Genomic DNA, 72,089 nt, shown 5'->3' with positions numbered 1-72,089 from the left:
GGTACAAGGTCATACGACAGTGCAATTGTCAGTTAAAGCGATGTAGTGCTGAATCGAAAAAAAGTGCTCTGGTCAGGAAGGGGGTAAAATCTTCCGGGGCTGAAGTGGTTAAACATTCACAATGCTGGAGGAAAAAGTATGTGAACCCTTGTAGTTGCTAGCCGTTCAAACCTCCTTTTACAGCTATGCCTTCAAGCAAGCGCTTTTGGGAGCTCAGCTTTAGACCTAAACAACATTCAAGAGGAATCTTTGACTATACACCTTTAAAAAAAAAAAAGCTGCTTCCACTCACATTTGTAGGATGTCTGGTGTGAACGGCTCCCTTGAGGTCATTCCACACCTTGGTGCTCAGTATTTCTCTACTCTATATTATGGTGTGTAACAATTATTTACCACCATTCTAATACACCTACTTACTACTCACTTGTGCACCTAGCCTCATTATCTTTGTTATCTTTCTGGGCTCTCAGGCTTATTCAAATTTTACTTCAATTCACACCACTTTTTCACCTTTTCTGAATTTTTTGGATCTAATATCCTACCCCTTTGTTCACATTTTAGATACTGGCATCATAAAAGTTTTTTTCTTTGCACCTGCTTGCCCGCTGTTGTGCGTGTCGGTCTGGTCTGCCGGACCACTACCTCAGCTGCCGGGGGAAACGTCTCCACCGTGTCCTTGGCTCCATGCCCATGGGATTGTGTTATAGGGCCATCTGCAAGGTACAGTGGGGGTCTATACATTGTTCTGCTGCCTTCTCTTTATTGTTATCCTAACTGTACTCCATCTCTCCCTTCCACCTATGGCTTAGTATTAGCCTTCTGGTCATACATTTTCCAGATATAATCAGACGTACCCCGCATTGCTGCTGATGAGTGGAGTATTCCACGAAATGCATAGAGCTTTCCTAGATGCAACGTCACCAATATTCATACTATCTGGATACTCATTGGGGCTTTTCAGAAACATGATTGATTTTATACAATTTTTATACATTGTCTATGTGGAATCAGGGAGGACAAACTGCTTTAAATTGGAACTACCATGTTGAAAAATATGTATATAGTTGTGTATATTTATGGTTTGTTATACAGTCATGATTTTTTTGTTATGAATTATATGTACTTGTCAATAAACATCATCATAATTTATTTTACTTACTAGTTGTAGCCAATGCCTCATTTAGAGTCCCGACCCTTCTTCTTCTAAACAATATATATAGGGATGGAGGTATCTGACGATATGAAGTCATGGCCTCATGTAAAGTCCCGCCCCCCTTTCTTTAATCAATTTCTTCCACCATACTTCGCTGGGATGATGTTTTGAAGTTGGTACGCTGTGTCTTTTTTGTGCCATACATAGTGTTCAGTATTCTCCCTGAACAATTCAACTTTTGTTTCTTTAGTCCATAAAACATTGTCCCGGTAGCGTTGAGGTTTGTGAAGATGCTCTTTGGCAAACTTCAGGCATGCTGCAATTTTTTTAGAAGAGCAGCAGCTTCCTCTGTGGTGTTCTGCCATGGACAGTCTGCCTGTTCAAAGATTTACATATGGTAGACTCATAAACAGGGATGTTTGCCAGTTCCAGTGATGTCTTTAAGCCATAAGCAGTTACTGATGTGTTCTTCTTTATCTCACTGATGATTCTGTGTTGTGCCTTGGGAGTCATCTCGACTGGGCATCCACTTCTAGGAAGAGTAGTCTCAGTACTAAATTGTCTCCATTTATAAACAAATTGTCTAACTGTCGACTGATGGATGCCTAAACACTTTGAGATTGCTTTTTATCCCCTTCCATCCTTATGCAGATCAACTACCCTTGGCCATATGTCTTTAGAGAGCTCCTATTTGCGAGGCAAGGTTCATATCAGCTGATGCTCCAATCAGCTTTCGTTGAAGTAATTTGTCTATTAGGTTCACCTACTTTTTCCTCCAACACTGTGAATATTTAATGGGTGTGTTCAATAAAGACATGAGAAATTAGAATTGTTTGTGTGTTATTAGCTTAAGCACATTGTGTTGGTCTATTGTTGTGACTTTGATGAGGATCATATCACATTTTTTTGGCAAATTACTGCAGAAAACTAGTATTTCCAAAGGGTTCACATAATTTTTCTTGCCACTGTATATGCTGTAAACATTTTATCATATATGTACGATACAATTTCATCATGCAACTCATCAAAGAGAACTTTGGTTTAATTAAATTAATTTTATACCTAATATTTATTAATACTAATCATGTCTGTTTTTAGTACTGTAATAATATTTCAAACATTTTTTTATTATTTGTTTCTCTGTTATACAATACTAATTTTTTTAAGCTTTTTTTAAATAAGTTTTTAGTTTACATATAGCCTGTGACTTTGTGATTTTAGTCTCCTAATACACCTTCCTGATGAAATGGACTGCATAAGCCACAAAACTTGTTGACAGTGTTATATGTGAATCCTATGATCAAAGACCCTCTTTTTCCATACAAGACACGTTTATGCATCTTCACCATCCATTTTTGGAGCCCAGCTCCTCAATTACTGTGGTCACTAGATTTCACTGTCTTTCAATGTGGAACCCCCTGGAAGAACCCAGACAAATATTAAGTGCAACCACTCTTGCCCCTGTGCAAGCATTTTGCAACTTGACAGATTTGAGTATCTATATATAAATATTGTTTTTACTAACAAGCCTACAACTGACCTCATCATACATATTCCACACTCATAAAATTCTCTCCCAGGGTTTCCTCCCCCTTTTTTTCTGTTCCTCTATTATTATTATTCTACATGATTTATAGAGAAATAAAGGTATACTCTAGGTATTATTTCTAGGTATACTAGAAAAAAAATCTTGCTGTGCAAAAAATTAGCCATTGTAAAAACACACGTAAAGGAAAAACAAGTCTCTCCAGACAGCCTCTAGACCTTACCACTTGTCAATTGTGATTCAATGCCTTGGTTACCAGCCCCAGAAAGCTAATATTAGAGACACTTCTAAGAGAAAAGAAAACAGATGCTTCATTTTCATTAAAGTGCACCAAATAACAGGAGTATGGAAACTTGTTAAAATTTTTTTCTTGTTACCAGTTTATTAAAGCTAAGCTAAGTATACCCGTCACATTTTTGTAAATATTTTATTATATCTTTTTATGTGAAAACACTGAAGAAATTACACTTTGCTACAATGTAAAGTAGTAAGCGTACAGATTGTATAACAGTGTAAATTTGCTGTCCCCTCAAAATAACTCAACATACAGCCATTAATGTCTAAACCGCTGGCAACAAAAGTGAGTACACCCCAAGTGAAAATGTCCAAATTGGGGCCAATTAGCCATTTCCCCTAAACAGTGTCATGTGACTCGTTAGTGCTACAAGGTCTCAGGTGTGCATGGGGAGCAGGTATGTTAAATTTGGTGTTATCGCTCTCAGTCTCTCATACTGGTCACTGGAAGTTCAACATGGCACCTCATGGCAAAGAACTCTAAGAATCTGAAAAAAATAATTGTTGCTCTACATAAAGATGGCCTAGGCTATAAAAAGATTGCCAAGACCCTGAAACTGAGCTGCAGCATGGTGGCCAAGACCATACAGCGGTTTAACAGGACAGGTTCCACTTAGAACAGGCCTCACCGTGGTCGACCAAAGAAGTTGGGTGCACATGCTCAGCGTCATATCCAGAGGTTGTCTTCGTGAAATAGACGTAAGAGTGCTGCCAGCATTGCTGCATAGGTTGAAGGGGTGGGGGTCAACCTGTCAGTGCTCAGACCATACACAGCACACTGCATCAAATTGGTCTGCATGGCTGTCATCCCAGAAGGAAGTCTCTTCTAAAGATGATGCACAAGAAAGCCCACAAACAGTTAGCTGAAGACAAGCAGACTACATGGATTACTGAAACCATGTCCTGTGGTCTGATGAGACCAAGATAAACTTGTCTGGTTCAGATGGTGTGAAGCATGGCGGCAACCAAATGAGGAGTACAAAAAGACAAGTGTGTCTTGCCTACAGTCAAGCATGGTGGTGGGAGTGGCATGGTCTGGGGCTGCATGAGTGCTGCTGGCACTGGGGAGCTTCAGTTCATTGAGGGAACCATTAATGCCACCCTGTACTGTGGCATACTGAAGCAGAGCATGATGCCCCCCTTCAGGGACTGGGCCGCAGGGCAGTATTCCAACATGATAGCAACCCCAAACACACCTCCAAGACGACCACTGCCTTGCTAAAGAAGCTGAGGGAAAAAGGTGATGGACTGGCCAGGCATGTCTCCAGACCTAAACCCTATTGAGCATCTGTGGGGCATCCTCAAATGGAAGTTAGGTCTCTAAAAACTACCAGCTCCATGATGTCGTCATGGAAGGTGGTAGAGGACTCCAGTGGCAACCTGTAAAGCACTGGTGAACTCAATGCCCAAGAGGGTTAAGGCAGTGCTGGAAAATAATGGTGGCCACACAAAGTATTGAAACTTTGGGCCCAATTTGGACATTTTCACTTAGGGGTGTACTAGGGTTGTCCCGATACCGATACTAGTATCGGTATTGGCACCGATACCGAGCATTTGCCCAAGTACTTGTACTCAGGCAAATGCTTCCGATGCTTCCCCCCGATACCTAGAAGACAGCTGTGATCGGTGCATGGGGGAATTACAAGATTCTCCCCCAGCGGCTTTCAGAGGCTTTAGTGACATACAGCGGTGATCGGTCAACGCTGACTGTCACTGCATCCTCCTCCATGCCCCCTCCTTTCCTCTGTCCCCCTCCACTGTCCCCCTCCATTCCTCTCTCCTTCTCTGTCCCCCTCTGCTGTCCCCTCCATTCTGCTGTGCCTCTCCGCTGTCCCCCTCCGTTCCGCCGTTCCCCTCTCCTTCTCTGTCCCCCTCTGCTGTCCCCCTCCGTTACGCCGTTCCTCTTTCCTTCTCTGTCCCCCTCCGCTGTCCCCTCCGTTCTTCTGTGCCTCTCCGCTGTCCCCCTCCATTCTGCCGTTCCTCTCTCCTTCTCTGTCCCCCTCCGCTGATCCCCGCCGTTCTTCTGTGCCTCTCCGCTGTTCCCCTCCGTTGTGCTGTCCTCCTCCTCCTTCCTTTGTGAACGGACAGAGTCAGCTGACTCTGTCCATTCACATAACTGAAACATTGTAATCTCCTGTGATTACGATGTGTCAGTTTATGAATGGAGAGGAGCCGCTGTCTTCTCTCCATTCATTCTCAGTGCAGCTGAGGCTGCAGAGAAAGGGACTGGGGAATCTCTATCCTCTGTCTCTTTCTGTTAAAAAAAAAAAAAAAAACACTGTCACGTGACATTAAAAAAAAAGTATCGGTAATCGGTATCGGCGAGTACTTGAAAAAAAGTATCGGTACTTGTACTCGGTCCTAAAAAAGTGGTATCGGGACAACCCTAGGGTGTACGCACTTTTGTTGCCAGCGGTTTAGACATTAATGGCTGTATGTTGAGTTATTTTGAGGGGGCAGCAAATTTACACTGTTATACAGCCTGTACACTCACTACTTTATACTGTAGCAAAGTGTCATTTCTTCAGTGTTATCACATGAAAAGATATAATAAAATATTTACAAAAATGTGAGGGGTGTACTCACATTTGTGAGATACTGTATGTTGTCAGTTTATATAAGCGACTTTACATTGCATGTTGTTGTTCTTTCAACATGCGAGAGCTCCCCACCCATGCATGCATGGACCACGACAGGACTTTCCAAAGGTTAGTTTGAGAGAGCTCTCAAGCTCTTGCATGTGCAGACATGCAATGGGTCTCTTTGACATTAATGGCTGTGTGTTGAGTTATTTTGAGGGGACAGCAACTTTACATTGTTATACAAGCTGTACACTCACTACTTTAAAGTGTCATTTCTTTAGTGTTGTCACAAGAAAAGATATAATATAATATTTACAAAAATGAGAGGGTTGTACTCACTTTTGTGAGATACTGTAACAACACAATTTAACTTTTTCACCAACTTACATACATTTTAGCCACAGTAGTACACTAGTAGGGGTAGAAGCCATTGTATTAAACAAACTTAAAAAGGGTGGGCTGTGAAATTTAGAATGTAGAATGGCCTAATATATAAGGGACTCTGACAGAAAGATAAAACATTTACCAGCTTTCAACGAAGTAATATTTTAAATGATAAAGTGTAACAAAAGATGAAAAAAAATGAAAAAAAAACAAAAAAAACCCAAAAACAATAACATACAAATATGCTTCCAGTTTCAAATCTCAATTGTTTCACCCTGTTTTTTTTTTTATTTTTTTATTCTGACCCCATAAATATCTTAGAATCATTCCAGAATTCCTCTCTGCATTATTTCCTTTAGGCCTGTTTCTACAATTCCTTCTGTGCTCTCAATATCTACCTTTGTAGGCATTGGTACCCATTCAGATGCACTGAGAGCAGAGAGTATAAATGATGATGAGTGAGTCTCTTTCTGGAACATGCATATCTAAAGGATGTGTTCTTTCACTTTTTTTTTTTTTTTTTTTTTTTTTTACAAATAATGTGGTTATTTTATTGAGAAGAGTAAACAATTGCAAATTATTGACATTGGTATCACAGTCATAAGAGTAGTATAAAGATCGTATTAAGTAAAATATTTAAACAGCATGTACATTACTTCATGCGTCACACAGAAACGGTATTTAAAACCATATACATGAATAGCCAAACTATTTAGTGTATTACAGATGGAGAATACCCGTTAAATTTAGTATTCAGTGTTCAGGTAAGCATTCAGTTGTTTCATTGCACGTGGCTACGTTTTCCAACCAGGGCCCCCAAATTTTCCCATATTTGGCCGGACAGCCCTATGGGCATAGATTTACTTTTTGTAGGGTAAAACGCTATTGTTAGTGGAGATCCATTCCTGTATTGTCGGAGGAATTGCCCTCAGCCATTTTCTCACTATAAGTAACCTAGCTGTGAACAGAGACTCTTGTAAAAATAGAATATGAAATTTATTTGAGTCTGGATCTGGGAACACTCCCAGTAAACATTGTTTAGGGCACAACGTCAAAGGGGCACCCCATCTCATCATGTATAAACTTTACTATATGTGATCAATAGCCTTGTATTGCTGGGCATGACCAGATAAGATGGAAGAAGGTGCTAGAAGGACTGTCACATCTGGGGCAGAGTGGGTTGTGGTCATGTCTGTATTTGGCCAGGCGGAGGGGAGTCAGATAAGATCTGTGTAAGAAATATAGTTGTGTAAGCCAATCTGAGAGCCTAGTGGAGACCTTTCTACAAGTGTCCAATGCATCCTCCCATTCATCATCCTCCAGCTCCCCCACATCGCCAGCCCAACAGTCTTTCAATCTATAAGCGAGTGTTGTTGCTGTGGGGTGAAGAGTATTGTAGAATACTGAAATAAGTTTTAAGGAGTCTTGTCCTGTTATTATACATAGGATATCCAATTGATCTAGGTTAGGAGAATCATCGTGAAATTGGGTCTGGAGAGCGCGGCGGTGCTGGAGGTAACGGAAGTGCATGGAGTTAGGGAGATTTAATTCTTCCTTTAGCTGTTGAAATTATTTCATGCGCGGCGCCAGCCCTGTGAAGGCAAAGAGAGACGATAACGGCCGAGGCTGCCCCCGCCGGCACCCATGGGAGGGTGTGTGGGCACTCACCACGACTCCTCGGGCAGCCTGAACGAGAACTCGGACGGGACCGGAGTGGCCTTAGGACGTAATCAACCCTTGAAGAAAGACAAGCCTAAATGGAAAAGTGACTACCCTATGACTGATGGACAGTTGCGCAGTAAACGGGATGAATTCTGGGATACTGCACCGGCATTTGAAGGGCGTAAAGAGATTTGGGATGCTTTGAAGGCTGCCTGATACTATCAGACTCCTACTTACCAGACCAGTGAGTAGGAGTCTGATAGTATCAGGCAGCCATGACCGAGTCCGGGCAGGGGGCCTCCCCTATGGACGAACTTTGCAGACATTTGGCAGGATTAACCCAAGCGGTCAAAAGTTTACAAGAAGGTTATACCAGACTGGAGGAACGTGTTCAGGCTCTGTCTGCACCTACCAGTCCCCAGGGGACTTCGTCTGCAACCGGGGCACCCTCCGTAGTCATGCTCCCTCCAGAACCCAAAGTACCTATACCGGAGAGATTTTCTGGAGACCGCAGTAAATACCGTGCATTCCGGAACGCATGTAGTCTCTATTTTGCTCTGCAGCCTCGGACCTTCTCCCTAGAAGCCACTAAAGTGGGCTTTGTGATTTCCTTGCTGTCTGGTGAACCTCAAACCTGGGCCCATCACCTTCTGGAACAAAAGTCGGATGCCCTGGAAAATCTAGACGCCTTCTTCTTGGCGATGTCCCAACTTTATGAGGATCCTCAAATAACCGCTACTGCTGAAGCTTCCCTACACTCCCTTCGGCAAGGCCGCAGGGCAGCGGAGGACTATGCTGTTGAATTTAGGCGCTGGAGTTCTGATACAGCATGGAATGATGCGGCTCTGCGCTATCAGTTTAGGATGGGTTTGTCCGACCCACTCAAGGACGAGTTAGCACGGGTTGGGATACCTCAAACCCTGGAAGAATTAGTTAACCTGTCAATCCAAATTGACCGTCGTCTGAGAGAACAACGCACCGAAAGATCTACCAGTACCTTTCGACCCACCTGGATGCTTCCACAGGTTCCCAGTCCTCCTAGTAGGTCCTCGGCTCCACCAACTTTTCCAGCTTTCGACACTTCGGAGCCCATGCAGCTTGGTTTGCTCCGTCCTTCCTTGACCCCCAAAGAGAAGTTGCGAAGACATAACCATAACCTATGCCTCTACTGTGGGGAACCAGGGCACTACGCCAGCGTCTGCCCCAACAAGACGCGTAAGTGTCGTTCTTCTGCTCGTATATGTGCCACTATCATGCCAAAACCTAGTACTCACCTTACCATCTCTGTCACTTTGCAGCTTCCCGGAAAGGCTATCCAAGTTCCAGTCATCGTTGATTCCGGAGCATGCAGCTGCTTCATTGACCAGGCCTTCGCAGCTCAGCATGATATTCCACTCCGACTTAAGACCCAGAGCCTGGCTGTCCACCTTGCAGACGGTTCCGCCCTGTCATTCAGGAGACTATCCCCATAATGGCTACTATAAACTCTCAACATCAGGAGTTCCTCTGTTTAGATGTCATTTCCTCGCCCCTGTTTCCTGTCATCCTGGGAATGCCGTGGTTGCTGGGCCACAATCCCCATATTAACTGGGTTTCTGGGAAAGTGGAGTTTCTCTCTGACTATTGTCAACAACATTGCCTGCTAAGAGTTACCCAGGAGATACCTCAACTCCTCTGCTTACACCCTGAAGCCAACTCACACCAAGCCTTTCCAGAACCTTACCGAGATTTCTCTGACGTATTCAGCAAGAAAGGTGCAGAGATCCTACCTCCACACAGGCCCTATGATTGCCCTATAGAGCTGCTACCTGGAACCGAGGTACCCTTCGGTAGGATCTTTCCATTGACTGAGCAGGAATTGGATACACTAAAATAATATCTTGATGAGAATTTAAAGAAAAAGTTTATCCGTCCGTCCACATCTCCGGCAGGCGCAGGCATATTCTTTGCGGAAAAAAAGGATCATTCCCTTCGACCATGTATCGATTACCGGGAATTGAATCGGATAACAATCAAAAATCGATACCCTTTACCCCTGGTGCCTGAATTATTCCAGAGGCTAGGAACGGCAACTGTCTTCACAAAACTGGATCTTCGCGGAGCCTATAATTTAATCCGTATCCGGGAGGGGGACGAGTGGAAAACCGCTTTTCGCACTCGTTTTGGGCATTTCGAGTATCTCGTTATGCCCTTCAGTTTATGCAATGCCCCAGCCACATTCCAACATTTTGTGAACGACATCTTCCGGGAATTTTTGAACCTCTACGTCATCGTTTACCTTGATGACATTCTCATTTTTTCCTCATCATTGACTGATCATCGCAGGCATGTTCGGAATGTCCTCGCCCGGCTCAGGCAACACGGGCTGTATGCTAAACTCGATAAATGTGAGTTTGAACTCCAATGCATCCAATTCCTGGGGCTCATCATTTCAGTAGAAGGTATTAAAATGGACCCTCAAAAGGTGTCCGCCATCCTGGACTGGCCCGCACCTACTGACAGAAAGGGGGTCCAACGCTTCATTGGATTTTCCAATTTCTATAGGAAATTCATCAGAGACTTTTCCAAGATCATTGCCCCCATTACAGAACTAACAAAACAGGGAACCCGATTCTGCTGGACCCCCAGGGCTCAATCGGCCTTTGAAAAATTAAAAGGATTATTCACATCGACCTCCATCCTCAAACACCCTAACTCTGCCTTGCCATTCGTGTTGGAGGTTGATGCCTCAGAAGTCGCAGTAGGAGCAGTACTCTCCCAACGTCAGGGCCCCAAGGCCCTTCTGTTCCCAATAGCTTTTTTTCTCGCAAATTATCGGTGTCTGAAAGAAACTACGATGTAGGAGACCGGGAGCTTCTGGCCATCAAAACGGCTCTGGAGGAGTGGCGCTATCTTTTGGAGGGTGCTGTACATCCTATTCTAATCTACACAGACCACAAGAACTTGGAGTATTTGAGATCTGCCAAGAGACTAAAACCACGACAAGCCAGATGGGCACTCTTCTTCTCTCGCTTTCAATTTCATATAACCTACAGACCCGGCTCCAAAAACATCAAACCAGACGCTCTCTCGCGAATGTTCCATGACTCCAAAGAAACCGTCCCTCTGAACACTATCCTGCCTGCGGGAAATTTTTTACTACTTCAGGGGGATTTAATCTCCAGAATAAGGCAAGCTTCCACAACTATACCCCAACCCATTGAGACCAGCTTAAGAGATGGCTTACTCTGGCATAAGGAGAAGATCTTGGATCCTGAGAGCCTTAGGGTGCCGGTACTAGAGCTTTGCCATGACCACAAGTTGGCAGGGCACTTCGGGGCCCAGAAGACAACCGAATTGGTGCAGCGCACCTTTTGGTGGCCACAGTTGGCCGAGGATTGTAGGAATTACGTCAGTTCCTGCCACACATGTACCCGAAGCAAGAATATTCGGACGAAGGCCTGGGGCTTGCTGAAACCCTTGCCCATTCCTGACAGACCCTGGAAAATGATCGCGATGGATTTCATTGTGGAACTGCCCCCATCCGAAGGCTTCTCTACCATCTTTGTCGTAATTGATAGATTGTCAAAAATGGCTCACTTCTTGCCCATGAAAGGCACACCCTCAGCCGTGGAAACGGCGAAGATCTTCGTTAAGGAAATCGTGAGATTACATGGGGTTCCCTCTAATATCGTCTCGGACCGTGGTGTTCAATTCACCTCCAGGTTCTGGAAGGCATTGTGTGGTTCCCTCGAAATTGAACTAGCATTCTCTTCAGCCTATCACCCTCAGACAAACGGCCAGACGGAGAGAACCAACCAGACCTTGGAGCAATACCTCCGTTGTTTCTCGGTCTTTTCCCAGGATGACTGGGTTTCTCTGCTACCAGTTGCGGAGTTTTCATACAATAACTCCCTGCACTCAGCCATCAACCAGATGCCATTTTTTGCCAACTATGGATTTCATCCCTCCTTTCTACCCAGCTCAATACCCGAATGCTCCCTCCCTGCAGTGACCGAGACATTGGAATTCTTCTCTACCAATAACAAACTTCTGCAGGAAACAATGGCCCAATCCCAGGCTTCTTATAAAAAGATGTTCGACAAGAAGAGGCGCGGGGAGCTCATCCTGGAGCCTGGCAATCAAGTTTGGCTATCTACAACTAACTTAAAAATGGCTTGCCCCTTTAGGAAACTAGGGCCTAAATTCATGGGACCCTTCCCGGTGAGAAGAAAAATAAACGACGTAGCATATGAGCTCAGTCTGCCGGACTCCTTTAAAATACATCTGGTTTTCCATGTATCCTTACTGAAACCGGTCGCTCCTGATCCTTTCCCCAACCATAGTACCAGTCCTCCTGAGCCTGTTATGATCAATAACGAGGAGGAGTTCGAAATCGAGGCAATCTTGGACTGTAGGAAAAGGCGCAATCAAATACAGTATCTCATCAAGTGGAAGGGGTATGGACCCGAGGATAATTCCTGGGAGCCTGAGAGCAATCTTCACGCTGAAGAACTGCTGCAAGCCTTTAAAGACTCTCATGCAACCAGGTTGGCCCAACTAGGCATCCGGAGGCTGCCCTTGAGGGGGGGCACTGTCAGAGAGTCTACCTCGGCAGGCAGGGTGCTCGCGGTGGTGGGCGTCGGGGCGCATTGGCGCGCGTTGGCGCACGTGTTCCTGCGGGTCCTGTTGCGCGCGTTCCTTGCAGCTCCGGTATGCGTGTCCCAGTCAGACCTGTTGTGTATGCCGGTGTGCGGGGGCGCGCGTGCGGGCGTGTGCGGGGGCGCGTGCCTGTGCGTGCCGGTGCACGTGCTCCGTTTGGCGCCAAACTGCCCATTTAAGCCGGCTTGTCTCTGTGATCAGTGCTGCCTGATCAACAGCTTTGCCGTCCATAGTACCTGTACCAGAACCTGTTCCTATACTCTCCAGATCTCCTGACGACCCGGCTTGCTTCCTGAACCTCCCTCTGAACTCCGCCTGCACCCGACCTTTGGCCTGTCTGACTATTCCTTTGCCTGCTCCACTGTACCTCGTTGCCTGCCTGTTGCCAAACCCAGCCTGTCTCCTGACCATCCTGCTCAGTCTCATCGCCTGTGTTCCAGCCTGCACCTGCTGTCATAGCCTGCTCTTCCATCAGTATCTGGACTTCAGTTCACAGGCTCTCATACCACTCCGCACTCCTGTGCTTCCTGTTTACCTTACCAGGGGCCGCGAGTCGGACGCGTAAGGGAGCCTACCCACTGCCCAAGCGGACTTACCGGTCTGGTAAGTAGGAGTCTGATACCTTGTCTTTAGGGTGGCAATATCTCCAGGTGTCTACCAAGGAAAGTTCAGTAAAAAGTTTGCTGAATCTGGTATGTGAGTGGGAGGGGTTGTCAGGAGACGTCAGCGTCAGTCTGTCCAATTCTCTGCCACATTATTGAAATCCCCCAACCAAATTGCCGGGAACAGTGGGAAATTGGGACATAAAGGAGAGACCTTCTGTTAATACAGCAAACTGGAAACTGGTAAAGAATAACCCATTCAAAACATCCAGACAAGTGAAGGACACTCTCCAGGAGGTGTGCGTATCATTGTCAAAGTCTATAACGAAGAGAAGACTTCACAAGAGCAAATACAGAGGGTTCATCACAAGGTGCAAACCATTCATAAGCCTGAAGAATAAAAAAGCCAAATTAGACTTTGCCAAAAAACATTAAAAAAAAAGCCAGACCAGTTCTGGAAAAGCATTCTTTGGATGGATGAAGCTAAGATCAAACTGTACAGGAATGATGGGAAGAAAAAAGTGTTGAGAAGGCTTGGAACAGCTCATAATCCAATGCACACAATGTCATCTGTAAAACATGGTGGAGGCAGTATGATGGCATGGGCATGCATGGCTTCCAGTGGCACTGGATCATTGGTGTTTATTGATGATGTGACAGAAGACATAAACAGCCAGACAAATTCTGCAGTGTTTAGAGATATAATGTCAGCCCAGATTCAGCCAAATGCAGCAAAGTTGATTGGACGGTACTTCCCAGTACAGATGGGCAATGATCCAAAACACACTGCAAAAGCAAACCAGGAGCTTTTGAAGGAAAAGAAGTGGAATGTTCTGCAATGGCCGAGTCAATCACCTGATCTCAACCCAATTGAGCATGCATTTCACTTGCTGAAGGCAAAACTAAAGGCAGAAAGACCCACAAACAAAGAACAACCGAAGACCCGAAGACAGCTGCAGTTAGAGCCTGGCAAAGCATCAGAAAGGAGGAAACCCAGTCTTTGGTAATGTCCATTGGTTCCAAACATCAGGCAGTTTTTGCCAGTAAAGGATTCTCAACAAAATATTAAAAATGAACATCTTATTTATCATTATATTCATTTGTCCAATTACATTTGAGCCCCTGAAAATGGGGGGGGGGGATGTATAAAAATGGTTGCAGTTCCTAAAATTTGTAATTGTTATGTTCAACCCCTTGAATTAAAGCCGAAAGTCTGCACTTCAAATTCATTTGGATTGTTTCATTTTCATTTTATTCTGCTGGCATACAGAGCCAAAAGTATGAAAATTGTGCCCGTGTCCAAATATATATATAGACCTAACTGTAATAGACATGTGCACACTGAAATATTTTGTTTCGGAATTTCAGTTTCATCCGAAAAATAAATTTATTTAGTTACTCCCGAAATTCGTTTTTATTTATTTTGTTTCATTAAAAAATGCATTCGTACGAAAATCTAAATTGGTTAAGGTCGAATCTGTCAATTGAAGGCTTATGGTGTCTGTTGGATGTTCTAACAAGATTTGACGAAGCAGCTAAACTTTACGACGACGCTATTGTACATTTCCAGTCAAATGCTCCACCCACAAGTTATGGTAGAATTCTAATGTTGTTTGACTAGTAATAATTATAATTATAAATGAATATTACTAGTCAAACAACATAAGAATTCTTCTATAGCCTATGGGCAGAGCATTTAACCGTAAATGTCTGCTCGCGGCGATCGTATGTTTTTAGCTGCTTCGTCGAATATTCATGTCGAATGGTATTATACATATTTTTTTTGATACGATACTTGTTTGTTTCTGTTCATATTGAATAGGGATGAGCTTTGAGTTGGAGTCGAACTCATGTTCGACTTGAACATCGGCTGTTCGCCAGTTCGCCGAACAGCAAACAATTTGGAGTGTTCGCGGCAAATTCGAAAGCCGCGGAACACCCTTTAAAAGTCTATGGGAGAAATCAAAATGGCTAATTTTAAAGGCTTATATGCATGGTATTGTCATAAAAAGTGTTTGGGCACCTGGGTCCTGCCCCAGGGGACATGGATCAATGCAAAAAAAAGTTTTAAAAACAGACGTTTTTTCGAGAGCAGTGATTTTAATAATGCTTAAAGTGAAACAATAAAAGTTAAACGTTCCTTTAAATTTCGTACCTGGCGGGTGTCTATAGTATGCCTGTAAAGGGGCGCATGTTTCCCGTGTTTAGAAAAGTCTGACAGCAAAATGACATTTCAAAGGAAAAAAAGTCATTTAAAACTACTCGCGGCTATTAATGAATTGCCGGTCCAACTAAACACATAAAAGTTCATTGATAAAAACAGCATGGGAATTCCCCACAGGGGAACCCTGAACCAAAATGTAAAAAAAAAATGGCGTGGGGGGTCCCCCTAAATTCCATACCAGGCCCTTCAGGTCTGGTATGGATATTAAGGGGAACCCCGGGCCAAAATTTTTTTTTTAAATGGCGTGGGGGCCCCCCCTCAAAATCTATACCAGACCCTTCAGGTCTGGTATGGATTTTAAGGGGAACCCCACGCCAAAATTTTTAAAAAAATGGTGTGGGGTCCCCCTAAAAATCCATACCAGACCCTTATCCAAGCACGCAACCTGGCAGGCCACAGGAAAAGAGGGGGGGATGAGAGAGTGCCCCCCCTCCTGAACCATACCAGGCCACATGCCCTCAACATTGTGAGGGTGCTTTGGGGTAGCCCCCCAAAGCACCTTGTCCCCATGTTGATGGGGACAAGGGCCTCATCCCCACAACCCTTGCCCGGTGGTTGTGGGGGTCTGCGGGTGGGGGGCGAATCTTCTATCTATCTATATCGAACTACTGTCACAATGATACGAAAATATAATGGATATGAAAATAAAGCATTTTTTTATTTCAGAGCTTTTGGATTTTGGATCCTGATTTTGTTAAAACGAACATGAAAATCCCTGAAATTCGGACGAAAATGCATTCGGAGAATAACGAATGCACATGTCTAAACTGTAATGCCCCGTACACACGGTCAGACTTTGTTCGGACATTCCGACAACAAAATCCTAGGATTTTTTCCGACGAATGTTGGCTCAAACTTGTCTTGCATACACACGGTCACACAAAGTTGACGGAAAATCCGATCGTTCTAAACGCGGTGACGTAAAACACGTAGGTCGGGACTATAAACGGGGCAGTGGCCAATAGCTTTCATCTCTTTATTTATTCTGAGCATGCGTGGCACTTTGTCCGTTGGATTTGTGTACACACAAACATATTTTGTTGTCGGAAAATTTTATATCCTGCTCTCAAACTTTGTGTGTCGGAAAATCCGATGGAAAATGTGTGATGGAGCCTACACACGGTCGGAATTTCCGACAACAAGGTCCTATCACACATTTTCCGTCGGAAAATCAGACCGTGTGTACGGGGCATAACTGTTCTTGGTGATACTACTGTTTACCCTACAACGTACGTACACATTTTATATTCATAGGGATTGATTTACTAAAGAGAAATGAAACGCTTAACTTTGTAAGGAAATTTTCACTTTACAAGGGAATTCTCCTTTAGCTTAGTGAATGAGGTAAAGCTCTGCTGATGTCATCCAATCATGTGTAACCAAAAATACATTTTGTTTTCATTTTCCTTGTATATAATTGGGTATTCATTTCAAAGTGAATTTTCACTACATTCACCAAGCTAATAGAAAATTCCTTTGCAAAGTGAACTGGCCATTTCCCTTAAGAAAATCAACCCCATAGTGTCATTGGTAGAAGCTGATTTTATTAACTCTTATCCACTTTGCTTCCTGGTTGTAGCCATACATTTTCTAAAGCACTAAAGCTGTAATTGGTCAAACTCTTAGGAGTTATGTAGGGGGGAAAAAAATAATGTTTTTTTAAATGGCTGATTAGGTTACACACTTACATGACACTATATTTTATTTAAAGGCAGCTAGAATATGCCCATAATTAAATAATGAATTCCCTAGATACAAGTCTAGATGTGAAGCCAAGACTCTTGGGGGGAATGACTCAATTGGAAGGGCAGCTGTCGGACTTGTAGTGTTTCAGTATGCATTATCTCATAAGGAGGCACCTGTCTGTCTGACCTCATCTGAATTTGAACCTCAGTCCTGCAAATTAGTACCATTATCTTATTAATTAAAACACAGAATAGCAAGTGAATTTGAAGTTCTCTGTACGTTGGGACATTGTGATCCTAACCATTGTCCTCTCTTAGCCCTTTTATTCTCACAGAGTGTACAGCTGTTTCCCCGGTCTAAGAGGAACATAGCAGCAATATGACTCTTTGTTCCTGGATGAGACTGTGAGGTTGCCCTTTCGGCTTTCTTTTAACAAGGATTCTTCACGCTATTAGATAAGGCAGTAATGTAAAATGAAATCTAATAGGCAAATGAGACTTTTTAGCTGTAAGTCACTGACCTAAAACTGAAAGCTCTGATCACCTATCAGATCATTTTCTAATGAGGGATGTATAGTTCATTGATTTAACCAGTTTTAATTGGTTATGGTGGCTTTAGCGTTCAGCACAAAACAGAACTTAATTAATATCACTTTCAGTACCTAACATAGTATAGTAATATTTCAAGTTTATGATACAAATACCTATAGAAGTTTTTCTCTTGCAAATGGACTTTTGGGTCAGGGAAACTCCTAAAGAGGAACTGATGTCCAAGTGCTTTGCCCAAAAAAGGCAGAAAAGGGGCAAACAACTAGTCACCAGTAGGGATGAGCTGAACACCTCCCGGTTCGGTTCGCGCCAGAACCTCCGAACGGACCGAAAGTTTGCGCAAACTTTAGAACCCCATTAAAGTCTATGGGACTCGAACGTTCAAAATCAAAAGTACTAATTTTAAAGGCTAATATGCAAGTTATTGTCCTAAAAAGGGTTTGGGGACCCGGGTCCTGCCCCAGGGGACATGTATCAATGCAAAAAAAGTTTTAAAAACGTCTGTTTTTCGGGAGCAGTGATTAATGATGCTTAACCCCCCTAGCGGTATTCCCGAGTCTGGCTCGGGTTGGATTTTCAGTACCAAAAGCGGTAACCCCGGGCCAGACTCGGGATCGCATCGCAGGATCCATGTAGAGGTTACTTACCTTGTCCCCTGGATCCTGCGATGTCTCCACGCTGTGATCTGCAAGCCACCGTGTCTCGCTCAATTCACAGTGCCAAACTCCATTCCCTGCGAGCGCTGCGATGCACGGGGACGGAGTTCGGCGCCAATTCAAAAAGTAAAACACACAGTATAGATACAGTATACTGTAATTTTACAGATTACAGTACTATATCAAATAATTACACATCCCATTTGTCCCCAGTGGTTTGTCCAGTGCCCTACATGCAGTTTTATATTATAAAAACTGTTCTTTCTGCCTGGAAACTGGAGATTGTCCATAGCAACCAAAACCGTCCCTTTTCATCAAAAGTGGTTTTAGACCAGCTGTAAAACAGCGATAATTAATTAGAATCACTCGCAGAATTGAGCGATAGTGATTTGTGGGGAGATCCGTCATCAAACACTGAAAAGTAATGACAGTGACAATTCTGCAACTGAGCAAATTTCAGTGTTTTTGATTTGATTACATTATTGAAAATTTTTTATTATGATTATATTATTATTTGTTATAATTATTTATAGTTATTATATTATAATTTATGATTTCGTTTTTCAAACTTTATCATACCCGGGATGCCTACTAGACGCTGGTTTGGACAGATTTAAGTGAATTATTCCTAAGAATTACAGGCCTACAATATAAAACGCCAAATTTCCATGCAAAATAATTGTACTGCTTTCAGCACCTAAAATCTGAAATAATCATACCGCCAGGGAGGTTAAAGTGGAAAAAAAAAAAAAAGTGAAATATTCCTTTAAATATCGTACCTGGGGGGTGTCTATAGTATGCCTGTAAAGTGGCGCGTGTTTCCCGTGCTTAGAACAGTCCCTGCACAAAATGACATTTGTAAACACTCACTCAGGTTGAACTAAGGTTGTACACTCACTCAGGTTGAACTGGATGGACTGGTGTCTTTATTCAACCTTACTAATGATGTAACTATGTAAAGTCATTTAAAACTGCTTGCGGCTTTAATGTCGGGTCCCGGCAATATGAATGAAAATCAGTGAGACAAACGGCATGGGTACCCCCCCTCCAATACCAGGCCCTGTGGGTCTTGTATGGATATTAAGGGGAACCCTGCACCCAAATTAAAAAAAGGAAAGGCGTGGGGCCCCCAGGCCCTATATACTCTGAACAGCAGTATACAGGCGGTGCAAAAAAGACAGGGACTGTAGGTTTGTTGTTAAGTAGAATCTGTTTGTAATTTTGAACTGGTAGCTCCAGACAAAAAATCTATTTTTAAGCTTTTTGGAAAACATAGGGAAGGGTTATCACCCCTGTAACATTTGTTTTGCTGTCTGTGCACCTCTTCAGAAGATTTCACCTCACTTTCTGTCCCAATGACAAATGTTTTTAGAAAATTTGGGTTTTTTAGTGAAACGAGGATTGGTGATAAAGCATCAGTGAAGAGGAGACACGTTTTTCCCATATTAACTCTTACAGGAGAGAATTTCCCATCCTAGGGGTAGATTTCATCTCACTTCCTGTTGTCTCCTTCCGTTTGCAAGTAGGAGTCCTTTGTAAGTTGGATGTTTGAAAGTAGGGGCCTGCCCTATACACTCTGCAGAAATTGGGGCCTTAGGTGTTGGTGAGGGCCTCAACCCTCACATTTACTCTTGGTGGGTTCAGGAATGGGCCCTGCTGTGAAATATTAGATCAAGAATTGTAATTACATGTCCCTGTTGAACAGGGGTAAAAAATTGGGCCTTAGGCACTGGTGCCACAACACTGCAACCCCTCACAGATGCTATAGTTGGAGCATAGGAATGAGACCTGCTGCAAAGTATTGCATCAAAAATTGTAAATATACGCCCCTGTTAAACAGGGGCTGAAAATTTTGTCATTGGGCACTGGTGCTGGTGCCACAACACTGCAACCCCTCAAAGATACTCTAGTTGGAGCGCAGGAATGAGCCCTGCTGCAAAGTATTGCATCAAAAATTGTAATTACACGCCCCTGTTAAACAGGGGCAGAAAAATTGGGCCTTAGGCACTGGTGCCACAACACTGCAACCCCTCACAGATACTCTAGTTGGAGCACAGGAATGACCCCTGCTGCAAAGTATTGCATCACAAATTGTAATTACACGCCAGGGCAGAAAAATTGGGCCTTGGCCACTGGTGGCGGTGCCCAGAACCAAAAATGTTCTTACAAGATATCAGCATGAAAATTGAGGAGGAAGAGGATTGTCACTTAGCATAACAGGACAGTCACTCAGCATCAGCATAGGCAGTCTTGAAGGGATCTCACATAAAAAAAAATCAATCGGTTACATCAGCATCAGGTGCTTGGTAGCTGGTGATCCAAGACTGATTCATTTTTATGAAGGTCAGTCAATCGACCGATTCGGTGGACAGACACACCCTGTGATCGGTTACAAAGCCTCCAGCAGCACTGAATGTGCGTTCCGAAAGAACGCTGGATGCAGGACAGACCAGTAGCTCAATTGCATACTGTGCAAGCTCTGGCCAGTGATCCATCCTCAAAACCCAGTAACCCAGAGGATTTTCGGTGGGAAAGGTGTTCAAGTCTGATCTTGCCCCTAGGTAATCCTGCACCATGTGAATCAGACGCTGGCGTGGGTTGCTGGAACCAATCAGACCTTGGGGCTGCAGACTAAAAAAATTGTCTGAACGCATTGGTCAGATGGCCACCTCCTCCACTGCTCCTTCTGTGACTGACTGAAGCCTCAGCAAGACGTTGTCCAGGATGACCAGGAAATTGTAACCTCCCATGCTCTGGAAACGCGTTGCACAAACCTTTCTGCAAGGCCTCCCGAAGATGTTTCATCCTCTGCTCCCTTGTAACGTGGATCAAGGAGGGTTGCCAGCCAGTAATGATCCCTCCCCTTGATACCACGAATAAGAGGATCCTTCCGCAGGCTTTGCAGGATCAGGGAGGCCATGCAGCATAGGTTCACTGAGGTATTTGGTCCAGAGTCCTCTGGGTCACTAAGGATGACATTATCCGCAGCCACCTCCTCCCAGCCACGTACAAGTACATGGGTTTCTTCGGACTGTAAATGATCCCTTGAAGACTGCTGCTGATGCTGAGTACCAGGCTCCACCTCCATGCTAACAATCCTCTTCCCGTGTGATCGGTGGGCACACAGGAACACTGTCTGGATAAAGGGGGCCTTGAGAGGTAAGGAAGTCCTCCTCTTCCTCCCTGTTTTCTGCTTCAAGTGCCCTGTAAATTATTCCATGCAGCGTGTTCCAACAGGTGGACAAGAGGGACAGTGTTACTGATGCATGCACTGTCACTGCTCACCAACCTCGTGGCCTCCTCAAATGGTGACAGGACAGTGCAAAAAAAACAAGGTCCCTTGACCCTGTCCTAGTGCCATAGTCGCATAGGTACTCATTGATGGCCCTCTGCTGCGTGTGCATCTGCTGCAGCATGGCCAACGTTGCGTTCCACCTCGTGGGCATGTCACAGATTAGGCGGTTCTTGGGCAGGTTAAATTCCTTTTGGAGGGTCAGCCAGCCGAGTACTGGCATTATATGAAATGCACACAGACTTTCCTGGCCTGCCTTAGAACATCCTGTAAGCCCGGGTACCTGCCCAAGAACCACTGCACCACCAAGTTAAGGACGTGAGCCAAACAGGGCACATGGGTCAGTTGTCCCTGTCGGAGGGCAGAGAGGAGGTTGGTGCCATTGTCGCAAACCACCATACCTGGCTTAAGCTGGCGTGGCTTCAACCACCTCTGAACCTGCCCCTACAGAGCTGACAGAATCTCTGCCCCAGTGTGGCTCCTGTCCCCCAAGCACACCAGCTCAAGCACCGCATGGCATCTTTTGGCCTGCATGCTTGCGTAGCCCCTTGAACGCCTACGGAGCACCGCTGGTTCCGAGGACAAATCAGCACAGGAAGAGGCCATGGAGGAAGAAGAAGAGGTGGGGTTGGAGGAGAGAGGTGTGGCAGAATCCCCACTAGTAGAATTTTGGAGGCGTGGTGGCGGAACAACCTCCAACACTACTGCACCCTGTCCTGCATCCTTCCCGGCTGCCAGAAAAGTCACCCAGTGCGCGGTGAAAGATAGGTAACATCCCTGTCCATGCCTGCTGGACAATGAGTCAGTGGTAATATGCACCTTACCGCTGATCGCCCTGTCCAGCGAGGCCAACACATTGCCTTCCACATGCCGGTAGAGAGCCGGAATCGCCTATTGTGAGAAAAAGTGGCGTTTGGGAACCTGCCACTGAGGAACCACACATTCCTCAAACTCACGGAAGGGGGCAGAGTCTACCAACTGAAAAGGCAGCAGTTGAAGTGCTAGCAATTTAGCCAAGCTAGCATTAAACCGGTGGGCATGTGGATGGCTGGAAGCGAACTTCTTTTGGTGGTGCCGCAGCTGGGGCATGGAAATTTGCCTGGTACAATCTGACGTCGGTGTACCGATAGCAGATTGCCCGCAAGTACTTGGCTGTGACATACCTAATTCTACACCTTCATTCCTCTCGCAAGTTTCAGAGAGGACTGAAGGTATAGTGGGGTTGGAGATCCCAGCTGATGAGGAGCAAGGAGAGGTCCGCTTTGTTTTTTGGTGTGGGTCTTTTAGGTACGCTTGCCAATGAACTGCATGGCAGGTCGACATATGTCTGGTCAAGCATGTGGTGTCCAAGCGGGTCATGTTTTGGCCACGCGAGATATGCTTGAGACATATGTTGCAAATAGCAGCAGTGGGATCTGATGCACTCATCTCAAAAAAAGGCCCACACCAAAGAACTTTTGGAATAATGCGCAGAGACAGCAGCGCCCTGCACATGCGGAGCTCTGCAGTGTGATGCAGTCGGTGTGCTGCCCTTAAGCTGGCCCCTGGAGGGCATCCTGCCTCATTGGAGATGTGCCTCCTCCTCCTACTATCAGGCACCCACGTGGAGTCAGTGACCTCCTCATCCCCTCCCTCCTCATCACTAGAGCAAAGCTGGCAGTATGCTGAAGCTGGGTGAACATGACTGCCAGATTGCTGTCCTTCTTGGGCACCCCCTCTCTCTGGGCTCACGTTACTGCCTTTCTCTAGCTGGGTACCATCATTGGAGCCTTCAAAACGCTGGGCATGCTCCTGGAGCATGTACCCAACACTGTGGTCAAACAGTTCTGGGGGCTCCTCAGGAAGATATGGTGGGGCTAGGGAAGGAGTGACTGATGCCATTGAGCCGAGGGAAGAGGCTGCATTGGCAGCTGCTTTGCCAGACAAATTACCCTGAGCCTGGGTGAGAGAAGATGAGGAGGATGAGGACGGCTTGTCATCCACTCTACCAAGTCTTCCGCATGTTGCGGCTCAACACGGCCAGCTGCCAAAAAAAAGGGCAAGCGTTTCCCATGGCCACGTGCTGATGAGGATGCACCGTCTCCACGACTAGCACTGTTGCCTCTAGACACAGAGCCTGCTTGCCCTCTTTTATTGGCTTGTGACTGTCTGCCTCTCCTTGTTGGCCTTCCAGACATACTAATGGCCTGCAGTGAGATGTAGCTGCACAAAGATGGGATGTATATATATATACTGATACTGCAGCTAGCAGAATCAACTGCCTGCCTGTAGTATTATAAGTATGAGAACACCAGCAATTGTCTTCAGGTAGCTTAGGTGCACACTATGCAGAGGACACAGTACACCAATTGTAAATACTGCAGCTACCTGCCTGTGGTATTAATAGGATCAGAACAACAGCAATTGTCTTCAGGTAACTTTAGGTGCACACTGTGCAGAGGACACAGTACACTAACTGTAAATACTGCAGCTGCCTGCCTGTGGTACTAATAGGATCAGAAGAACACCACTAATTTTCTTCAGGTAGCTTTAGGTGCACACTGTGCAGAGGACACAGTACATTAACTGTAAATACTGTAGCTGCCTGCCTGTGATACTAATAGGATCAGAAGAACACCACCAATTTTCTTCAGGTAGCTTTAGGTGCACACTGTGCAGAGGACACAGTACACTAACTAAATACTGTAGCTGCCTGCCTGTGGTACTAATAGTGTCAGAAGAACATCACCAATTTTCCTCAGGTAGCTTTAGGTGCACACTGTGCAGAGGACACAGTACACTAACTGTAAATACTGTAGATGCCTGGCTGTGGTATTAATAGGATCAGAACAACAGCAATTGTCTTCAGGTACCTTAAGGTGCACACTGTGCAGAGGACACAGTACACTAACTGTAAACACTGTAGCTGCTTGCCTGTGGTACTAATAGGATCAGAAGAACACCACCAATTTTCTTCTTCAGGTAGCTTTAGGTGCACACTGTGCAGAGGACACAGTACACTAACTGTAAATACTGTAGCTGCCTGCCTGTGGTACTAATAGGATCAGAAGAACACCACCAATTTTCTTCAGGTAGCTTTAGGTGCACACTGTGCAGAGGACACAGTACACTAACTGTAAATACTGCAGTTGCCTGCCTGTGGTATTAATAGGATCAGAACAACAGCAATTGTCTTTAGGTAGCTTTAGGTGCACACTGTGCAGAGGACACAGTACACTAACTGTAAATACTGTAGCTGCCTGCCTGTGGTACTAATAGGATCAGAAGAACACCACCAATTTTCTTCAGGTAGCTTTAGGTGCACACTGTGCAGAGGACACAGTACACTAACTGTAAACACTGTAGCTGCCTGCCTGTGATACTAATAGGATCAGAAGAACACCACCAATTTTCTTCAGGTAGCTTTAGGTGCACACTGTGCAGAGGACACAGTACACTAACTGTAAATACTGTAGCTGCCTGCCTGTGGTACTAATAGTGTCAGAAGAACATCACCAATTTTCTTCAGGTAGCTTTAGGTGCACACTGTGCAGAGGACACAGTACACTAACTGTAAATACTGTAGATGCCTGGCTGTGGTATTAATAGGATCAGAACAACAGCAATTGTCTTCAGGTACCTTAAGGTGCACACTGTGCAGAGGACACAGTACACTAACTGTAAACACTGTAGCTGCCTGCCTGTGGTACTAATAGGATCAGAAGAACACCACCAATTTTCTTCAGGTAGCTTTAGGTGCACACTGTGCAGAGGACACTGTACACTAACTGTAAATACTGTAGCTGCCTGCCTGTGATACTAATAGGATCAGAAGAACACCAGCAATTTTCTTCAGGTAACTTTAGGTGCACACTGTGCAAAGGACACAGTACACTAACTGTAAATACACCTGCCTGCCTATCAGTAGGAAGAGAATAACAGGAACGGATCTAGGTAAGCTGAATACAGTATATATATATATATATATATATATATATATATATATATATATATATATATATATATATATAGTGTGGGGTGTGTACTAAATCCCCTGAGCCATAATTGGCCAAAGCCACCCCGGCTTTGGCCAATTACGGCTCTCTGTACAGACGGCGCTGTGATTGGCCAAGCATGCGGGTCATAGTGCATGCTTGGCCAATCATCAGCCAGCAATGCATTGCAATGCCGCAGTGAATTATGGGCCGTGACGCGCCACTCGAATTTGGCACGAACAGCCCATAACGTTCGCAATTCGACGAATGGTCGAACAGGCGATGTTCGAGTTGAGCTCATCCCTAGTCACCAGCACTGCCTACGGTCCCCTGGCAGCCAATCTTTCCCCATTACTGACTTACAATACCTTCTTTTGTGTCTCTTTGTGTGGGGGTGGACATCTTGGTAGAGGCAGGACATTTGCTTATGTCAGAATATCCATCAAGAAAAAAAGCATGCCAGATTAGTGACATCACTAAATCTTGCTTCAAATCTTCTGAGATTTGCCACCAGAGGCAGCAGTACTATAATCTCACTCTGCAGATATAGAACCATGAGGATGTAGGGGTGCCTAGGCACACTTCCATACTGTTTTACAGGAAAAATCCCAGACAAACAGTACTGCTTAGACATAATTAGCATTTCAAAATGTTCCCAATAACAGCAAACCTTCACTTTTTAGTTTAGTTTCACTTTAGGAGTGGAACTGATCTTTTTGTAAGTGGCGCATAGCAATTAAAGGATATCTAAACCCAAGCACAAAAATTGTATTTGTTGCAGCTTACTCCAGTGCCGGTGCTACCACTAGGCAAACTAGGCAGCCGCCTAGGGCACACTGCTGCAGCTAAGTCTCAGCATCAGCAGGCAGCCACCACTCTGTTCACAAATAGTGTCAGAGGCGCAGTAGCGGAGGAGGACTGTGTCTGTGTCCCGATTCCCGAATGAATGGAAAGCAAGCAAACATTTATTGATGGGCGCTGATAAGGCTGCATTTGATGGGTGCTGGCGAGGCTGCATTTGATGGGCGCTGGTAAGGCTACATTTGATGGGCGATGGCGAGGCTACATTTGATGGGCGCTGCGAGACTGCATTTCATGGGCGCTGGCGAGGCTGCATTTGATGGGTGCTGGCGAGGCTGCATTTGATGGGCACTTCATTAAAAATGTGGGGTATACATGGGCAGAGTTTTCATTTTTTAGGCTAAGAACAATTTTAGCAAGTACAGAAAATAGCTGTTGATCTTGCCAGAAATGCATGCCCCTTCCTGTGAACTGAATTTAAAGCACAAACATTCCTATGTGTTTCTTTAAGCTGTCTTCTGTAAACTACTAATTCCCCTTCTTCTCTGCATTGTAGATGAATGGGGGAACATATTTGTAGTCCAGATCAAGAGCGCAGTAACGGAATTAGGTGGTGTATCCGCACAACGGAAAATAAATTGGAATAAAGTACTGGACTGCTGCCTCCACAGACGTAATTTCCACCGAAGTGGAAACAACGAAATGGTGAATAAAGGGTTAATAGTGGGTGTGGCGCTGTCCTAAATAAAACTAATGGATACCATATGAATCGCATATAAACCAAATAACCATTTGGACAAGGTGTTGGCTGGTCGCTTAAACACTGTGATTACGGCACTGGTGCATGCGGACCAGTCTGGATTTATGCCGGTCAGAGGGACCGACATAAACATCCGGCGTCTCCTAACGCATTTGTCCAGGGCGAGCAGGGACAGCCCGGAGGTTGTCGCCTCGCTAGATGCCGAAAAGGCTTTTGATTCAGTTGAGTGGCGCTACCTCTGGGCGGTCCTCCGCAAGTTTGGATTTGGCCCTCGTTTTATTAGTTGGGTCCAGATGCTATATTCTAATCCCACGGCCCGTATACGCACAAATAATTCACTGTCCCCACCATTTCCCCTGTCTACGGGTACCAGACAGGGCTGCCCACTATCCCCTGGATTATTCGCGCTAGCCATGGAGCCCATGGCAGCTCGTATTAGATCCGCTTCCTCAGTAAAAGGAATCCAAGTCAGTGTAATAACAGATAAAATATCCTTATACGCCGATGATACCCTCCTTTTCCTTAAAGATATTTCTTCCCTCCCACCTGCGCTACAAATAATAGATGAATTCGGATCATTCTCGGGCATTAAAATTAACTGGGGAAAATCCCTTCTTTTTTGCTGAATCCAGCGAGTCCCCACCCACCAACAGGCACCCCCCTAAACTGGACATCAGAGTTCAAATACCTGGGTGTAAGGGTTGGGACTCCATTGTCCTCATATTATGAGCAGAACCTTCAACCACTTCTTAAAAATTTTTCACAAAAATGTACAGCCTGGAGGACTCTTCCCCTATCACCTGTGGGTAGGGTAAATTTAATTAAAATGGTTTATCTCCTCAAGTTCCTTTACCTCTTTCGTAATGCCCCTTTAATCCCTCCGGCCTCATTCTTTGCAAGAGTGAAAAGTATAATTTCGTCCTTTGTTTGGAATGGCGGATCCCCGCGACTGGCCATTACTACCCTCCAGCTGCCCGTCGCCCAGGGCGGCCTGTCCCTACCAGATTTTCAGATCTATTTCTGGGCGGCCGTTCTGGTGACGGTCAGATGGTGGTTCTCCCAGCTACAGGACAACCCAGCGGTAACCTTGGAGGCAGCTATAATGGGTTCATACTCCTCTCTCAGCAATGTGGTGTTTAGGGGGGTGAGGTCTCACCCCGGCATCACGGACTTGATGCGTACAACCATTACTGTATGGTATAAGGCCAGGGCCCGCTTTGCCTCTCCCGAGACATTTTCTCCCCACATTCCTTTATGGGGTAATCCCAACTTACCACACCTGAATACTGTTCCAGATCCCCAGGTATGGGCAGGGAAGGGCATAGTAAAACTGAAACATATTGTGGTGGGGGGTAAACTGAGATCCTTTGCGGATCTCAAAAGTGCCTATTCACTCCCGGGATGGATGCTGTTTAGGTACTATCAACTTCGGCACGCGTACAAGAAACAGTTCCCAGCTCAAATTATATTGAAATCAGACTCTGTGGAGGGACTACTCACTGCTAGGGTCATAGATAAACCCCTCTCCTCCCTATATTTTCATCTGTCCATAGCTCCATTGAAAAAACTTGAAAAAACTCATGATAGATGGAAAATAGATATCCCAAATCTGTCAGAGGAGGAATGGGAGTCCTGTGTATCATCCTTTGTCACTAATATGATCTCGGCCAGAGACCGTTTCATGCAGGTCAAGTTCCTCCACAGAGCCTATTACACTCCAAAGTGATTAACACTTATGAATCCTAACACTCCGGTGGCCTGTCCTAGGTGTGGTCAGAGTTCCGCTACTTTCTTTCATATGATATGGTCCTGTCCTCACCTTAGGGATTACTGGCTTGAGATAGCTGACACCCTTAGTCAGGTTACCTCTCTAGAACTGGTCACAGACCCCAAACTGATGCTGCTCAATGTCTTTGACTCTAGGGTAAGGGGTAAATACACTAGACTATTTTTGAATTATGCCACATTTTACGCTCGTAGAGAGATATTTCTTCACTGGAAGGACAATGCCCCACCCACAGTATCCTTATGGCGCCTTAAATTGAACTCGGTGCTACCATTGTATAAACTTACCTATGCTAACCGAAACTGTCCTGCCAAATTTGACAAGATATGGTCGGGTTGGATAGATGTGTGGGGTACATTGGGGGAGGATGATCACCGCGATGAGGCTGTTGGACCCGCCCGATAATAGTTTACCACTGTTTTAATTTTCTGAATGCTTAACCATTGTTTGAGTACTGTGAACCTAGCAGGATGGATGTGGTCCTTCCCTGGCCCTCTCCCCTCCCTTTTTCCTCCCCACCCTTTTCCCTCCCAGTCCCTCCCTTCTTTTCCACCCCCCCCTCTCCAAGACCTTCTCAACTATTAGTCCTGGAACCTATTGTCTTTGATCTCATCTCCTAATGTGATGTAATTTGACACCTCTGCACTTTTTTATACTGTTCAAGATGTCGCTCATTTGTCTTGTGACAACTCATGTGATAATATTTCTGTGTACAACTGTGTATATGCATCGCTTGTATTGTAAACATTGAATAAACAGTTTTTTCTTTTTAAAAAAAAAACAAACAAATAACCATATGAAAGGTGATCCACTTGAGTGGGGGTGGAAGAGGGGGGGGGGTGTAAGGGATAGGGAAAATCTCAATTGGCAACGTCCAAAGTGACTGTGCTACATATATTCAATAAAGTTTCAAAACCACATATAATACGTGACTTGTGCTCAGTGCAGTTGAAATAGTATATATATAATACTTATAAATTGTTTGACATAAAAAATTAATTGACATAAAAAATTATTTATCAGACACTTGTAATAAACTGGATGAAATAAACAGTGACTGGTGCTCAGTGCAACATAAGTGATTTTAAAGCGGGGGTCCACCTATCTATCGTTTTTTTTTTTTTTTAGTTCATTCACAAACTTTTCTTCTCAGCATTACATACTCACATATTGTGTGTAATATGTCCGCCTGTGTCAGATTTCGTCGGAAAGAATAACTTATATTATTCACTGCAGGCGGTTTCCATCTTCATTGTGGGCATTTGAAGCCCACAAGCATTTATTTCCTGGATGTGGTAAATGCTGTGCTCCCAGCATTCACCGCTCGTTCCCGCACATGCTCAGTGCCATCCTGGGAAGCCTGAGACTAGCTCCCAGGATTCTGGGAAAGGCTAGAAACACGCCTACTCCCAGGGGAGGAGAACCAGGAAGTGCAAAGAAGAATAGAAAAATAAAAGGTAATTACGGCGATTTAAATTTTTTTAAATGGCATGTCAGCATCTAGGCAAGGAAGAGAATACATACAGATATTGTTCAAAATTTGGGTGGAACCCCGCTTTAAACAGTCCTTGTAAAATTCTTGGTGTTTCTTTAGACCTAGGCAGGTGTAACCATACATGCATCTGCTGCCTGTATTAATTTTGGGTACGGGTGCTCGTGTCTTGTCTTGTGATCATGCAGTCACTCACCAGCTTCTTTAACCCCTGCGGGGGTAACACACAGTCACAGTGTATGCCACTGTGCGGCAGTCCTTAGCAATTTCTCCTCAGGATGGATGGAGAAGAGAAAATAAATAAAAATAAACTTTAAAAGGTGTCTTGAGCGAGGACGAAAAAAGGTGTCTTGAGCGAGGACGAAAAAAGAACGTTTTTTCGTCCTCGCTCAAGACACCTTTTAAAGTTTATTTTTATTTATTTTCTCTTCTCCATCCATCCTGTCGGGTTCAGCATCTCCCAATTCAGAAGACCCCCCCATATAGGCTGTAAATCTCCTGAGGAGAAATTGCTAAGGACTGCCGCACAGTGGCATACACTGTGACTGCGTGTTACCCCCGCAGGGGTTAAAGAAGCTGGTGAGTATCTGCATGATCACAAGACAAGACATGAGCACCCGGTCACCAAAATGAATACAGGCAGCAGATGCATGTATGGTTACACCTGCATAGGTCTAAAGAAACACCAAGAATTTTACAAGGACTGTTTAAAATCACTTCACTTATGTTGCACTGAGCACCAGTCACGGTTTATTTCATCCAGTTTATTACAAGTGTCTGATAAATAATTTTTTATGTCAATTAATTTTTTATGTCAAACAATTTATAAGTATTATATATATACTATTTCAACCGCACTGAGCACAAGTCACGTATTATATGTTGTTTTGAAACTTTATTGAATATATGTAGCACAGTCACTTTGGACGTTGCCAATTGAGATTTCCCCTATCCCTTCCACTTCCCCTCCATCCCCCCCTCTTCCACCCCCACTCAAGTGGATCACCTTTCATATGGTTATTTGGTTTATATTTCGATTCATATGGTATCCATTAGTTTTATTTAGGACAGCGCCACACCCACTATTAACCCTTTATTCACTAGATCAAGAGCGCAGCCTAGGTAACAGCTTTGATTCCATCAGTTTGTGTTGCTTTGTTAAATGTCATCACAAACAAAAACATTTGCTTGTGTTGCACCCTCTAGTGTCCTAGAAGTGTAATGGTTAGCTTTTTATTAGAATGGGTACATTTCCAGGGTGTGTGTTTTGATCTGGGTTGGGAGTGACCTAGGGCAGAGCTCCAACACCTCCCACTTCTTTCCAGAATGTTCTGGTGTCTTCTGGAAAGGAAAGAGAAGAGGAAAAGTGGAGCTGCCTGGGGTATTTTGAGGAGCCCTGACCTATCCCCAACTTGGATTGGCATGGAGCAGGCCTCCTTAAATACCCAGGGTCAGCCCAGCTGGGGAGGAGTTATTCAGGAGGAAGCTGGAGATGGAGTTTTAGGCTGTCGTGGCCTTCAAGGTAGATCCCCAGTCTGGGGGGGTGACCTTGGGCCTAGGCTCGGGTGCAGACGGGACCCTCTTACAACCCACAGTGATGTCCTGGACAGGAGGATCAAGAGAGGACAGTGGGAGAGAGCACTGCCGGACAATTCTCCAGGGAGGAGAGGGCCGGGGAGGCACGCCTGAGAGGACTGGGAGATTGCAGTCTGGATGGGTGCAGAGCCAGTGGAGTGGACTGTGGTGGCACGGATAGTGGTGAAGGGGCAGCTGCAGCCAGGAGGAGGCCTGAAGAGGTGGTACTGGGAGCAGTAGCCATGTGGACAGCTAGCACCAAGAACTACCGTATTTTTGCTAAACCACAGGGGCCTGCGGTCCCTACCTGCAAAGGGCATTTGCTAAGGCCTGGCTGAGCCAGTATCAGGTCTAAATCTCAGTGCTAGCTGGTCCGGGAAGTGCAAGTAAGTTATGTGCTGAAGACAGTGGCATTGGAAGGAGGGGGCTGAGGGGGGCTGGAGCCCCGAGTGGGCCCCCAAAAAGCCCCCTGGGTCTCGAGCATTCACAATTCTATTATCAGCCCCGAGCAGGGACCGATCTGACTCCGAGCGCGGCCGAGTGACATGGCAAGTCCCACCTTTTGGAGCCTGCAGCGCCTGTGATGGATGTCCCACTGGTCCAATGCTGGGACCGCGGGATGTGTGACATCCATCATAGGTGCTGCAGGCTCCAGAAGGTGGGAATTACAATGCGGCTGCTTCGAGCACTATGAGATCCCCGCTCGGCGCTCAGGCGGGCGTCTCTCCTCTCCTGGCTCTGGTTGCCTGCTATCTACTGGGATGGGTGCGCCGCACACTACGGTTGAGCTACAGGAGGAGGTCACCTGAAGTGTGACGTGTAATAGTCAGGTAGGTCAGTGCGTGTCAGTGTGGGTCAGTGTGTGTCAGGTAGGTCAGTGTAATGGTCAGTGTATGTCAGGTAGGTCAGTGCATGTCAGGTAGGTCAGTGTGTGTCAATGTGTGCCAGGTAGGTCAGTGCGTGTCAGTGTGGGTCAGGTAGGTCACTGTAATGGTCAGTGTGTGTCAGGTAGGTCAGGTAGGTCAGTGTGGTTCAGGTAGGTCAGTAATGGTCAGTGTGGGTCAGGTAGGTCAGTGTGGTTCAGGTAGGTTAGTGTGGGTAAGGTAGGCCAGGTAGGTCAGTGTGGGTCAGTTTAGTGGTCAGCATTGATGGGCACGGGTAAGCCAGGCAGCATCCAGCAAGTGAGCTTACTCCCCTCCCGCCACACAACACCCCCCCCACCGGTGCCGGGCTCGGACTTCGGGCTGAAGCCCCTGGTCTTTTTCCCACCTAGCTATGCCCCTGGCTGGAGGTGGAAGAGAGATAGTCTGCAAGCAAGTAATGTGCTGGAGAGAAGAGAGGAGGTGTATATACTGGATTTGTATATAGTCTCAAGTCCCTGAATGGTCTAATAATCAACTGGGCATCTCATACATTTCCCTATCCCCATCCAAGTTTATTCCCCTCAATAAAAACAAGTTCAAGGACTGTTTCATGCCTTTGGATGCTTGAAAAGTGTATGCCTGGCTGGACAGGGTGACAGACGGACTACAACACTCAGCAGCCCTTACAAGGGTACATTTAGGGGCTTGTTCCGGGACCATCTGTTCATGGGTAACCTGCCAGCCATTGCAACTAGCAACCGGAGTTGACCTAGCCGGGGAACTGCACTTTGCCTGCTATTCAGTACTACATTAACAAGTGCCTTTGCCCACAGCAACCAGCGGGAGCTGCCTGTCAAATTTATGCTACCTGCTTACCCAGATGCTCAACCACGGCAGGGACGGACACTTGTGCTTAAACCTGCAATTCAGTAAGTTTCTACCATGTGCTGTCACCCGTGGCAATCACGGTGGGCGATCACGCCCATGGATTACAAATATGTCCAGCATTCTGCAAATGCTGGACAGCCTGAACTTTTGCTTCAAACTCCTGCAATATACAGTAAAGTGTGCCTGGAATTGTGTACTGTTGTCCAGGGTGATCGGGGTCAGCCTGCGGGTGCCTACTGGTGGGACAGTGATAAAAGGATTTCCTTCAGTGAGGCATGGGTTACAAACTTTATTGTTGCTACCGTCAAACACCGGAAAAGTCAGTGGTCATCTGCTCTCAGTTGCTTGGGCACAGTCGGTGCCAATCGACATAGTCCTGCTAGTTCCAGTGTGCCTGCAAACTTCAGTTCGTCTAACAAGGGGTTACCGCAGCACACTGTGGGAGGGGCCTGCCTATCAGTTTTGCAGACACCAGACTGTCTGGAAGCGAGGGGCGGTGCCATGTCCTAGAGGAGACCCAGCGTTCCCTGCTAGCAGACACCACGAGGCAGAGGAACAAGATGGCAGATCGTGTGTTTCTAGCGCTGACCTGGTTGCCTGATATGCAGAAACGGACGCTGGTGGGCACCGGAACTTCGCGGGGGATTCACCCTTGGGATGATGGAGGGGACAGAGTGACTGTGCCTGCTGTGTCCAGAGTGCTGGATACCGACCGCGGTGGTCAGTGCATGGCGAATCGCTTACCCGGCTTGCATCTAGCCAGCAGGATCTACAGTACTACAATGTGGACCTGCAGTCAGGACTGTGTTCTGTGCAGCCACGGAAGACTCGGAAAGGCCACAGTGGGCCTGGAATCATTGCCAAGCGGTGGGGTGGAGGCTGAGCCTGGTGACTCCCCTGCGAATAACAGCAACGTAAGGGAAGAAGAGTCTGTCGTGGCCTGCAGCCTGGTCAGGGACCTGGTGACTAAGTACTGCCCAGCTGGAACCAGAAATTGTCCCGGAAATGCCAGCTGCCCCTATGTAGTCTGCTGACCCCACCTGGAAGGAGCCAGTGCAGGAGGGAGATGTGCTCTCAGGTGAGCCAGGAGGGGAAGGCGCGTACAGGGCCATAGATTGGGGTTCTCTCAAACTGCTAGCTGAGTTCAGATCCCCGGAGAAGTTAGCAGAGTGGTCATCTCACAGCAGCAACTCGGAAGAGGAATGGGAGAAGGGAAGTTCCCAGGTCCTGGAGGTCCAGTCCAAGGGAGGAGATGTGCCAGACTTTGCTGAGGGAGCTGAAGAAGCTGCAGTAGCCTCCATCAGTAGCAGACAACTCTTTTATAACAGACCCTCCACCACCCAGACCAGAGCAGCTGAATACAGGCAGTGGGTCAAAAGGCTCCCCAACCCTTGTGTCCTGCCAGGAAAAGGTAAACCCAGAGAACTGCCCAAGTTTTCCAGGTTCTAGCGGGAGGTTCAGCGGAAGCTTGCTCTGGAGTGGGGTCTGGAGATCATCGAGAACTCCCGGGGAGAGCAGGATTATGACCTGGTTTGGGAGTATTTGCATATCCCTAAGCCTCTGCGGGTGCCAGAATGTGAGGAGACCTGGGCCCACTTTGAGGACATGTGGAAGGAATGGAGGCTGGGGAGAGCAATTTACAAGGACAGAGTGATGGTCATGAAGGCAGGACGGCCTGCGAAGAGTCACTCTGTCTCCATCAGGGAGAAAAAGATCGGCAGGAGGAGACTGCCCTACCCGCATTTATATGCATGAGAGGACTGTTGGAGTGTACAGCCCATCATTGAAATGACCACATGAACTCTTGGAAGGTTGCAGAATGTGCTCTTTTCTCCCTGACTCTTTTGCAGGATCAGACCGGCCTGCAACCCTGTTCGGTGCGCGATGGATGGACTTTCCTGTTGATGGACGCTTGGTGAGGTCTGATTCTTGAATTAACTCTTTAAACACTTGCCGACAGCCTTCCCCATATATACTACGGCAAGGCGGCTCGGCTCGGCTGCGCAAACTGACTTACCTGCACATCGGTCTGTGCATGAGAAACAGTGGGCACGCGCCCGTGGTTCCGGCGGGCTCGATGTCTGACGGCCACCCGCAATCGCCGTACAGAGAGGCACAATGGGGATCTGCCTATGTAAAAAAAGGGGGATCCCTGTTCTGATGACAATGTTGTCTGGGGACAACATTGAGATCTGCTGTTTCTAGTGATCAGGAACAGTGATCTCTGTATTGTCCCAGTAAGCCCATCCCCACATAGTTAGAACACACCCAGGGAACACAGTTAACCCCTTAATCGCCCTCTAATGTTAACTTCTTCGCTGCCAGTGTAATTTATACATTGATCAGTGCATTTTTTTTAGCACTGATCACTGTAATAATGTCACTGGCCCCCAAAAAGTGTCACTTGGGGTCAGATGTGTCCGCCGCAATGTCGCAGTCCGGCTAAAAATCGCAGATTGCCGCCATTACTAGTAAAAACAATAAAAAAAAATAAATACGTCCATAAATCTATCCCATAGTTTGTAGACGCTATAACTTTTGCGCAAACAAATCAATATGCGCTTATTGCGATTTTTTTTACCAAAAATATGTAGAAGAATACATATTGGCCTAAACTGATAAATACATTTTTTTTTATTTATTTATTTTGGATATGTATTATAGCAGAAAGTAAAAAATATTGTTTTTTTTTTTTTCAAAATTGTCAGTCTTTTTTGTTTATAGTGCAAAAAATAAAAACCGCAGAGGTGATCAAATACCACCTTTAAAAGAAAGCTCTATTTGTGGGGAAAAAAAAGGACATCAATTTTGTTTGGGTACAACGTTGCAGGACCGCACAATTGTCAGTTAAAGTGGCACAGTGCCGTATCTTTAAAAAATGGCCTGGTCATTAAGGGGGGTAAATCTTTCCGGGGCTAAAGTGGTTAAGGAGCCTGACAGTCCAGGGAGGGGCCCCTCCCACCAGGAACTCAAAAGAGAACTGTTCACTTCTCAGGCTTTGTGTTTTTCCTCTGTATGTCTCTGTCAGCAGGTCATACCCCCTCCTGACAGAACAAAAGAAAAATATGTGTTTGAAGTGGTGCATATGGTCTTGATGCTAACCCCCTCCTGAAAGAAAATGATGCAAATGTGTAGATAATTGCTAGAGGTAGGATGTTGTGGGTTTTTTTGTCTTCACAGGACCTCTTTGGATGGGACAGCTGTCCATCCATCTGCGGCTGGAACCCTGCGGCAGAGGATTTCCCTTTAGGGAATTTCCGAAAAATAAATGTAGTTACTCCCGAAATTCGTTTTTATTTATTCCGTTTTTCGTTAAAAATTGCATTCGTCCGAAAATCCAAATGAATCCTCTTTTGATTGGCTCTGTGCTGAGGTTCTCTCCTGGTCACCACAACGCAGTGAGACATGCTTCCAGAAGGCAGCCAAGGTCCTGTGCACCTCTTCACTCTCCTCCCTGCCGGAGGAGTACCACGATTTTAGCGATGTCTTTGACAAAGGTCAAGCTGGTAGTTTGCCTCCACACCGGTCTTATGATTGCGCAATTGACCTTCAACCTGGTGCCATACCCCCTCGTGGTCAGGTTTACCCTTTGTCAGTCTTGGAGGATAAGGCCATGGAGGAGTATGTTGCAGAATCACTTTCTCGAGGTTTCATCCGCAAATCCTTGTCTCCTGCTGGTGCTGGTTTCTTCTTTGTGAAGAAGAGGAGCGGTGAACTGAGACCTTGTATTGATTATAGGGGTCTCAATCGTTTCATGATTAAAATCTGATTCTGTTGATTACGGAGTTATTTGACCGCCTCAAGGGAGCAATGGTTTTCACAAAGCTTGATTTGAGATCTCATGAGGATCAAAAAGGGTGACGAGTGGAAAACTGCATTTAATACCAGTACAAGCCATTATGAGTACCTCGTAATGCCTTCTGGCCTTTGTAACGCCCCGGCAGTTTTCCAGGAATTTATTAACGATGTCCTCCGAGATTTGTTGCAGTTATGTGTGGTGGTTTATCTCGATGATATTCTCATATTTTCTAAGTCCCTGGAGAGCCACCACACAGATGTCTGTCGTGCGCTTCAAAAACTAAGAGAAAACAATCTCTATTGTAAACTGGAAAAGTGCGAGTTCCATTGTGAACAGGTTAAATTCCTGTCATTCATGTCATTTCCACTGCTGGTTTTTCAATGGACCCAGAGAAACTTTCGGCAGTCCTAAAGTGGCCCCGACCCGTGGGTTTACGTCCTCTGCGTTTCCTGGGCTTTGCCAACTATTATCGAAAGTTTATTCGTAACTTCTCGTCTCTGGTCAAGCCCCTGACTGATATGACCAGAAAGGAAAGTAACCAACAGAGTTGGTCTCGGGAGTCCATTAAGGCCTTTGTTTCTGCTCCTGTGTTGGCACATCCTGATCCTACGTTGCCTTTTATCCTAGAAGTTGATGCTTCTGAGACTGGAGTTGGCGCCCTTCTGTCTCAACGTCCTAACTCTGAGAGCGCTATGCATCCATGTGGCTACTTTTCCAAGAAATTGTCACCTGCAGAGTGCAATTACGAGATTGGTGACAGAGAGCTGTTGGCGATCATTTTAGCCCTGAAAGAATTGAGACATCTCCTTGAAGGTACCACTGTGCCGGTTCTCATTCTTACTGACCATAAGAATCTCACATTCTTGTCTTAGGCTAAATGCCTCTCTCCCAGAAGGGCGCGATGGGCTCTTTTCTTGTCGAGTTTCAATTACATTGTCTCATTCTTACCCGGTACTGACAATGCTGATACCTTGTCACGACAATTTTCCTCCACTTCCAAGTTGGAGTCTGTTCCAGTTCCTGTGATTCCTCCTGATTGTATTCTGGCTATGGTTCGCACCAGTCTTACTTCTCCTTTGGGTGACAAAATTCTTGCTGCTCAGGTCCATTCTCTTCCTGAGAAACCTTGTGACCGCTGCTTTGTCCCAGAGAGTCTCTGTACTGCCGTGCTCCAGACTTACTATTCTCCCAAGGCAGCTGGCCACCCTGGAAAGAATCAACGTGTTTGGGCCATAGAGTAGGACTCCACGACACCTTCCAGTGGGCCTCTTACAGCCGATACCCAATGGAGAGAGGCCCTAGACCCACCTGTCTATAGATTTCATTGTGGAGTTACGTAATCCCAAGGCAACACTGTTATCCTTATGGTGGTTGATCGGTTCTCTAGGATGTGTCATTGTATTCCACTTAAGAAGTTGCCCACTTCTAAGGAACTGGCTTCCATTTTTGCTCGGAAGATCTTTCGTTTACATGGGCTACCCAAGGTGATTGTCTTGGACAGGGGTAGGCAGTTTGTCTCCCAGTTCTGGCGAGCCTTTTGTGCACAGTTGGGAATTCAGCTTGCTTTCTCTGCGTATCACCCGCAGTCTAATGGGGCCGCAGAGCGAGCCAATCAGTCCTTGGAGCAATTCTTACGTTGCTATATTTCTGACCATCATGGCAACTGGTCAGACCTATTACCGTGGGCAGAGTTTGCTCACAACAGTGCCTTGAATTCTGCTTCCCGATTGTCCCTGTTTATGGCGAATTATGGTTTCCAACCTTCCATGTTGCCTGACTCATTTGTTCCGCAGAGTATTCCTGCGCTAGCGGCGCATCTCTGTGGTCTTCGTTCCACTTGGGCACAAGTTCAGGAGGCTTTGCAACATGCTAAAGATAGGTACAGACTCCATGCTGACCGCAGACGCCTGCCTGCACCTTCCTACCAGGTTGGGGACAGAGTCAGGCTGTCGTCTCGCAACCTCCGACTTCATGTTCCTTCTTTGAAGTTCGCACTTCGGTTTATTGGGCCTTTCTGTATCCTTCGCAGGATTAGCCCAGTGGCTTACGCCTTGGACCTTCCTCCTAGTATGCGCATCTCAAGTGTGTTTCATGTCTCCTTATTGAAACCTTTGGTTTGCAATCGCTTTACCACCTCGGTGCCACATCCCCACCCTATACAGGTTGAGAACCATGAGGAGTATGAAGTACAATCCATTGTTGACTTATTGTTGGGCGCATACAGTACCTGGTGCATTGGAAGGGGTACGGTCCGGAGGAACGCTCTTGGGTCTCATCCTCGGACGTACATGCCCCTGTCCTTCTCCATGATTTCCATAGACGTTTCTCCTCAAGCCCGGTGGTCCTCCGAGGGGGAGGGTTCGATGAGGAGGGGGTACTGTCAGGGCTGCGCTCAGCCCTTCCTTCTCTGAGCTGGCCACTTAGCTGTCGGCTAATTGCCAGCTCCCATCTCCCTCCACAGTTACCCAGCTGTTGTTGATTCTGTTTGTCAGTCCTGCCTACTTAAAGCCGTCCAGCTCACTTGATCTCTGCCTTCGCCTTTGTCAACATCACAGAGACGTCTCTTTTGTCCTCCGTACCGCACAAGTGCTGTGCCTGCACAGTACAGGGCGGACACTATCCGATGGGGGGACCTTTCTCGTCAGAACAACGGCCCTTGACAAACTGTAAACAAATAAAGAGGGAGAGATGAGGAGTTAAGATCCAGACTAATTGGTGGTTAGTAGGTCTGGACATTGACTCATTATATACCTCCAAACCACACACTGTTGAGCCCACAGCTTGTGAGAGTTCCCTGGATTGGTGGTTCGTAGGACCTGACACTTATAATGAATTCATTGTGAGCTTATTGCAGAATTATTATTGTTAATTTGAGGGTGGCTTTTTTTTTAAACAAAAACATGGTGTGGCTATAGGGGCAGCTTGTGCACCAGCCTATACCTATGTAAATCTTGGATGGTGGGAGATTGTGATTTTCCAGTCTAATAGATGAAGTGAGCATGTCGCTCTCTGGCTGTGCTATATTGATGATGTGCATGTGGTGTGGAGTAGAAGTGATACCTATCTGAATTTTTCCAGGAGCTTTAGTGTAATGGGTATACTACACATTTGACCTATGCAGTTAGTCAACAAGAGATTTAAGAATCTCTAAGTGCCATTGTAAGTTTGTTGCTAGAACATAAAGACGAACCAATGGCTGGGAACACACTCTACCATGCCACAAGCTACCTGTATCCACTCAGATTGTAGCTGTCCTATGGGACAGTTCCTGAACATCACAGGGATTTATTCTGACATGGAGGGGTTTTTTATTAGGAAGCAAAGGACCTATCCCAACAATTTAAGCCACAGGTATACTCTAGAAATGTCAGAAAGTGTTTCAGATGGGCAATTAATACACATTTGGGCTGTCCAGTTGAGGGGAGCCTCAGAGTAGAAAATAAATAAGAGGATCAACCTGTGAGACTAATTAAAATACTTGTCTCCCATTGAAATACATTTAGGGGAAACTTAAAAAAACATTGGAATATCCTCTTAAAATTGTGGCCATCACTCAAGTGTGAGTGCATAATAAAGAGGTAGCAATCTAGATGTTCTTATGAAAGGTGAATTCCAAGGAGTTTAAACTAGGAGTTTCATTTATTGTGAATTATTTGTGTATAAAGAATTTCACTGTGATTTTACACAATTATACAATTTTTTCTCTTTTTTACATGTGGGAACATGGTGGGTACTTAGCGGAGCGACCAACTCACAAAGAACTGCCCTCTTTCATTGGTATTATGGTAACTTTTTAGTTTTGTATTTAACCACTTTAATACGGGGCACTTCCCCCCTTCCTGCCCAAGCCAATTTTCAGCTTTCAGCGCTGTTGCTTTTTAAATGACAATTGCTTGGTCATGCTTCAGTGTACCCAAACAAAATTTTTATAATTTTGTTCCTACAAATAAAGCTTTCTTTTGGTGGTATTTGATCACCTCTGCCGTTTTTTTTTTTTGCGCTATAAACAAAAAAAGACCGAAGATTTTGAAAAAACAAAAGCTTTTCTTTGTTTCTGTTATAAAATTTTGTAAATAAGTAGATTTTCCCCCACTGATGGGCACTGATGAGGCTGCACTGATGGGCACTGATGATGTGGCACCAATGAGGTGGCACTAATGAGGTTGCACTGATGGGCACTGATGATGGGCACTAATATGCAGCACTGATGGGCATTGATAGGTGGCACTGATGGGCATTTATAGGTGGCACTGATGGGCACTGATAGGTGACACTGATGGGTACTTATAGGTAGCACTGATGGGCACTGATAGGCAGCAGTAATAGGCGGCACTGATGGGCACTGATAGGTGGCACTGATGGACACTGATAGGCATCACTGATGAGGAGGCACTGGCAGGCATTACTGATGGGCACTGATTGGCATCATTTATGGGCACTGATTGGCATCATTTATGGCCACTGATTGGCATCCCTGTGGTCATGGGTGGGCCTACTGGGTAGTCATGGGTGGGCATCATTGGTGGGCATCCCTGGTGGTCCTGGGTGGGCATACTCAGGGGGGCTGCACTGATAATCAATCCTCGCAGACCCCTCTGTCAGGAGCGCAGCCGATCGGCTCTCCTCTACTCACGATAGAGGAAAAGCCGGTACACGGCATTTCCTGTTTACACTGTGATCAGCTGTGATTGGACACAGCTTATCATGTGGTAAAGAGCCTATGTCAGAGGCTCTTAACCTAGATCCAGGTTACGGTGTGTCAGACTGACACACCACCGATTGCCGTGCTGTGTGCCCCCGCGGGCATGCAATCGTGGCTTATCCTGCTGGACGTCATATGATGTTCAGTCAGGCTAACTGAACCACTTTGCACACGTCATATTGCTATATGGTGGGCGGGAAGTGGTTAAGGGCTTAAAATATCACCTATTAAAAACCACTTCCCTCTGCGTGGACATCATATGACATTCTGGGGTTTAAGTAAATGTATCAGGATGATACCTGCAGCTACAGACATTATCCTGGTATCAAAATGTGCAGCCAATAGTGCTCTTTCATGTAGAAGCAATGCAAGTGGCTATACAGCCCCTCAATTACTTCTACAGGTGATTGAAGAGGGGTGCACCCCCCCTTCCACCACTGCCTTTCCTGGGCTTACCCATCTAATCTGGGAGCCTGACATTGTTCCACCCTCTCTGTGACATCAGAACAAGAAGCGATGAGGATTTTGGTTCTTTGTTTACTGGCCTGATACCAGCCAGTGAAGCAACCGATCAGACCTATCTGTGTCTGATGGGCTGCATTGGAGGCCAGAGGAGAGATCTGGGGTCTAATTGACCCCAGATCTCTCCATAAAGAGAACCTGTCATAGCCCATGCTATCATAAGGGATGTTGTTCATCCCTTGTGATAACAAAAAAGTTGATTAAAAAAAATGAAAGGGACAGTGTATAAAAAAGTAAGTTCCGCATGTAAATGGGGATTGCACCACACGTCCCAGACCTCCTGTGTAACTCTAAAATGGTAACCTGTAAAGGCCTTTAAAAAAACTTCCCTATGGAGATTTTTAGGTACTGCAGTTTGACGCCGTTGCATGGGCGTACACAATTTTAAAGCTTTACATGTTGGGTATATATTTATTCAGGGAAACATAATATTTTACATTTTACAAAAACATTGGATATTCTATTGTGTTTGTGTGCAATAAAATTCCTTTAAAGTGCATTGTTGCCCAAAAAAATTGCATTTAAAAAAAAAGCTGCGCAAATACCATGTGACATAAAAAATTGCAACAGCGCCCTTTTCTTCTATAGGGCTCTGCTTAAAAATGTATACAATATTTAGGGATTCTAAGTAATTTTCTAGCAAAAAAATGCTGATTTTTACATGTATGGGAGAAGTGTCAGAATTGACCTGGTAAGTGAAGTAGTTATTTGTTAATTAAATAGGCCTTTATGTTGGAATACCATGGTGGATATGGGGCATGTATATCCTGAGGAAGTTCACTATTAACAAAATGTGTTAATGTGGTTACATTTCTAGGGTTAGACACACCTTCATGGATATGTGGACACAGGGCCCCTCTGACACCCAGCTGAGGCCCTTCCCTCCAAGCCTGGGGCGCTCCAGACCCAGGGCCCTTCCTTCTTATTCCCGGGCCCTTCACTTCCGTCATGGGCCCTTCAATAAGTTCCCTCAGCCTCTTTCATGTTCTGCAGTGGGCCCCCTTCCTGCTGTCTTGGGACCCCCCCATGGTGGCTTTGCATCAGGGTCCAGTCGCAAGTGCAATCTTTGCGACCCTGGTAGTTCCACCACTGGTGTCAGTAGGACTGTGAATGGTGTCAGTAAGTAGAGGAGTGGACGGTGTTAATATGGCCGTAGACTTTGTCAGTGATGCAGTGGGCATTGTCAGTAGGGCAGTGGACTTTGTCAGTACGGCAGTGGATGGGGTCAGTAGGGCAATGGACGAGGTCAGTAGTTTTTTATTTTTGTTAATTTTTTTTTTTACAATTTTGTTTTATTTATTTTTTTACAATTTAATTTTTTATTATTTTTTACAATTTTTTTGGAGCTCAATTGGGGGCTTTGGTGAAATATCCGGGGTCTAAACCGACCTCTGATGTTTCACCTTTGAGACAGAGAAAGGAGATAGACACAGCCCTCAGCCTCCATCTCTGTAGCATCAGCTGCACAGATTGAATTGACAGGAGTAGCTCTGTACAGAGCTTCCCGTTCATTCACAAACTGAAGCATAGTAAACAAATTATATGTTTAATAGTCCCTTCCACTGGTCTCCATCCTGAAAGCATCCCCTGCAGCAGCACGCGGGAGAGGAGAGGGGTGAAGCTAGAATTGTTGCGGGGGGAGGGGCCCGGGTGCAGCAGACAACAAGTAACCTGGATAGGAGATGCATCGGGGGGTGGCATATAGCAGGACCGGTGCCCTTCATTTTCCTCCTGGAGCTGCTAAATGCTGGAAGGAGGGAAAGGAGAAAAGGCTGGCTTTCAGCAAATGCAGGAGGAAATTGAAGGGCATTGGTTCCTCCATATGCCATCCCTGCCGCCCCTCCTATCCAGGTGTAGAACCAAATATGGCAGGGGAGCCGCATGGACCCCCTGAAGCATGCATGTTGCTTTGAGTGAGTGCAAGTAGTGTGTGCTGAATGCACTGTGGAAAGCAGGTAGATAGGTGAAGAAGAACTTGCAGCTGCTATTAAACAGACACTAAATGGTAAAGCACCAGGGCCGGACAGCTTTACGAACAAGTTTTATTGAATGGGGATAAGCTATCCTCCTAATTAATCCTCCAAACTAATCAACAACTGCTTACAGCTCTAACCTGTACGCCTTATATACAGTACACCGATCAGGTAAGTTTCCTTTCACACAGAGAAACATGTGACAATAAAATGAAAGCCACCAGCCTATTTCCTTTGCACAAAAAACTGAACCACCAACTTTGCCGATTGTCAATAGATGCTGAAAAATATCGGTCAGAGTAGACTGTAGTATCCTACAACAGACCCTGACCCATGCTGGTGTCAGTATCCAAATCCGAACCCAGGGTCTCTGGTCTTTCTTGCTGATCTCTGAATTCCTTGTTCCTTCTCCTTAACTTCCTCTTTAAGCCATGTCTCTGTACTTCCTGTTTGCCAGAGTATTGTATTTATACCAGTAGCTACTGTTTAAATTAGTTCTTATTTACCGCAACTTGTATACCAATCCCTGACTGCCTATTCATTGACCACCCTTTATCACTCTCCACTTCAAACCAGATAACTTTGGCTACCAACTTTGTGCTCATCTCTGACTATACATCTGTCTGCTTCTATACTACTACTGATACTTGTGTACTAAATGTGACCTGTTAACAACTACAAGTTTGCTTGCTGTTTCAGGTACTGGACTCTGAGCCTGATCCCAGATCCTAACAGCTGTCTTGGAAGAACATTTGAGTTCTAAAATGATGTCTTGCTCTCGTTGTTCAAGGTACGGTATTTAACTATAGTAATTTTGTTATACGTCTTGTTCTTACACTACCTGTTATGGCTTTTTATTTTTATTTTGCCACACATTGTATGTGAGCAGTCAATTGAACTTTGCTAATTGTATCCTAGCAAATTACATGCATATTGACCTACTGCTTATATGTTGCGAAACATTTAACATTTTACAATAAAACAGACTAAATATAAAATGATGGCTCTCTACACCTCACCTTCAGCCAAAGGTAAGATTATCATGGCTCTCTTCTCTGACTCTGATAGTGTTGTCCCCCTTGCACTCTTCTATAAATTCATCAATACAGGTGTAGCACTAACCTCAAAGGAGCCGCTGGTAAAGACTGGTTTTCTGTTTTTTGCCACCAACTTCCCCAGGCCTCAGCCCTGCTTACAAGTCATTGTTTTTTTGGTTGGTGTAAGGAACTGAAATAAACACATACAAACTTCTTAAAAGAAAAGTATGGGGCTTGAAAAAAATATACCTACATACTCACCTAGGTGCATTTGTCCCTTGCCACCTCTAAGACTGAGAACCAAGTGATCAAAGACCATTGATCATTTAGTTATTGGTCTTCAGTGAGAAGCGAGCCAATGACTGTCAGTCACAGGCTTTCTGCTCTGCCCCTCCAGTGCTTACTGGAGTGCCTGGCTGTGAAGGAGGTGGGTGAGCATCAGGGTGGTTCCTGACATTAAAGTCATAATGTAAGTTGTAGCTGATTAATTGCCAGCACCCCTTAATTGTATACTGAAAGAAAGAGAACCCTCATATATAGGACTTTAAATGGCAACAAAATGATTGTCTATAATGAATTATGTCTTTAAAGGATTTCGTAAAAATATGTAAAAAAGGGGTCTTTATTTATGACATAAAATATAAAAGCATATTATGCAAAACACAGCATGGATGGCTATTCCCGACTACAATACTGTACAATAAATCATGGAACTACTGTAAAAATATATTAAATAGAATGCTCCAAGTAGTAATTACCCAATGCGTTTCAACATTTTGTTCATAATCTTCTTCAGGGGTATATTCACTGTAGAAGCAAGGAGCTATACTCTATAATGAGAACATAGCATTACCAGTCTTATAACAGAACATAATATATATCTGCTAACATTTTTAATTATAGTTATTACATCCATGTAGCATCAATACTTGTTTGAAAGTAATGTGAACAATAAGAGGATAGTCAAGGATAAAAATACAAAAAGTCTTAGATATTGTCCTCTAATTTCCACCAGGGGGGTAGCCAGGGTCAGGGCGGTCGACCAGTGAGTCACTGGGGTCGGTTAGACCCCAGTGAGCAGTCTTAAAATACTGTTGAATAGAGAAACCACTAATGAGCTGAACTGCTTGCATGATTTCAAGTTGTTTAAATAAAAGTGCACAGTTAAGAAATACCTACATTTCAAAAGGCAGTATTATATCCACAGATATGGCCATCTTATGTTGGATGTAAAAAAGGAGTGTGTATATCTTTAAGAGAAGCAGTCCATGGGCTGGTAAGAAAGTGGATTATTAATCAATTACCACTCAGTAAAGAATTAATGATATTCCAGTCCCTCTATAAATCCTAATAAGTATATGAGCATATGTACCTGCTCTGTGTTGTTTGTCAGTTTATCAGAAAATGGTCCCCAATGCACCAAAGAAAATGGATGTGTTCACAGATAAACACATGTCCCGACCCAAAGTCCTACAGGAGCCTGCAACATATAAAGAGTTTCATGTATAGTAAAGGATATCCTACTGATGCTCTATAGTAAAGTGGATTGGAGCCAGGTATCAAAGAGAGAGTGCTTACAAGCCTGTCAGGGAGACACTTGCCATAAAAACTCCATATATAGCCCCATCAAAGCAGAGACATCACTTTGACTATGGGGGAGGCAACAAGCCTCATTGAGGCTTTGGGAACAATTATACATTTGGAACCATAACCCCTTTGTCGCTAATATCCTTTTTTGGGGGGGGTTTTGGCAATACATTGATGATGTTATCGTTATTTGGGACGTTTCTCTTTCATCTTTGGGATCTTTTGTTAATCGTTGTACCAACAATACTATAGTTCTATCTTTCACCTATGTACAGGATGGCATGACATTGGTATTTATGGACCTATAACTAAGTCATTCTGATTATAAAATGATTTCCAAAAACAGCTTCACAATATCTGCTGGTAATTCAAATCCCCATGTTGCCAAATTGGGTGCGGAACATACCATAAGGTCAGTTCCATCATTTAAGAAAAAATTGTACGACAGATGAGGACTTTAGAGCCCAAGGAAGGATTTTTATGAATACATTTTTGGATAAAGGGTACAATAAAGAAAAGGTAAAGATGGTCTATCTGGATTGTATCCATAACACCCATCCTACCTATAAGCCACAACATGTAGATCCCTTAGAAGTGAAATTTGTCACACAATTTCAAGAAAAAATTCATAGTATGGAGAGCATCATAAAAAAAGCACTAGAATATTTTGAGACAAGACCCAAAAACTAGGATCAGATTTACAAAAATGACCCAAATTTCTGTATTGCAAGGCTCCGAGCATTAGGATAGGATAGCACCTAGTAAGATAAGGAACAGCATTAGTCAAAAGCTCATAGACAACACCCTCAATTCCTTTTGGAATTTGAGAGGAATGTACCAGTTTAAAAAAAAAAAAGATTATGATGGATGTGTTCATTTGTACAACATAGGTAAAAATCCTTTTTCTGACAGTAAAGACACGATTCACCAGATTAATGAATTCTACAATTATTCCTTAGAAATTGTAATCTCACCTACCCATATGGCCTACTTTACATAGGATGTACTGTTAAAGCTGTTTGCAAGAGATTTGGTGAACATTAGAGTCTTATTGAGCAGGGTTACATAGATTATAGTGTGTCCAGACATTTTACGCTAAAACAACAAATCTACAGAGAGACTTAAAGTGTGGGTAGTGGAGACTATACCAAAAGGTGGATCCTTTGCAGGGAGCTTTGAAAAATGATGTCACAGGGGGATTTTGACTTATTGCATATTCATACTCAATAACCTGGCTCCCAAAGGGATATACAAGGAGTTGGAAATCCACTCTGTTATTTAAATGATTGCTTTCTGTGTTTTCTGTTCATTACTATCACTGATATGATAAGGCTTGTCCAGTTTGATACATAATTTGTGGCAGATGATAAAATGTATCTTTTTTCTAGAGATGAATATATACAACATATCAGCGCTTTAGAACACTTTTTGCTAACTAGCTGTTTATTGGCTTAATATAAGATACCATTTTTGGGGAAAAATTTACTTTGGATTTCTACCTCAGATAAGTGAACTAATGAAGTTTTTACTGATGTGTCAAATTACATGAGTAGTATTTTATGGATTTTAAATTAAATAATTGCTTATAGTTTATGTTATATATTTAATTTTTAAATATTGTATGAAATGTTAGTTAATAGGATGTTTTTCATATTTCATAATATCACTTTTAACAATAAAATTTGCTATTTCATTTCATGCACAATTTTGTTATTCAATTCTGTTAAACTTTGCACATATGACATACTATACAGATTAGGGTAGAGGTAGTGGTCAGTGCTTGTTTTCCCCAATGAATATATACATTTATCATATACATTTATTATAACCATTAGTTTGCGGATATCCACACTCAGCCTTTGGTGCGGTACTAGCAATCTGGCTGTCAAACCAGGTTGTTTGTGCAATACAGGGATTTTTTCCCCCTCCCCTTTTCCCATTAGTATTTAAACTCTTGGTTATGACTGAGGGCAGGCTTGACAAAGAAGAAATTCCCTCGAAACGTGTTGCTGCCACCTACACCTGGCATACGTTCCAGCTGGGATACCAGTCGGCAGCTGAGAGCGCTGCTCAGTGTTAGCAATGTGAGTGGTTCTGAGGTCTCGTTGCCATTTACACCACAGCCGCAACTTAGTGCGTTTTTGTTTCTACACCTATCTAAGCCAGATACAAGCTGTTTAACAGTGAGTGTGCTATTGTTTTTTTTATCAATAAAATTAAACAGTGTGCTAATTGGATCTCATGTGCCTGTCCTTTTGTTTTGCAAGTTGACTACTGCTGTGCATTCTTAAAGGCTAAGTTCACCTATCTGAACACGTTGTGCAGCACACTTGTGTTTAGGATATAACATGTTCAGCAACCTTCTCTCCTCTCAATCTGCAAAAAAATGTTGTTAATGTTTATTTTTTTCAAAAGGTAAACTTATCCTTTAAACAGTAATGGGATGACGACTGTAGAGATTTTAGTAGTGTTTTTTTCCATTAACATAAAACTTTCATATTTCCTTGGACAGGACTGCAAAAACTATGACATAATCTGGTATTGAATATTCAAATGCAAAAAAAAAAAACTGAAAGCAAAAATCCAAGCCTGGATATAAGTAAACATGTTAAAATCATTGATTGCTTTTCCGTGTATAAACATATGCTAAACATACCAGTTAATGTATTCATTTTTAATGTCCATAATTTATATCTAAAGCCAACATTGTGTTTTAGTTTGTGTACAGAGTAGGAAATAGCTAAAACCTTTCCAAAATGATGGAATGATGGGAAATCCCATCTTAGCCAGCTCTCCTTGGAACAGGTGTCCTCAGTGGAAGATTTTCCATGTGTTCCTCTAAACCAGGGATATGCAATTAGTGGACCTCAAGTGGTTGCAAAACTACAGGTCCCATCATGCCTCCGCCTCTGGGTGTCATGCTTGTGGCTGTCAGAGTCTTGCTATGCCTCATGGAACTTGTAATTCTGCAACAGCTGGAGGTCTACTAATTGCATATCCCTGCTCTAAACTTTTGGATTTCCTCTCACATTCTATTTTGGTGATAATGGTCACCAGCAGAAATAGAATCAGTGGGTTTATCAAGTTGGGGGAAAAGACAGCAATGTAAGCCTGACAGGGGTTTTAGAACCCCCCCAAACTAAAAAAAAAACAATGTTTGGCTTTAAAATGTATCATTTTTTTTTTCTTCTTTTTTTTCACCACTTCAGCGAACCCTTTAGAGAGACTTATTTCAACTTTACGTTAATTTTTGTCTCCTCTAGTTTTCACATCATTGTGGTATTTATCAATAGCTTCTGTGACTTATTTAATATTTATTATCCTTATATGCTAAGCCTCTGTTCTTCCTATTCCCATTACCTAACCCACCCCCCCTTCCCCATGCCCATCCCACCCCCCACTCGATTGGTTTGTTTTATTCTAGGCACCATTTATTTCTGAATCAAGTCCTTTCGCCTTCCATCATCTTCTCCAGGTATTTTTCAGAGGTTTTAAAATTTTTCCATTCTCTCCAAATTCTGTTATATTTCCTTATGTGTCCTTTATCCCTACAACATAGGTATTCCGTTTTGCTGTAATAGTCTATTTGCGCAAACCACTCTCTTATATCCGTTTTTTCTATACTTAACCACATTTTTGGGATCAGACTCTTTGCAGCGTTCAAAAGTGTTGGAGTTAATGTTTTCATATATTGTTTCTTTGGGGTTTTAGAATCATGACATAGACATGTCTGCATGTTGTTGTCTATCTTTTCACCAGTTATCTCCTTTATATGGTCCACAATTTCCTGCCAATAGTCCTTAATTTTTGGACACTCCCACCAGATATGTACCATCGTAGCCCTTTGTGTGCAGTCTCTCCTGCACAATGGTGATACATTTGGTTGGTATTTGTAGGTTCTTTCTGGGGTCAGGTACCATCTTGCCAGGAATTTGTAATTCATTTCAATAGTATTCATGTCCCAGGCGTGGTTATATACTGCTCCTACCATCCTTTCGACTTGTTGGTCTTCTAATTTTATATCCATTCCTTTTTCCCATTGTCGTATATAGGAAGGTCTTACTTGTCCTTCTAGGTCTGTCAATATTCCGTATATTTTCGATATTCCGTTTTTCACTGCAGTTTGTACTACACAGAGTTTTTCCAAGGGATTTAGTTTCCTTCTGTCTCTAATTGGATGGGGTAATGTGTTTACAAAATGTTTTAACTGAAAAAATTCCCACTCACTAATCTTCCACCCGTTAATTTCCTCTAATTCCCGTAGTGATTTCACCAGTGATTTCACCTTCCCATTTATAGTGATGTCTTTAACTTGTGGATTTCTTATTCTAAGTCCAAAAAGTGACTCTTTCCCTGGTATAAATAAATTTGTTCCAGTGAGTGCAATTAAAGGTGAATTATATGACCAATCTTTTTGCCGGTATACTGCGTCCCATATTTTAAATACATTTTTAGTCAGTTCATTTGAGTTTGGATCAAGTGTTCTGAACTTCGGTGGCATCCATATATTTTTGTGTACTGTAGTTTTACTTATCATGTTTTCCATCTCCACCCACTTTTTTGTTGCTGTTTCCATTCACCCATTCTACAATTCGTGATATGATTACTGCTTTATAATATGGGTTTATATCTGGTACTGCCAGACCTCCTTGTTTTTTTTCCTAGAAATTAGTGCAAATTTTATTCTCGGCTTTTTATTTTTCCAAATATATTTTATCATCATTGTTTTTATTGTCTTAAAAAAACTCTGTGGAATCCCTATTGGTAGCATCTGAAATGTATACATTAGTTTTGGTAGAATCACCATTTTAAACATATTTATTCTTCCAATCCATGATATTGATTGTATTGTACTCTTCTTTATTTCTTCTTTAACCACTTAAGGACCGCCTAACGCCGATTTACGTCGGCAAGGCGGCACGGGCAGGCAAAATCACGTACATGTACGTGATTTGCCTCTTACGGGTGGGGGGTCCGATCGGACCCCCCCCCGGTGCCCGAAGCGGTCCCGTTCTGTTCCCCGGCGATCCGAGATGAGGGGGAGGCCATCCGTTCGTGGCCCCCCCCTCGCGATCGCCGCCGGCCAATGGGAACACTCCTTTGCTGCTGTATGCTAAACAGCAGCAAAGGAAATGATGTCATCTCCCCTCGGCTCGGTATTTTCCGTTCCAGCGCCGAGGGGAGAAGACATCAATGTGAGTGCACAACACACACACACACAGTAGAACATGCCAGGCATACAAAACACCCCGATCCCCCCCCCGATCGCCCCCCGATCCCCCCCCAATCACCCCCCCCCCCCTGTCACAAACTGACACCAGCAGGTTTTTTTTTTTTTTTTTTTTTTTTTTTCTGATTACTGCATAGTGTCAGTTTGTGACAGTTACAGTGTTGGGACAGTTAGTATTACCCCCCTTTAGGTCTAGGGTACCCCCCTAACCCCCCCTAATAAAGTTTTAACCCCTTGATCACCCCCTGTCACCAGTGTTGCTAAGCGATCATTTTTCTGATCGCTGTATTAGTGTCGCTGGTGACGCTAGTTAGTGAGGTAAATATTTAGGTTCGCCGTCAGCGTTTTATAGTGACAGGGACCCCCATATACTACCTAATAAATGTTTTAACCCCTTGATTGCCCCCTAGTTAACCCTTTCACCACTGATCACCATATAACTGTTACGGGTGACGCTGGTTAGTTCGTTTATTTTTTATAGTGTCAGGGCACCCGCCGTTTATTACCGAATAAAGATTTAGCCCCCTGATCGCCCGGCGGTGATATGCGTCGCCCCAGGCAGCGTCAGATTAGCGCCAGTACCGCTAACACCCACGCACGCAGCATGCGCCTCCCTTAGTGGTATAGTATCTGATCGGATCAATATCTGATCTGATCAGATCTATACTAGCGTCCCCAGCAGTTTAGGGTTCCCAAAAACACAGTGTTAGCGGGATCAGCCCAGATACCCGCTAGCACCTGCGTTTTGCCCCTCCGCCCAGCCCACCCAAGTGCAGTATCGATCGATCACTGTCACTTACAAAACACTAAACGCATAACTGCAGCGTTCACAGAGTCAGGCCTGATCCCTGCGATCGCTAACAGTTTTTTTGGTAGCATTTTGGTGAACTGGCAAGCAAGCACCAGGCAGCGTCAGGTTAGCGCCAGTACCGCTAACACCCACGCACGCACCGTACACCTCCCTTAGTGGTATAGTATCTGATCGGATCAATATCTGATCCGATCAGATCTATACTAGCGTCCCCAGCAGTTTAGGGTTCCCAAAAACGCAGTGTTAGCGGGATCAGCCCAGATACCTGCTAGCACCTGCGTTGTGCCCCTCCGCCCGGCCCAGCCCAGCCCACCCAAGTGCAGTATCGATCGATCACTGACACTTACAAGGCACTAAACGCATAACTGCAGCGTTCGCAGAGTCAGGCCTGATCCCTGCGATCGCTAACAGTTTTTTTGGTAGCATTTTGGTGAACTAGCAAGCACCGGCCCCAGGCAGCGTCAGGTTAGCGCCAGTACCACTAACACCCACGCACGCAGCATACGCCTCCTTTAGTGGTATAGTATCTGAACGGATCAATATCTGATCCGATCAGATCAGATCTATACTAGCGTCCCCAGCAGTTTAGGGTTCCCAAAAACGCAGTGTTAGCGGGATCAGCCCAGATACCTGCTAGCACCTGCGTTTTGCCCCTCCGCCCGGCCCAGTCCAGCCCACCCAAGTGCAGTATCGATCGATCACTGTCACTTACAAAACACTAAACGCATAACTGCAGCGTTCGCAGAGTCAGGCCTGATCCCTGCGATCGCTAACAGTTTTTTTGGAAGCTTTTTATTGAACTGGCAAGCACCAGCGGCCTAGTACACCCCGGTCGTAGTCAAACCAGCACTGCAGTAACACTTGGTGACGTGGCGAGTCCCATAAGTGCAGTTCAAGCTGGTGAGGTGACAAGCACAAGTAGTGTCCCGCTGCCACCAAAAAGACAAACACAGGCCCGTCGTGCCCATAGTGCCCTTCCTGCTGCATTCGCCAATCCTAATTGGGAACCCACCACTTCTGCAGCGCCCGTACTTCCCCCATTCACATCCCCCAACGAAATGCAGTCGGCTGCATGAGAGGCATTTTCTTTATGTCCTCCCGAGTACCCCTACCCAACGAACCCCCCCAAAAAGATGTTGTGTCTGCAGCAAACGCGGATATAGGCGTGACACCCGCTATTATTGTCCCTTCTGTCCTGACAATCCTGGTCTTTGCATTGGTGAATGTTTTGAACGCTACCATACACTAGTTGAGTATTAGCGTAGGGTACAGCATTGCACAGACTAGGCACACTTTCACAGGGTCTCCCAAGATGCCATCGCATTTTGAGAGACCCGAACCTGGAACCGGTTACAGTTATAAAAGTTAGTTACAAAAAAAGTGTAAAAAAAAAAAAAATATATATAAAATAAAAAAAAATAGTTGTCGTTTTATTGTTCTCTCTCTCTATTCTCTCTCTCTATTGTTCTGCTCTTTTTTTACTGTATTCTATTCTGCAGTGTTTTATTGTTATTGTTATTGTTATTGTTATTATGTTTTATCATGTTTGTTTTTCAGGTATGTAATTATTTATACTTTATTGTTTACTGTGCTTTATTGTTAACCATTTTTTTGTCTTCAGGTACGCCATTCACAACTTTGAGTGGTTATACCAGAATGATGCCTGCAGGTTTAGGTATCATCTTGGTATCATTCTTTTCAGCCAGCGGTCGGCTTTCATGTAAAAGCAATCCTAGCGGCTAATTAGCCTCTAGACTGCCTTTACAACCCGTGGGAGGGAATGCCCCCCCCCCCCCCACCGTCTTCCGTGTTTTTCTCTGGCTCTCCTGTCTCAACAGGGAACCTGAGAATGCAGCCGGTGATTCAGCCAGCTGACCATAGAGCTGATCAGAGACAAGAGTGGCTCCAAACATCTCTATGGCCTAAGAAACCGGAAGCTACGAGCATTTTATGACTTAGATTTCGCCGGATGTAAATAGCGCCATTGGGAAATTGGGGAAGCATTTTATCACACCGATCTTGGTGTGGTCAGATGCTTTGAGGGCAGAGGAGAGATCTAGGGTCTAATAGACCCCAATTTTTTCAAAAAAGAGTACCTGTCACTACCTATTGCTATCATAGGGGATATTTACATTCCCCGAGATAACAATAAAAATGATTTAAAAAAAAAAAAATGAAAAGAACAGTTTAAAAATAAGATAAAAAAGCAAAAAAATAATAAAGAAAAAAAAAAAAAAAAAAAAAAGCACCCCTGTCGCCCCCTGCTCTTGCGCTAAGGCGAACGCAAGCGGCGGTCTGTCGTCAAACGTAAACAGCAATTGCACCATGCATGTGAGGTATCGCCGCGAAGGTCAGATCGAGGGCAGTAATTTTTGCAGTAGACCTCCTCTGTAGATCTAAAGTGGTAACCTGTAAAGGCTTTTAAAGGCTTTTAAAAATGTATTTATTTTGTTGCCACTGCACGTTTGTGCGCAATTGTAAAGCATGTCATGTTTGGTATCCATGTACTCGGTCTAAGATCATCTTTTTTATTTCATCAAACATTTGGGCAATATAGTGTGTTTTAGTGCATTAAAATTTAAAAAAGTGTGTTTTTTCCCCAAAAAATGCGTTTGAAAAATCGCTGCGCAAATACTGTGTGAAAAAAAAAAATGAAACACCCACCATTTTAATCTGTAGGGCATTTGCTTTAAAAAAATATATAATGTTTGGGGGTTCAAAGTAATTTTCTTGCAAAAAAAAAAAAACTTTTTCATGTAAAAAATAAGTGTCAGAAAGGGCTTTGTCTTCAAGTGGTTAGAAGAGTGGGTGATGTGTGACATAAGCTTCTAAATGTTGTGCATAAAATGCCAGGACAGTTCAAAACCCCCCCAAATGACCCCATTTTGGAAAGTAGACACCCCAAGCTATTTGCTGAGAGGCATGTCGAGTCCATGGAATATTTTATATTGCGACACAAGTTGCGGGAAAGAGACAAATTTTTTTTTTTTTTTTTTTTTTTTTGCACAAAGTTGTCACTAAATGATATATTGCTCAAACATGCCATGGGAATATGTGAAATTACACCCCAAAATACATTCTGCTGCTTCTCCTGAGTACGGGGATACCATATGTGTGAGACTTTTTGGGAGCCTAGCCGTGTACGGGACCCCGAAAACCAAGCACCGCCTTCAGGCTTTCTAAGGGGCGTGAATTTTTGATTTCACTCTTCACTGCCTATCACAGTTTCGGAGGCCATGGAATGCCCAGGTGGCACAAAACCCCCCCAAATGACCCCATTTTGGAAAGTAGACACCCCAAGCTATTTGCTGAGAGGTATAGTGAGTATTTTGCAGACCTCACTTTTTGTCACAAAGTTTTGAAATTTGAAAAAAGAAAAAAAAAAAAAGTTTTTTCTTGTCTTTCTTCATTTTCAAAAACAAATGAGAGCTGCAAAATACTCACCATGCCTCTCAGCAAATAGCTTGGGGTGTCTACTTTCCAAAATGGGGTCATTTGGGGGGGGTTTGTGCCACCTGGGCATTCCATGGCCTCCGAAACGGTGTTAGGCAGTGAAGAGTAAAATCAAAAATTCACGCCCTTAAAAACGCTGAAGGCGGTGATTGGTTTTCGGGGCCCCGTACGCGGCTAGGCTCCCAAAAAGTCCCACACATGTGGTATCCCCATACTCAGGAGAAGCAGCTAAATGTATTTTGGGGTGCAATTCCACATAGGCCCATGGCCTGTGTGAGCAATATATCATTTAGTGACAACTTTGTGCAAAAAAAAAAAAAAAAAAAAAAAAGTGTCACTTTCCCGCAACTTGTGTCAAAATATAAAATATTCCATGGACTCAATATGCCTCTCAGCAAATAGCTTGGGGTGTCTACTTTCCAAAATGGGGTCATTTGGGGGGGGGTTGTGCCACCTGGGCATTCCATGGCCTCCGAAACTGTGATAGGCAGTGAAGAGTGAAATCAAAAAGTTACACCCTTAGAAATCCTGAAGGCGGTGATTGGTTTTCGGGGTCCCATACGCGGCTAGGCTCCCAAAAAGTCCCACACATGTGGTATCCCCGTACTCAGGAGAAGTAGCTGAATATATTTTGGGGTGCAATTCCACATAGGCCCATGGCCTGTGTGAGCAATATATCATTTAGTGACAACTTTTTGTAAATATTTTTTTTTTTTTTTTTTTTTGTCATTATTCAATCACTTGGGACAAAAAAAATAAATATTCAATGGGTTCAACATGCCTATCAGCAATTTCCTTGGGGTGTCTACTTTCCAAAATGGGGTCATTTGGGGGGGTTTTGTACTGCCCTGCCATTTTAGCACCTCAAGAAATGACATAGGCAGTCATAAACTAAAAGCTGTGTAAATTCCAGAAAATGTACCCTAGTTTGTAGACGCTATAACTTTTGCGCAAACCAATAAATATACGCTTATTGACATTTTTTTTACCAAAGACATGTGGCCGAATACATTTTGGCCTAAATGTATGACTAAAATTGAGTTTATTGGATTTTTTTTATAACAAAAAGTAGAAAATATCATTTTTTTTCAAAATTTTCGGTCTTTTTCCGTTTATAGCGCAAAAAATAAAAACTGCAGAAGTGATCAAATACCATCAAAAGAAAGCTCTATTTGTGGGAAGAAAAGGACGCAAATTTCGTTTGGGTACAGCATTGCATAACCGCGCAATTAGCAGTTAAAGCGACGCAGTGCCAAATTGGAAAAAGACCTCTGGTCCTTAGGCAGCATAATGGTCCGGGGCTCAAGTGGTTAATCTCGTTTAATAATGGGATATAATTTGCCTGGTATATTTTTTCAACTGTTGATGTCAATTTAATTCCCAAGTATTTTAATTCTCCTCTTACCCATGTGAATGGGAATTCTCTTTAGAGAGCAAGTACTTTCCCAATCCTATATTTAATATATCTGTTTTTATGGGGTTTAATTTAAAATTTGAGAGTTCCCCGTACTCTTTTATTTCTTTAATTATATTTGGCAAGGTCACCCTTGGGTTAGTCATGTACGATGTAAACATCGTCTGCGTATGGCGCGATTTTTTGTACTTCTTCTCCCACTCTCGCCCCTCCCACATCCGGATTATTTCGCAGTATTGCCAGGAAAGGTTCCATTGACAATACGTATAGGAGTGGCGAGAGTGGGCAGCCCTGTCGTGTTCCATTGAACATCTCAAACACAGGCGACAATTTCCCATTGACTTTCATCATTGCTGTGGGCCCATTTTATACATTTTTAATCCACCTCATTATTTTTGGTCCCAGTACCAGATGTTGCAGCGTGTCCATCACGAATCCCCAGTCTACCCTGTCAAATGCTTTTTCTGCATCAATTGACAGGTATAGAACTGGGGATCCACTGTTTTTCCCCTTTTGTAACATCAACATTGTTTTTATACTATTGTACCTTCCTTCTCTACCTGGAACAAATCCAGTCTGATCAGGGTTTATCCAAAGTGGTATTAATTTTTTTAATCTTGAAGCCAAGATTTTTGCATAGATTTTTGTATCGGCATTTAATAAAGCTATAGGCCTATAACCCGAGCAGATGGTTTTATCTTTTCCCTCCTTAGGTATTATTGTGATGTGTGCTAATAGCGACTCTCGTCTTCTTCATCTTCTCCTATCTTATTCAGATATTCACATAACTTTGGGATCAATTGTTCTTGAAATCTTTTGTAATATTTGATCGTAAACCTGTCTGGCCTTGGACTTTCCCCGAGGGGAAAAGTCATTTTAATTTCGTCTTGCATTATCTTTTTTTCCAGTTCTTTCAGTTGTTCAGGTTGAATTTTTGGTAGTTTAGCCTTTTTTAAGTACACTTGTGTCTTCCTTATTCTTTTTTCTTCCTCTTGTTGGGACTCCTGCTTTTTTATTGCATATAGTGCACTATAATATTGTTTAAAGGCTAGTGCTGATGTCTTATTTACTATTTCACCTTTCTCATTTTTTATCTTCTCAATGTAATTTAAGGTCTTCTTTTTTCTTAAAAATTTTGCAAGATGTTTCCCTGGCTTGTTACGCCACTTGTATCTCTCCTGTGATACTGTTATACTCCCTCCTAACTTCCTGCTCCATCAGGTCCTTTAATTGGTCTCTTTTAATAATTAGGGTTCGGTGGGTTTCCTTTTCAGCTTGCTTTTCATGCCATTGTTTCAGTTCATAGATTTATTTTATAATCCTCATCATAGTTTTTCCTCTTTCCTTCTTTTTTCCTGCCCCAATAGATATCAATTTTCCCCTAATAACAGTCTTATGTGCCTCCCATATAGTTGCTTTTGATAGTTCTGGCATCTCATTCTCCAGGAAGTATTTACCAATCTCTTCTGTTATGATTTTTTCAGTTTACTATCCTCTATTAAGTCTTCGTTTATTCTCCATGTACCTTTCCCAGGGAATTCCCCATAGAGTTTTATCTTCAGCATCACTGGAGAATGGTCTGACACTGTTGTTATTCCTATTGTTGTTTCTGTTACTTCTTACTTCTATGCTCCACCATGATATAATCCAGCCTAGAGTACATTCCATGAACAGATGAGTAGAATGTGTAGTCTTTTGTACTCTGATGTTGGATTCTCCATGCATCTACTAATTGATGTTCGTATATTTGTTTTTTGACCTTCCTTAATTGCTTTGTTTCTCTGACCAATGCAGCAGACGTGTTATCTAGTTTGTGGTCCATGGAGAAGTTAAAGTCTCCCTCCAATATTAATTTACCTTGTTTAAATTCCATCAGGTCTTTTAATACTCCCACTAGATATTTTTGGGGATTTATATTGGGGCAGTATACATTAGCAAGCTCCTGCTAGTCTTGGTGACTGTATTTCACCTAGCAGCATAAGTAGGGAAGGGTTAGCAACCGCTATGTATTTTTTATTCTGTGTCCCTGCTGGAAAAATTCATCCTCTCTTTTTGTCCAGATGACCATTGCCATGTGATTGAAAGCTAGGGGCTGTCTAATAGAGGATTCTTTTAATTTTGGAGATATTTCCTCTCACTTCCTGTTGTATCTACAGAAGTGAATTGAAATCTCACCAGTAAACAAAGTTGGCAACAAAAATAAAAAAACTGCAGGGATTTCAACTATTACCTATGCTATTCAACGGGTTAAAAAACGCTTTGGACTCAGATACATATTTTAAAAGAAAAGTATGGCCAAAGCCATATTTCTCTTGTAGGTCATGGGGATGTACTTACTTTTGCTCTCCGGTGACCCGAAGTCAGCTGATTGTGGGCTTTTGGCTAAAGGCTCTGAAAGGATTCCGACCATATTGTCAGGATTTACATAACTTCCTGATTGGCAGTTGTGCTCCGGCTCTCAGCGCCTCATGTGGCTGAGAGCTGAAGCCAGCTGCACCCGCCCCTTCTCCAGCCCCTTCTCCGATAAGTGATAGGCTACTCCCGGTCTTAGTCGACATGGGACAGTTGCAGCGTCGTATTGGTGCTGCAGCATAGAGGAGAGTATGTATGTTTGTTTTTATATAGCCAAAACATCTTTAAAGTGGTAGTAAAGGCACAAGGTTTTTCACCTTCATGCATTCTATACATGAAGGCAAAAAACCTTCTGCATGCAGCAGCCCCCCCCACCCCCCCCTCAATACTTACCTGAGTCCCCTCTCGATCCAGCAATGTCCAGGAGAGCCTTGCCTCTCTGGGGATTTGGAATCCTGATTGGCTTTTGGCAACAGTGGGAGCCATTGGCTGCTTGCTGTGGGGGCACCTGGTCAGAGGGAGGGGCCAGGAGTGCCGACATAGGACCCGAGAAGAGGAGGATCGGGGCTGCTCTGTGCAAAACTACTGCACAGAGCAGGTAAGTTTAACATGTTTGTTATTTGTTAAAAATAAAAAACAAGACTTTCAAATCACTTTAATTGCATTTCAATTATTTATAACCATATACATTGACTAAACTGGCACATAACAAAAGCACAAAAGATGCACACAAGTAGCAGGCTAGCAGCCATTTAGCAGTTAAAGAATAAAAAACAGACTACGTCTTTGCCACATTTTCAGCAGATATATATTCTGATCACAAAACCTAAGAAACACTGGCCCCAATTCCCTACAGAAATGTTTTCTTCCATATGAAGTAGGGATATACGTGTAAAATGAATTCTCCTTCATACAAATCCCATTTATGCAAGTATTGAAACTTTTCCTTGTCTGATTATGCCAAAATACAGAAGTAACAGAAGAACATCAGGGTAATTGTATAATTAGCATACATATTTCAACAGCTAGCAGGCGATAGATACCAGCCTGCTGCAAAAAACCTATGCATGGGGAAAGCTGGAGCAAGGCTTCCCTTGTGTATAGTGAATGGCGTAGGGGAAAACATGATGCATTTCAGTTTGGTTAATGGGCTGAAGAAAATCTATACTCGAAGATAGGAGGAGGGAGCAGCTGAGGTTCACTTCTCAACATTAATAAGCCAATCTTTTATTGCTGTTTGGAGATTTGGTAAGCGCCTTGTAATTGTTGATATATAGGTGCGTGCCCAAGCTTGATAATGCAGTATTAACACAGTCCAATCACTAATATTTCAAATAGCATTGTTTTTCAAGAGGCACAGAGACTCATGCAAAAAACATGAGCCGCAAACCTCTGCTGCAGAGTAAGTGGGAGAGGAAGATAATCAGCCAGTTGGGCTGGAAAATAACAGCATATAGCAAATAACAGTATCTGTGCTACAGCCACACGCCAAAGCATAAGGTGTCTATGTGCTGCAACATAAACAACCTGCAGTACCAGAATAAGAGGAGTAAGAACAGTACTAATTTGTTGGCAGCTGACCCTGAATTTCAGGCACATCCCCAGTTTTATAGGAATTTTCTTTTACATTTTTGTCCTTTAAATATATTTTGTGTTCAGTTTAGATTAATATTATGCTCACACTCGCCTACACAGTAAAATGCAGCATTTTACTGTGCTAGCCAGTGCAGTGTTCAGGCACGGAGCAGTGAGATGTGTGCTTCAGCACAATCCACAGCTTTTTTTTATATTTTTTATTTTCAACTGTATTTCAAGTGTCATGTAGTAATAAACATTGTACTTTATTCATGTCACCTACAGCATAGCTGTGTGCACAGAGTGTTCCAGATGTGCCTGGGCACTCCCTAATCACCCCATGTGCATTAGCATTATTGAGGGGCATCACCAGGTGGGTGGTTGGGGGTGCCAGTGGCCAGTGTAAATGCCCTCATTATATTAAAGTGGAGTTCTGCCTGGGTAAAAAAATTAATAAAAGTGAGCAGTGAGACGGTGCAAACCGTAGCCAGAATACGATCAGGAGGAATCACATGAACCGGAACTGACTCCATCTTGGAAGTGGAGGAAAATTGACGTGACAGAGCATCAGCCCTTACATTCTTAGTACCAGGTAAGAATGAGACAATGTAATTGAAACTTGACAAAAAAAAAGCCCATTGCGTCCTTCTGGGAGAGTGGCATTTAGCCTCAGACAAGAATGTGAGATATTTATGGTCAGTAAGAATGAGAACCGGCACAGTGGTACCTTCGAGGAGATGTCTCCATTCTTTCATCGCTAAAATGATCGCTAACAGCTCTCTGTCACCAATCTCGTAATTGCACTCCACAGGTGACAATTTCTTAGAAAAGAAGCCACAAGGATACATAGCGCTCTCAGGGGACGTTGAGACACAAGGGTGCCAAAGCATCAACCTCAAGGATAAAAGGTAACGTAGGATTTAGGATGAGCCAACACAGGAGCAGAAACAAAGGCAGCCTTGAGACTCTCAAAAAGGCCTTAACGGACTCCAGAGACCAACTCTGTGGGTTACCATCCTTTCTGGTCATATCAGCCAGGGGCTTGACCAGAAAAGAGAAGTTACGAATAAACGTCCGATAATAGTTAGCAAAGCCCAGAAAACGCTGCACAGGACATAAACCCATGGGTCAAGGCCACTGTAGGACTGCTGAAAATTTCTCTGGGTCCATCGAAAAACCAGCAGTGGAAATTACATAACCCAGGAATTTAACCTGTTCACGATGGAATTCGCACTTCTCCAATTTACAACAGAGATTGTTCTCTCTTAGTTTCTGAAGCACACGACAGACATCTATATGGTGGCTCTCCAGGGATTTGGAAAATATGAGGATATCATCGAGATAAACCACCATACATAACTGCAACAAATCTCGGAGGACATCGTTAATAAATTCCTGGAAAACTGCCGGGGCGTTACAAAGGCCAAAATGCATTACGGGGTACTCATAATGGCCTGTTCTGGTATTAAATGCAGTTTTCCACTCGTTACCCTTTTGGATCCTCATGAGATTGTATGCCCCTCTCAAATCAAGCTTTGTGAAAACCATTGCTTCCTTGAGGTGGTCAAATAACTCCGTAATCAACAGAATCAGATAGGCATTTTAATCATGAAACGATTGAGACCCCTATAATCAATACAAGGTCTCAGTTCACCACTCTTCTTCTTCACAAAGAAGAAACCAGCACCAGCAGGAGACGAGGATTTGCGGATGAAACTTCGAGAAAATGCGTCTGCAACATACTCCTCCATGGCCTTATCCTCCAAGACTGACAAAGGTTAAACCCAGCCACGAGGGGGTATGGCACCAGGTTGAAGGTCAATAGCGCAATCATACAACCGGTGTGGAGGCAAACTACCAGCTTGACCTTTGTCAAAGACATTGCTAAAATCGCGGTACTCCTCTGGCAGGGAGGAGAGTGAAGAGGTGCACAGGACCTTGGCTACCTTCTGGAAACATGTCTTACTGCATTGTGGCAACCAGGAGAGAACCTCAGCATGGAGCCAATCAAAAGAGGGGTTGTGCCTCTGTAACCAAGGATAACCAATAACCAGCGGAAACTTAGGTGAGGAAATAACTTGGAATTGGATTATCTCATGGTGAAGAGCCCCTATGGCCATGGACAACGGAACAGTCTCACGAGTCACATGGGCAAGCTGTAGAAGTCTCCCGTCAAGAGCCTCAATGGTAAGTGGAGTGTCACGCACTTGCAGCGGAATCAAGTGCTTCGATACAAAGGCTGCATCATTGAACAGGCCTGCAGCCCCAGAGTTGATCTCGACGGACGACTCAGCCCAGGAAAGAGTGACCAAAAGCAGGGGCTTATCCTTCTGGATAACTGGGGATGAAACAACACCACCTAAGGTCTGTCTGTGAAAGGACCTCAAGGTTTGGGCGTTCCCTGGATGGGTAGGACAAGACTTCAAAAAGTGACCTGCCTGGCCACAATAAAGGCACAATCTCTCCCTCCTCCTAAAGGTTCTCTCATATGCAGAGAGACGCGTGAACCCAAGTGCATGGCCAAGCACCCATGCACTTGACCAACTCGGTACCAGGAGGCATGGGAGGTGAGGGAGGCCTGCAAAGCTAGGAGACAAACCAACAGGAGGCTTCCTTAAAAGAGAGTCTTTTTCTGAGTCTGGAGTCAATGAGGATGGCAAATGTGATCAACTGCTCCAGCTCAGTGGGTATATCTCAGGCTGCTATCTCATCCTTGATGGTATCCGTATGGAATTCAATGGCGTAATCGGCAACAGTTCATGTACTCCATTTGATGGACATGAGGCACTTGGCAGCAGAAGCGGAGCATGCGGGAATGTAAAATACCCTTTTAAAGGAGGCCACAAACTCAGGGTAACTCAAGACAGTTTTTTGCATCTCCCATAGAGGGTTTGCCCAGGCCAAGGCTCTCTCAGAAAGCAAAGATATCATGAAACCTACTTGCTTCTGTCCGTGGGAAATGCCTGGGGCAGCATCTCAAAGTATATCTCAATCTCATTCAGAAACTCTCTGCATTGGACTGGATCACCCCCAAATCACTGGGGAAGCGGAGGAGAACCAGACATACCTCTTATAGAGGTAATACTCGAGGCGGGTGCACAGAGACTGGAGCAACAGCAGGGATGGCCTGCAACACAGGTTGTATCGGAGCAGCCACATTGGAAGATTCCAGGTGAGCCGTGCGAATCAGGACCGTTTGTAACGCCATGGCAAACTGATCCTGCTCATCCAATCTGGAAAAAATATTACCAACAAGTGGATTGACTGTATCTTCTGAATTCACGGCCTTCACCTACTGTCAGAAACCATGAAATCAGAACGAGACTGAAGTACAGTTAAATTACACTTGTTTAATAATAAAAGTAAAATAGAACAAACGAAGTCAAAACATAGCCAAAGTTCGGTAACCAGAATCTGCAGCCAGAAGGGATGTCAGCCAAGCAAGTCTTTAAACAGGAACACAGGAGATAGTCTCTGTGATGTTGACCAGGGCGAAGGCAGAGATCCTCTGGGCTGGATGGCTTAAGTAAGCAGGACTGACGAGCAGGATATCATCAACAGGTGAGTAGCTGTGGAGAGATAGAAGCTGGCAATTAGCTGACAGCTGAGTGGCCAGCTTAAAGAAGGAAGGGCTGAGCCCAGCCCTGACAAGAAGGCATTCAAACGTGCTAATAATCAGGTGAGACAGGACTTACTATTCTGTAAGAAGAAATCAGATGATCCTCATTTAATCCGAATTATTACAAAATATAATAAACAACACAAATCCATTAGGAAAGTCATTGAAAAGTTCTGGCACCTATTATGCTTAGACTCCACTTTAAATACACATATACCAGAAACTCCAGCAATCACATATCGGAGAGCAACGTCACTGAAGGACCAGCTGGTCCACAGTGAATTTGTGGGCGTATGTAGGAATGACCCTTGCAAAAGACTTGGTACATTTACATGCTGCGGATGCTCAATCTGTCAATACATGAGCACTCGGCAGAATATTATACTCCCCAATGGACGGGGACATAAACCACAACATTTTGCCAACTGCAGAACGGAAGGGGTAGTTTATCTACTGACATGTCAATACAACTGCTTCTACGTAGGCAGGATAAAGTTAGAGTTCTCTAAGAGAGCTACTAGACACGTGACCTGTAAGAAATCCTGGCCAATTGTGATCTCCCTTTGGGTAGACATGTAATCTACTGTCACCAGAAGAGATACCCAAAAATACAATTTCTTATTTTTGATAGGGTTCATCCAAGTCCCAGGGGTGGAGATTGGAACAAGTTCCTGCTACAGAGTGAAGCATGCTGGATTGTGGATCTTGGGGCGACTTCACCCCTGGGACTTAATGAACAGATACGTTTTCAACCCTTCCTTGAGGGTTTCACCTCAGGGGGCTGTGAAAAAGAATAACCCTTGAAACCTGACTTTTCCCAGCGTCTTATTTATTTGCGTAATGTTTGAACTATAGTAAATGCATGAGGATCATCTCTATAGCTGACGCCATTTGTGCGTTTGTATGCAATTGTGTTCAATGTATATTCCTATCCTTTTGCCTGGGATGCTCAAAACAGTTTCTGTCTATTTTTGATGCAAAATATTCCCCCTTTTCTCTCCCCCTGATGGGGGACCACCTGGTGGTCAGCTGCAGTGGTCCTGCATGGGACTCCTTCACCCCTAGATGGACCCCCCTTCATCTCGCCCAGCGCACAGGGGCCTCCAGCTTTGCGGGCGGCCTTATTGCGGCCCAGTATAGAGCGGCGGTGCCGTGATATCCAATTCAAATCGGGCACTGCCTCGGTGAGTGGCCACTGCAGGAAGCTCTCCCCATGTTTGACATGGGGGGTGCCGTGCAGTCGTTGCCCGAGGTCTCCCCTACTGTGGAACGCCTGCGCCATTGCCAGGTATGCTGTGTAGGCTGTATGACGTGGACAGCCTACAGCACTGCCCCGTCAGCTCGATGCATGAGCAGCACACGTGACGTAATGATGTCACTCGGCAACCCACATAAAAGTGTGAGCCCTGCAAGGGATGGAACGCTGCCGTCCTGCAATACAGGTGTGGATGCCCACTACCCAGGAGGTATGAGGACATAAATATTTCACTATTAGGGGAACATTTGGCTTTACCCCAGGGACTGGTTTGATCTTATGATCACCTCCAGGAGTTTTCTCCCCCCCTCTTTTCTTGCTTGTTACTACTACTTGCTATCATACCCCCTTTTTATAATGCCACTATTGATTTACCCTATTCTCCTCTTTCTTCGCAGTATCCCCAGCTTGGTAGACCGACTTGGGTGCAACCACCAGCACAACTCCATCCACGGTTGCTTTTTATGGGATACTTGTGTGGAACAGTGAGGGCCCACTATCTATTCCATCACTGTTCCGTTGAGGACATTGGGTGTTTTCTCATTGCGTGGCTACTGTTGCTGGCTGCACGGCGGATTCTATTATTGACTGTCATCTCCGGTATGTTATTTTTAGCATATTTGCTACTCTCATATTATTATAACTGGTCAAATGTTTTGAAAATGTTCCCTGTCATATGTTATGACCTATATGCTGATCTCTTCTAGAACAACGTGATCCTTCTGTAATAAGTGCACCTGATGAAGGGACGTGCTTTGTCCCGAAACGCGTTGGACTTCTTCGACCACTGCACGGATTCAACTGCAGTCATACACATGTGTTGTTTTTATCTTCTTTGGTGATGTCACACACTGTTTTTTATATGGGTTTATACAATAAAATGTATTAACTTTACAATATTGTCTTCAATTGTTTGCCGTTAAAGTCCCACTAGTACCGGGGGGGTACTTTTTGTTTCATATTCTCACCGAACCGGCACGGTAGAGAATCTGGAAACTTCAGGCGGTGATGAAGTCAGGGACCCAACCAGCGGAGGTGACGCTTGCAGAGCAGCCTTGTGTGTCAAGCCAGGGACCGAGCCAGTCAGCAGGGGTGATGCTTGAGAAGTATCTGGAGTGCCAAGCTAGGGACCCAGCAGGGAAGTGTGGGTGACGCTTGAGGGGATACCACCGCAAAGACTGGAGGAGTTCCAGGGATTTAGAGTCAGTAAATCATAGTGTCCAGTGAGAGACCGGGAGCTCAGTGTTGAAAAACTACAAGAGGCAGTTGTAGTGAAGCAGAAGGAACTGCTACGTTTGAGTTAGGAACTGTTAAAGATTGTATTAATGGGAGACAGCATTCCTGCACATATGTGGCGCCTTGCTGGGGTCTTTCCCTGCACAGCTGTCCCCCTGCCGAAGTCTCAGAGTCTGCCAATTGAATATACAACTACTTAAGGGTGTCCTAGCCATAACCCTCTTTCCCCCAAAAATACAAAAATGACCTTTAAAAGAAATAAAACATTTTTTTACATCCAAGAAGTGTCTGGCGCCCAATGACTTTTACCATCTTTGCACCCACTATGCCTCACAATCCACTACATATTGAGGGATGTCAGCTATCTTTGGCCTTGGAGGTCCTCATTAGACTGGAAGAGGCTAAATACTTTGCTACAAGCACTTTTTCAGTTTCGGGATATGGTGCCAATTTGGTTTGTACTCAGGATGTTCATATATGGAAATGTTTAATTGTATGAGTAGTTAACAAATATGATTGTGTGCTTGCTATTGGGCGATATGCATTACATGTTAGACATGATGATTTTACATTTTCCACACTGGGAAATGCTCTTCCAATATAAACTTTTAATGTATGACTAAGAGAAATTCCATACATTAGTATCCTGGAATATTATATCCAGGCTGGGGTCCCATGAGGCCCATGAGAAGAGTTGATTTCGATAGCACATCTGCAAAATGAAAGCTTCCATGCCTGTTGGAAATTAGTGTACATTATATCCCCTGGGTTAAGGCTTCCACAAATGATAGTATGTGAGAATTAAAAACAGCAAGAGAAGTTTGAGAAACTAATAATGATTGTATAAAATTAACAGGAATCGTCAAATAGTCAGTGTTACTGATATAATCCAAGCATGAGAATGAAAAACTAAAGATGATTAGGCATGCTAAGCTTATAAAATAATGTATATATGTGATTTTGAGACGGAACACATATCTTTTCTGAAACAGTTGTACTTTTTTTAAGAATAAGTCAGAGCTAAAAAAACAAAAAACAAAAAAAAAACACTTTCTGTACATCTCTGCAGTACATAGATATTATTTATTATTTGTCCCTTTAAAGACCCTGCAAGAAAGAATACCTGTTGGCCCTGGCAGAAATGAGCTCATTACCCAATATTTTGTCATGTTACAACCAAAAACGTAAATGTATTTTATTGGAATTTTATGTGATAGACCAACACAAAGTGGTGCATAATTGTGACGTGGAAGGAAAATTATAAATGGTTTTCAAAATTTGTTAGAAATAAATATGTGAAAAGTGTGGAGTGCATTTGTATTCAGCTCCCCTGAGTCAATATACTTTGTAGAACCACCTTTCAATGCAATTACAGCTGCAAGTCTTTTTGGGGATGTCTCTACCAGCTTTGCACATCTAGAGAGTGACATTTTTGCCCATTCTTCTTTGCAAAATAGCTCAAGCTCTGTCAGATTGGATGGCGAGTGTCTGTGAACAGCAATTTTCAAGTTTTGCCTCAGATTCTCAATTGGATTTAGGTTTGGACTTTGACTGGGCCATTCTAACACATGAATATGCTTTGATCTAAACCGTTCCATTGTAGCTCTGGCTGTATGTTTATGGTCGTTGTTCAGCTGGAAGGTGAGCCTCTGCCCCAGTCTCAAGTCTTTTGCCAACTCTAACAGGTTTTCTTCTAAGATTTCCCTGTATTTGGCTCCATCCATCTTCCCACAACATGATGCTGCCACCACCATGTTTCACGGTGGGGATGGTGTGTTCAGGGTGATGTGCAGTGTTAGTTTTCTACCACACATAGTGTTTTGCTTTTAGGCCAAAATGTCCAATTTTGGTCTCATCTGACAAGAGCATCTTCTTCCACATGTTTGCTGTGTCCCCCACATGGCTTCCCACAAACTGCAAACGGGATTTCTTATGGCTTTCTTTCAACAATGGCTTTCTTTTTGTCCTACTTCCATAAAGGCCAGATTTGTGGAGTCCATGACTAATAGTTGTCCTGTGGACAGATTCTCCTACCTGAGCTGTGGATCTCTGCAGCTCCACCAGAGTTACCATGGGCCTCTTGGCTGCTTCTCTGATCAATGCTCTCCTTGCCCAGCCTGTCAGTTGTGGTGGACGGCCTTGTCTTAGTAGGTTTGCAGCTGTGCCATACTCTTTCCATTTTTGAATGATGGATTGAACGGTGCTGCATGAGATGTTCAAAGCTTGGGATATGCTGCTTTAAACTTCTCCACAATTCTAGTCCTGACTTGTCTGGTGTGTTCTTTGGCCTTCATGGTGCTGCTTGTTCACTAAGGTTCTCTAACAAACCTCTGAGTGCTTCATGGAACAGCTGTATTTATACTCAGATTAAATTACACACAGATGCACTCTATTTACTAATTAGGTAACTTCTGAAGGCAATTGGTTCCACTAGATTTTAGTTAGGGGTATCAGAGTAAAGAGGGCTGAATACAAATGCACGCCACACTTTTCAGATATTTATTTGTAAAAAATCTTGAAAACCATTTATCATTTTCCTTCCACTTGACAATTATGTGCCACTTTGTGTTGGTCTATCCCAATAAAATACATTTATGTTTTTGGTTGTAACATGACAAAATGTGGAAAATTTCAAAGGGTATGAATACTTTTTGAAGGCACTGTATATTGCTCTAGCCTGCCACTATACTATACTGACCTGTATATTGCCCTGCTGACCCCTATCCTCTGCCCTGCAGACCCCCATACACTGCCCTACAAGCTTATGGACTCTGTAAACTGCCCTACAAACTGCTGTCTCTGACCTCTGCCCTGACAATCCCCTATACACTGCCCTTCTGACTTCCCATCCTCTGCCCCCCTGACATTTTTAATACACCCCCACATCAGACAGGCTAGATCTGGACCTATTACTTATCCATTGAAGATGTAAGTGTGAGGAATGGGGCCCCTTTGTAAGCTTGTGGATGCTATAGTTGGAGCTGACACAGAGCTAAAGAATCTCCCTGCCCCCATGTGATAGCACTGGGCCAGTTACCCAACAACAGTGCAGTCAGATACAGTAATGGTGGCCATACATGCTTCTTGCACTGGTCTCAATGTGGCAGCGTTTGGACTGTCAGTTCAGTGAGTCTTGCGGATGTGCTGATGAATTCCCTGATGGCAGTGACCTCTTTCAACAGGATAATGCACCCTGCCACACTGTAAAATGATTTAAATGGTTTGAGAAACACGAGTTTGAGGTGTTGAGATTGAGATTCTTCAGATCTCAATCCAATTGGGCATCTGTGGGATGTGCTAGATAAACAAGTCCAATCCATTGACGTTCCACCTCGCAATAGGACTTAAAGGATCTGCTACTGGTGCCAGGTAAACAGCATACTTTCAGAGGTCTAGTGGCATCCATGCCTCGACAGGTCAAGGGTGGTTTGGAAGCAAAAGGGGTTGTTTTGCTGGTAAAAGGGTAGCGTACTCAATATTAGGTGGGTTATTATAAAGTCATCTCTGATCGGCATATATATTTATAGGCTTTTTTCTTTTGTTATTTGTTTTTTAGTTCAGTAATTAATATATGATATCTTTGTATCCATTTGGGTATTCTTACAGCAGCTTTTCATTAATACACAGATTTAGGGTGCGCAGACTAAACGCTTGTTTTTTTTTTATAATTTAGAACTGCACTAGCCACAGTGGTAGAATCATCTTCATGATTGAGGAGAGAGAACTATGGGGCCCTGTTTTTTTTTTTTTTTAGCATGTTCTGTACTTTTTCAGCATTGTCCATATAAGGTTATATTTGAAATAATTTTAGCAAGTCTTTAATTATCTAAGAACTAGTTCCAGCTATATATACACATCATGCCTTGGAAGTTTATCTCTGTTGCAGTAAAAGAACCTGATGGTGAATGAGGCTGACACCACAATGACTTGATATTCCCCAACACATGCACACTATAATTAATTCTGCTCATTCTTTCTACAGCTCACTCTTATTGGCAAAGTGATCTAATGCCTGTGTTGATTGAGTGCCTTATAACTTCTGCCGTCCCTGAAGGCTTCTATATGTTAGTTGGCATGCTTGCTGCAGTGTGGAGGGACCCTGGACATAATACACA

The sequence above is a fragment of the Aquarana catesbeiana genome, linkage group LG08 (assembly GCF_042186555.1).
Source record: "Aquarana catesbeiana isolate 2022-GZ linkage group LG08, ASM4218655v1, whole genome shotgun sequence".
Lineage (NCBI taxonomy): Eukaryota > Metazoa > Chordata > Amphibia > Anura > Ranidae > Aquarana > Aquarana catesbeiana.
Note: the sequence above shows the minus strand (reverse complement) of the source record.